Genomic DNA, 70328 nt, shown 5'->3' with positions numbered 1-70328 from the left:
TATGGACTGATCTATTATATCTTTTTTTTTTGGATAACCAACAAGCAGCTCCTGAATCTAAGAAGAACATATAGTCGGATGTGCTTCTTATATCATCAATTGATCCAGCCCAATCACTGTCGGAGTATCTAACAAGCTGAAAATCTTCAAACCTTTTGAACCACACACCAAATTCAGGGATGCCTTTAATGTATCTCACCACTCTTTTGGCTACCCTAAGGTGAATTTCACTTGGATTGCTCATAAACCTGGAGAGAAGACTGGTTGCATACATTAAATCAAGCTTGGTTGCTGTTAAGTATAGCAAACAACCAATCAAGCTTCGGTACAATCCTTCATCTATCCTCACAACCCCATCTTCTTTACTCAGCTTTTGATTTGCAACCAATGGAGTATCCACTGGTTTGCACTTGTCCATGCCAAACTTTTTCAAAACTTCATTAGCATATTTCCTTTGATTGACAAATATCCTACATGAAGCTTGATTGATTTCCATACCCAGAAAGTAGGGCATTTCCCCCAAGTCACTCATTTTGAATTCACTATGCATGACCTTTTTAAACTCATCCAATTGACTTGAGATGCTTCCAGTGATGAGTAGGTCATCTACATACAATGAGACAATGACCAATTCCCCTTCCAACTCTCTCACATATAAGGTGTGCTCATTGGGACTCCTCATATACCCCAAACTAATCAAATAGTCATTGATTCTGTTGTACCAAGCTCTAGGAGCCTGTTTTAGGTTGTATAATGCCTTCCTTAGGAGATAAACTTTGTTCTCCTAGCCCTCAAGTTGATACCCTTCCGGTTGCTCAATATAAATCTCTTCATTGAGCCAACCACTCAAGAATGCAAACTCGACATCCAACTGAAAAATTTTCTAGCCAAATTGAGCCGCCAAAGCAAGTAGCAATCTAATTGTGTTATGCCTAGCTACTGGTGCAAAGGTGTCCTGAAAATCAACTCCATACTGGTGAGCAAACCTTTTGACAACCAACCTAGTTTTATGCTTATGAACTAAATCATCCGAATTAAGCTTCTTCTTGAAAATCCACTTGACTTGGATTACTTTTTTGTTCTCTGGTCTGTAAATTATTGGATTGACGAAGATTGATGATGGGTGGGAAAATTGTTTTTCAAAATTTATAGGTGGGAAAAATTGGATGTGGAAAGTACTTTTGACAGTATTATCAAGCCAATAACACAATATTTTCATTAATAAAAAGAAATTGCTATCTAGTAGCAATAATTTATTTAATCTTTCTTGTGTAAGATTAATAAATCGTTAACAATAATAAAAGCATAGACAACTAAAATCTGTTGTTCCAAGGTTTAAATCACATTGAACGCGATGCGCTGCTTTTTGGTATTTTGCTACACAACTTTGCCAACAAGGTTCAAGGTCACATCCCTGCTCATATAACACAAGATTGCATATGTTGTCGATTTTGGCTTGTGATACTACGGACGCAACAGCAGCTGTAAAAAATCATTAAAAAAATAGTTGTTATAATAAGATTTTAGCAACTAAGAAAGAACATCAGTAATATACAATTATATCACGTCATCCGTATACTTGTCTAGTAATATAAACAATATAATATGTCAAATTTATGTAAGAATTTAACAGAAGAATTAAATATATTTACCGAAAAAGAAGAGAGCGAGCAGTAGGATGGCAGAAAATTGGATGGTCTTCATGTTTTTTCTTTGAGTTCAAGTGTGTTCTCTTGTTTAGAATACAAGTTTTCTTTTTGTATGGGTGGGCTAATCTGTAACCTACCAAAATATGTTTCCTTATTTATAATATGCAAATAAATCCCACCCGGTCTTATGGTAACAGAATTAATAAATAAGGAAACTTATATTTTCGTTTATTTATCATATAATCTTATTGATTTTCTTTCTGTATGGGTGGTATTTTTACAACCTATAATCATATATTTTCCCTTATTTATCATACAATCTATAAAATTGGCTTGATAATACTGTCAAAGGTACTTTCCACATCCACTTCTTCTTGATGCCCCTTGTAAGTAGGAAGAACAATGGGGCCACATTGGGCGAGACTGAGACTGCCTTGCAGTTGCGAAGCTTCATCATTTTCTTCTTCTTGTTCTTGGTCTTCCTATGCTTTTGTTGTTCGCGATTCGGCCAAGTGTGATTCGAAACAATTTTAGTATGTAAATTAACATCATTATATTGATAAATATTAAGATTTTTGAAATTGTTTTTGTTTTCTTTAACTGATTTTGTTAGGGTATTCAAAAGGTTATTACAGCTGTTTTGTCCACCCAAATTCAAAATATCATATTATCATACTAAATATTGTTTTTGTTTAATTGTTTAAATGGGCTGGTCTATAAATATTATATGCTTTTGTTACTTTATTTAAAATTCTTGGGCCTTTTTGAGGTTATGTTGTTACTTGGGTCGTGAGAAAGAAGAATGTAGCCCATTTTTATATTAGGGTGTTGGGTTTTGTTGTTGAGGTGGATTGGTTGTTATTATTGAGGTCCAGTTGGTTGGGTTTTATGGTGAGTTTAATTATGTTGATAGACTAATTGAATTGGCGAGCTTAATTCTTTAAGTGGGTCGGCCTATAAATAATGAGGTCTAATTACTTAGTTTGAATAAGTAGATTTATTAAAGAATTGGTGGGCTAGTTTATCAAGGAGTTTGAGTATTTTACTTTGGGCCTATTGGAATTGGGCTATAGATATGACCCATTCATGTGTTAGGGGTATTTAGTTATATAATTAAATTGATGAGCTTGATTTGCTTTGGTGATCTTAAGGCCCAAATTTCTTTGTTTTGGGTTAATAATTGATTGTAATTGGTAAAAGGATTTTCAAGGGCCAGATTGTCATTTCTGCAAGTATTGAAGCAACAGACGCTGATCCATTTATAGGTCCTAAAACACTTGTGAACTTGAGTGGAAATGGAATTGCAAGTCATAACACACTTGCAAATTTGGTTGAATAAAAAATAGCCAATCCAAGTTCTAAAACACTTGGTGCATGACATGTGGATCACAAGAATTGTAATTCAGCCCAAGCTCAAGGAAGGAAGCTAGCCCAAGTTGTCCAAGAAGGCAAGTCAGATTCGGCCCAAGCTCAAGGAGAGGAATTAGCCCAAACTATGCAAGGAAACAACTCAACCCATATGCATAAAGAAGACATTTCGACCCAAGCCCATTCAAGCACAAATTCTTCAAGTGAAGTCCAAGTCCAACAGAGAAAAGGCCCAAACATTCAAGAGGTCCAAAATAGCCTATTATCCAAGCCCAAAGAGCATTCCCATGGTATTTCTTTTTGGGGCCTCTTCAATGAATTCCAAGGCCCAAACTCATGCACTCTTATTAGTAGGATTTAATAAATATTGTCATGTTTAGTTAATTGTCCTAGGTGGCACATTTATTTTACTTAAGTAGTTAATTACCCTTGTAATGTTACTATAAAAGCAAACCCTCTCTCATTTTGTAAGGTTGAACAATGAAATAGTCTTGACAAGGGATTTGGTGGTGGTTCAACTTCAAGTTGGTAGAGAGATCCTTTATGCTTGAAGATTCTTTTTGTCTCTATCCGTTTTTTTATTCAAGTAAGTGCCTTTGTATCTCATCTTACCTTGGCCGAATTTCTAGTGGTAGTTAGTGTTGTTCAAATCTGGTTGTATGTGTTTTGTGTTGTGTTGTGTTTGCATGATTTTGGAGTTGAAATACCGTAGATAGTTGAAACGTGAATGAAGGTTGTGAAAAGTCTTGCTTTGGCCAATTCATGTATGTGATGTTGTGATGTTTTGTTGAGTTGTCATGGTGGTTTTGGATCAGGCGCTAGATAGGGGGCTAATCGTAAGGGTTTGGAAATACATGGGACTAACATAAGGATTTAAAAAGACATGAAGTTGATTGCAAAGATTTAAAAGTATAGAGGTTTCACTGCAAGAATTCAAAGGTTTAGGGGGTTGACTACAAGGATCTAAAACGTTTGGGACTAAACAAATGAGTGAAAATTTTAGGGGATAAAGATATATTACATGTTCGTACTTTGGAATGATACACTCGTTTTTACACGCTGGCTTTAGTAAGAACTATATAGCACTCATATTCGATCATTGCATGAAAGCATGTAATATCATTAAAGGTTAGGTTGGGAAATTTGGAGGTGTGGTTGCGTGCATTGAGATGGTTATCCTACCGAACGATTACAATATCCTACCAAGACAGGACAAACTCCTGATAAGCTCTAGGTGGGATTACACCAGGTGGGTATTGGCCGGTGTGGGACTTCTGACGCCCCAAGGGTAGACTGTGGGCAGGATTCTATTTGATACCATATCATGACACCTCAAGGGTAGACTATGGGTCGAGTATGGACATCCAGTGATGAGTATACCATCCCGCGGGTAGACTATGGGTGGTGTGGCATACCATAGCCTCATGTATGCATCGAGATGGCCCGTACTACCAAACGATATTGCCACATACCATCCTATCGAGATAGGATGAGCACTTGACAAGCTCTAAGCGAGATCACACCTCGAGGGTAGATTGTGGGCACGATTCTATTATTCTGATACCATATCATGACGCCCCAAGGGTAGACCGTGGGTTGAGTATGGTCATCTTGTGATGCTTTAGCCATCCCAATGATAGACTGTGGATAGCTCCACCCCGAGGGTAGACTGTAGGTGGCCTAGTTGGCTGTTTATATTAGGGATCGTGGGTACTAGTGTGATGGTGGTGGGTGGTTGTTGTATTAATCGAATGGATGGAAATTGTGGACGTCCAGCGCATATAAGCTGGGATGGAAAGCGTGGACATCTAGCGGGTATAGGCTATGATGGAAATTGTGGACATCCAATAGGTATAGGCTAGGATAGAAATTGTGGATATCCAAAGGGTATAGGCTGGGATGGAAATTGTGGACATCCAGCGAGTATAGGCTAGGATGGAAATTGTGGATATCTAGCAGGTATAGGCTGGGATGGAAATTGTGGACATCCAATGGGTATAGGCTAAGGTTGAAAATTGTGGTCGCCCGACAAGATAAGGATACTTGGGAGGGGGCGTGACAGATTGGTATAAAACAAAACCTCTAAACCCTAGATCACATTCACAAGACAAACTACCAAGAAAGCTAATTTAGAAACCAACGTTAACATATTAAATATAAAATGTCAATAAAAAACTCCATGTACACCAATATTTAGAGCTACCAACATAAAATCCACGTTTGTCAAAAACATAAATGGATACATAGCTTAGATAAAGAAATAGGAGAACTATATTTTTTCATTAAGATGGCCTTAAATTTTGTCACATAAAATCAATAAGTTATTTTCCCATATATTGAAAGAAGAAATTTTTGTCATTATTTGCATCTAATATCTGCCTTTGCATTATAAGATGTTGAAATAATCATGAGATGAACAAATAAATTCTCGTTAACATTATCTTCCTACATTTAAAGTGTCTAGAAGCACATCTCATGATTTGATCAAATAACATTGCCACCATAATAGATGTTACATTTCCTCTTGCAAAAGATTAAGTTTGAAGGTTGGTACTCTCAATGACAATTGAAAGTATCAGCTGAGATCTTGAACTTTCTTCATTCATCTGAATTCCAAATGCATGTCGTTGGTTAGATCCTTTTTCGAAAAAATGCTTTTTAATTGCCACCATACCCTAAACAAAACAAAATAAGGAATGAACTCCAACTCATGACAAGATCAAATAAATAAAGGCATAAAATTAATTTCCTATGAATCTTTCTTAATATCCAATTTTAAACGTTTTTGCGTTCCTTGGTAGTAAAAGGTCTACAAGGGTACCTTGATACAACTCCACCATATTTGCCTATAGCATTTCTTATCCACATCAAGTACTCAATTAAAATCATTCACCTTTAAGGAAAATGAAAATTTATTACTATCTCTCTTTAAGATGCTAACAGGTTCCGTGATAATTCGTGGAGTAATTCTAGGATTGATCTCAGATCCGTATATTGTAAATGTCTTTCTAGATCTAGTTTGGCGATAGACAAATATATAAACATTGTAGCCATCAACAGCAGATTGAACCAAGTACTGCATTATAAACATGCTAAAATATGAGTTGATTAAAACGTTACCACATGTAGATGCCATATAATAAGATATAAATTATCAAAAGTAAATCAAACTTGCCCGTATATCCTCAAAGACATCATCTTGGGTGGCATAACCATCAAAGACTCGATCATACATATGCTGCTTTGCCTTATCATCTTTCCATGGATGTTCTATTGTGGACTCATCTAGACTTGAAGGAACATTTCTTTCCTTTTCAACAACCTCTTTCTCATTTAGAGGTCTTAAACAACAGAAAACCGTTATGTTGCCTTTCATATCTGAAATGTAATTAAGTGTTAATAATGAGATGGTATTCAGGAATGAAGAATATGAAGTCTTCAAACATTAGTCCTTTACTATTCAAATAATGTATTAAATATTTAAGGCTAGTTTGGTTACTTGTTGCAAAATTACTTTTTGAATAACTGTTGTAAAATCAAATCCAGAAATAGAGGTAAGTTTTTCAAAATCCAAAAAGGTGCTGCAGCTCTTTTTTAAAGAAAGATTTTTCATGAACAAGAACAGTGAAAATGCACCTCATACTAGCACATTATTTTGTTATCTCCCAATCATATCATATCATGTTTCATAAGTGTGTTTTAATTACTTTTGATTGTCAAAAGGGTACGTTATTTATATATGAGACTGTAACTTAAACTTGCAATTTCAATAGGTAAATATATATATGCACGATATTCGCACAGTGTACACTCAAAATATTAAAATTTAGGAAAATAAAAACAATTTATATAACTCTTCATTACCTTAAACCATCAATGGACTTAGTTCTAAAGCTGAACCTAATTGAAATTCTTAAAATTCAACTCAAAAGAAAAAAAAAATATTAACACACATTAACAAATAAAAAAAAAAAAAAAAATATTAACACACATTAACAAAATAAATAATAAAAAAATGCGACAACTGAACAAATTTACCTCTTCTACTTCAATTCACCATAAAGTTCATTATAAAAACCAAAGAACTAAAACGTAACGCTTTGCATTACTTAAATTCAACATAAATTGCAATTATTAAAAATTTTACCCATAATGACGAAACTGTTCCCTAATGGAGATCTGGATGGAGTCTCGCTCATAGATAGAGTGAGAGGAAGAGTACAGGCACTAGCGCGCTACAGCTTTCGTAGTTGATCGGATCAGATAGCCCTTTGAGACGTCGAAGCTTTTAGCCCAGGTTAAACCCCTTAGTTCATAGTAAATGAAAGACGGAAATCCTTAGATTTTCTATGAATATTATCATTCAAGTGACTGAGGGCCAGCCGGTGAAGTCACAACTTATAAGACAAGATAAAAGATAACGGCAGTTTGGTAAGCCGAAGGTTGAGGAGAAGCGTACTGCTGACAAAACGGATGAAGGACATGATATTATGTTATTTTGATGTATATATATATATTTTCATTCTAATTAGAATCTAATTGCATCTAATTGTTGTTAATAGCCTTACTTAAAAATTTTAATCAGGTAAGACTGATTAATCCTATATTAATTTGAATTGTTGAAAATCAATCAATAAAACCATAAATTATACAAAAACAAATTAATTACTTAAATCGATATTTAAAATTGTTGTAAATTAAATTTACCAATTAATTATAAGAAGAAAGAGGAACTTTATGTGATATTCAAAGAATTCATACATTGTATTATAAAGATGTAGAGACACGATAAATTGTATCATATAACAAAACACAATTTACTAATTTACTAATGTAAAAGAAAAACACATTTGTCAAGGAATTACCACTTTAATAATTAATTGTTTCACATTATTAATTGATCAAATTCAAATGTGATTCTAATATTATAATTGTGGGAACATTGAGTGAAACCATACAAATGTGTAATAAATAATAATAGAGAAATTGTCTATATTAAATATAATAAGCTAAATATGTATATATAAATTACTTGATATATATGTAAATGTTAATATATATGTTATATTATTGATAGATAATAACATATTTTTTATTCAAATAACTTGTAAATGTTAATGAAATAAATACATAATATACATGTATTAAGTCATTTTATAATTTATTTAGAATTTATCTTAAATTCTATTTAATAATTTGATAGGAGATTTACAAAAAATTATATCTTAAATAGATATAATGTATCATTTATCAAATAGACATAATGTATCATTTGATAAGAGACATATTTTTTATAATATATTATTAGAATTGAGTTATTTGATAATTACTTAAAAAAAATTTGGATATAATTATTTTTTAAGTCTCTTATCATATAAAATCTATCGGATAATATCATATAAAGTCTCTTAACGTATGATATTATATAAAATTGTAAATTATATGATATTATCAAATAGACTTTATATGATATAACCATGTCTAATGATTATATAAATTATTATTGATAATTTCGAAAATCTCAAGTCTTTTTTAGGAAAATACTTGGTATTTTATTTTATTGTTGGTCCAAGTTTCAACATATAGCAATTACTATTTACAAATGGGCATAGCATGGTTAGGTTGAGCTTAGTTGCTTTATTGAAAAAATGCAGATCTAAATGTCGTAAACTTTTCTATCTAGAGTTTGAGAAAAAGGGTCCAACAGTTGACTAAGGCCCAGTTGAGAAACTATGAGACCCTGTTTCGATAGAAGTGGGCTTTCTAATAGGCCCAAGATTCAAGCATATATGGGCTTACGATGATGAGTTAGGGCTGGGTGGATTGGGCCCGAAATTCCCCATATCCCCGTGGATCGGGTTTGGGATTCCCCTAAATCCCTGTTTCAGGGATGGGCCGGATTCGAGGAATCTCCTTGGGACTCGGGGCAAGGCTGAAGACAAGGGTCCCCAGCCCCGACCCAACCCGGCATGTGCCCATCCCTAGTGCTTGTTGGCTCCAAGAAGGAAAGTTTGGACATAAAGTGGCACTCATCCATCTTATTTAGCTATAATACAGTGTTACATCAATACAGTTTACAAGTTTTACATAGCTGTTTCGATGCAACGATGTATATAAAACTCATTGTTGACTTTGATAATAATTTGCAAAAGAAATCGTAGATGAAAACTTAAAGGTTCTCCATGTCATTCACGTTAGCAAGTTGGCCAAGTGAAACAGATTGATAGCAATACATTACGTAAATTCAAAGCCAGAATTTGACTAGTCCTTTTTAAAATAATATTTTATTATCACATACTAATCACATTGAAATTAGGCTAATATGATGCGACAGATTCGAGTCTGTCAAATCATTTTAGTGACAGATTCAGCTAAACAATGGCCGCCCCACTTGAAATAGCGGTTGGTGCCAGGGTCCTCTTTGAGGAGCGTTTGGTTATATTTGTTATCATTTCACTCTTGACTACTCTTTTGTTTATTGGTAAAAACTGCAAGTCGGGTAGTTCATAGCTAGCTGTTTGATTAGACCCATCGAGATCATAAAATGTTTTGGTTACAAAGTGAAGTGAAAAGGACTCTCCAAATTGGAGCAGTTAATCTCAATCAAAAGTTATCAATCCCATTTGATAGTTTGTCTATTTTCTCTTTGCAAATTGCCATCATGCTACAATCGCACCTCCGTTTTCCTTCCTTTGCTTTTTACACAACAAGATATACAACTTCAAGTCGTAGGTAGTTATCAAGAACCCAACCATATGTACTTGCTGGATACAAAACCAGAATCTTCATATAAGATATTGTTCATATGCTATGTCTTTTCATCAGAATAGACTAGTTGCTTGCTTGCTAGCTAGCTGTATGTAATTCATATGCTATCTCCATTTCTCCTATTGTTCCTCAAAGTTTTTGGAGATCCCACGTTGAGTCTTATCCACCATACCCTCTAGACTGATATGAACTTGAAACTCAAAGTAATTGTTAATGTTGGATTTTGACACAAACTAATCACACGTGAGAAATGTTGAGCTGACTCAGAAGATACACATATATATAGGGGTATTGGGTTGAATAAGAGATGAAGAACAATGTTTAAAGTGGTTCGGATGCTTAAACAAGTGAATCCTACGTCCACTGATATTGTATTAATATACAAGATCAGGTCGCGTTCAGCGAGCTGATTTATAGTTTGGAGAATACACGAGAGAGAGAGAATGTATGCTATTTAAGAGAAAAAATTAGCTAATCCCACAAACAGGAGAGGAGCCCTCTATTTATAGTGGGATGAATTGAGATAATGATTACTGAATCTGTGAGTGGGTCAGATTGCCGTGCAAATCCTTCTTTATGTCCCGTTGCTCACCTGTTCGAGTGATTTCCTTGACTTGTGCAGGGATTGGACACGTGGAACGTTTTCAGCCTTTTGCCACTCTGGCACATACCCACTACACTGGCAGGAGCATGCCGCTCACGTCAGCATGCGACGTGGTTGCGTCTGAACGGCTGCAGAACCTACCTAAGCTCTGACGGCCCACGCTGACAAGACTTGGCATCAACCCTACTTTTTCAGGCATAACAGAAGTCCCCTAGTTTTTAAGGTTTGAGGATCGAACCTTGAGAACTACAAAATTATGCCTTGATTTGATGCGCGTCGAATGGACACCGATTGATCCGACCTGGTTGAAAAGAGGTTGTGAAAAACATTTCCATGAAGGCGACCTGAAATGATCTTCCTTAAGGTCCGCGACCTGTTCTATACCTTATTCAATGCCATAACGATGATTCTGGTCTTCGACCGAAGATCACGACCTGATTATACTTAGCGAATTTTTGTTGAAAGCAAAGTCATGTCGCTTCGCAACTGACATGCAACGAGGGCAAAGAGTCACGTCGCTTCGCGACTGACACGACGAAGAGTGTTTAATGCAGCGACCTCTTCAGATGTTATCTGTTGCACTTTTGCAACTGATGCATTAAATGAAACACATTTTGCTCTGATAGATGTGTCCTGTGCGCAATAAGTGCTAGCCATGCATATTAAATGGAGGCCATGCTGAAACGGCATTCCCTATCAGAGCATTAAATGCGGATGTGAGCGCATTTAATGTGGAGGAGGGAAACGAGCCGTCGCTTGAGTGTTTCAATGGAAAAGAACGACGATTTGGTTTCTAGAAGCGTGACGGTCACTCTTCTTCGCTGATTAGCGACACGTGGTCGCAATCAATGGTGAGAAGTGATTTCCACTCAAACGTCGTTTGACTTCAGGAAAACCAAACGCCACTTCCTTCACTATAAAACCCCAGGCTTACCTTAGGTAATTGCACAATATTCACTTCTTCAGAGAAAGCAAGAAACTTTCATGAGCCTTGGTTTTTCGTCTTTCAGACTGGTGCACGCTTGACACTCGGAGTAGGAGGATCAATCTTCATACTCAAGAGGTAAGGATGATTCTCCTATTACTTTCCTTTTTATGCTTTTTTGACGATAGCCATGCGGTAACGATGATCGTTTGCTGGTGGTTGGCTGGAGAATAAGCTTTCTCCTTGGGTTTGAGCCATTGGGGGTGGCTCCAGGATTCTTTTAGGGTTTTTCTAGGGTTTTAGAGAGGAAGTATTTATTTTTTCCTCCACATCATCATACGAAATAGTGTACGACGACTGAGTGATTCTTGCATGTCGTTTTTTTTCAAACCGTAGAAGAATGGACCCTTTAATGACCAGGATAGATGAGGGAAACCAACTCGCCGGTGCAAGATGCCCCAGCGGGTCCCTCTCAAGAGATTCTATCGACAATTACTACCGAGGAGATTCAGAAGGTGGTAGACCAATACGCTCTCAGCATAGAGGTCTTCCAGCATAGAACATACATAGCTTAGAATCTGCCAGAAGGAATGGTTGCGATCTCCGAGAATATCTTTAAGAGCGGGGGGTTGATCCATTTCCACCATTTCGTTAGGTCGGTCCTAGATCACTTCGGGATCACACCGCTACAGCTTATGTTGAATGCGTATATGATAGCCGTGGCTATGTATATCGCATGCGGCGAAAACTGTTTAGGCGAGCCAACAGCGCTAGAGCTCGGTTGCTCGTATATCCTGAAGAAAAGTAAGGACAAGGATTCTTTTAGCCTCTCGAAGCGACCTATAATCGAAACAGGAATACATAGTTACCCCAGCAATGTTGGGGCGTACGAGACAAAGTTTTTCTTCTTTCAATATGATGGCATTTGCCAATTTAAGGAGCCGAGTAGGTTCTCCTTTCTTTGAGTTTGTGAATTTCCTTTTAGTCTTCGCTAATGAGCTTTTTGTTTCTTCGCAATTAACAAGACGACCAGGTTATCGGCTCTCGAGGATCCTGATAGAATCACTGCTTTCAGATTTTTGCCCGAAGAGAGTCGTGACGCGAGACTGCTTATGACAACTGCGAACTTGCGAAAATACAGTTTCTTCAATCTCGAAGCGACCTTAAAGACCATACCGAGTAAGCACCATAACCTTAGCCTGTTTCTCTTTATCTTGTATGCAGCGAACTGTTTTGCTAACGATGTTTGCATGCAGCGACCATGCCTTCTAAAGTGCCCAGATCACTACGACCCAAGCAGTTCACCTTCCCCCGAGTAAGCATCGTCGGACTGGTTGGAGTGGCTCCCAACGGTCCCCTTGTTAGAGGGACACCGACGGGTGCTCAGGTCTAACCTGCAGGTGCTCCCCAGCCTTCGGCTATGCGCCCGAAGCGAAAGACTATGGCCCAAAAGTCCAAGAAGCGAAAGCAACTTTGGGCCGAAAAGTCAGAGTTTGAGCCGGAGGGCTTGGGCGTTCAGCCCAAGAGGTCGCAGCCTTACCAAGCGTTTTGCTCGGGAGGGCCTTCCCGGGGTGCAACCGGCATCTCCATTGCCCCAGAGGGTCCGTAGACGAGGCAAAAAGAGGTTGCAGGTCCTGGAATGAGGTCGGGTAAGGAATCGGAGGAGGGAACGCTACCTACATCGGGTATGGGCACACCCGTGCTGGACTCGATGGGGCAACTTCAGGATCATTTGCAATCGGTGGTTTTCACCTTACTGAAGTGCGGGCTCGAGGAGGCGTTCGAGCAGTTCGTGGCCTCCAATCCCATGGAATTGATGCCACATCCCTCAAACACCTAAGCCAAGTAAAACGAGCTACCTTCAGCGAGGACTTTACATTTGGTTTTTTCAGTAGAAAGGAAACTAACTCTTAACTCTCTTCGTTATGCAGGCCCTGCTCTCTATGCACTTGTCCATACAGAAGGTTTAGTTGGGGGCTGCTGAGGGGCTGGTCGAGATGAGAGAATAGAACACGCGGCTTAAACGAGACTTAGAAGCCGTTGAAGCAGAGAAAGACTTATCCACTGTTTAGGCGAACCAGTACCTGTCTGAAAGGAATGCTGCTCTTCACACGGTGGACTATCAGAAGGCCGAGCTAGAGAAGCTAGGAGAGAAAGTAAAACAGCTCCAAAGAAAAGTGGCCAGACTCATCAAGGAGGCTGGCGAGAAAGAAAAAGAGCTACAAACGAACTCTGAGCGGGCCTTGCGAGCAAAGCGAGAAAGGGCAGTGTTGTGGGAGACCATCGAAAAGCAGAGGTGGGCGCTTGAGGCTGAACTCCAATTTACCCAAGGCTGGGTCATTTCGCTGACTACGGAGATGCAGCAGCAAGAATTGGAGATTGAAAGGAGGGTTGCCGAGTGGACAATCCAGTCCATATACGCCCTCCGACCGAAGAACCCTAGGATGGACCTGACCGACCTCCCCGATGAGTACCAGGATGCCCTCAGCTCTATGGCGCGGGCCGAGGATGAGGAAGCGGTTCAGGGACTTGACTCGGGAGAGGAGCATTCGGAGTATATCTCAGAGGAGCCCGCACTCGGGCAAGTGATTGGCGACCAGCCTGAAGATATTGAGGTCACACCGTCGAGACTTGGGGATGAGGACCAGTGATTGTCTGCTCTTGTACCGCCTTCCCTATGCTTTCTTACATGTACTTTCATTTTATTAATGAAGACATCGCTTTTTTAATTTTTCGTGAGTACTTACAATTTTTCGTACCCCACAAACGTTACACATGAGGTCACATTTTAACTGTTTACAATAGTATTTATGCAGACAATAACTATGCGAACAGAACTATATACATATAGGAAAAGATATTACAAAGGAACTTTTATTTACAAGTCTTGAGAACAGTTAAGTCTTTACAAGAGAATTGAAAAAAAATGAGTTTGGAATTACTGATAATATGGGCGGAGATGTTCAGCATTCCAAGCTTGCGATACTTTGGAACTGTTCAGCCTTTTGAGGTGATAAGTCCCCGGTCTTATCACTTTGGCAATGCGGTACAGACCTTCCCAATTCGACCCTAATACTCCCATACTCGGCTCTCTTGTCCGAAGAAGGACTTCTTTCAGGACGAGGTCGCTGACCTGGAAGTCTCTTCTTCTAACCTTAGAGTCGAAGAACCTTTTCGCACGCTACTGATAGGCTGCTATTTTTAGCTGAGCCTTGCTGCGATGTTCTTCAACTAAAATCCAGACTTGCGCGAATGAGCGCTTCATTGTCTACTTCGTTGAACAGGTCTCTCCGAAGTGAACCAGTTTCTACCTCTACAGGGATCATTGCTTCGCAGCCATATGCTAACGAGAAGGGTGTTTCTGAGGTAAAGGCTCTCGGAGTTGTCCTGTATGCCCATAGGACTTCAGGGAGGTTGTCGGCCAAATTTCCCTTGGCTGCGCCAAGTTTGGCCTTCAGAGTGTGCTTGATGGTTTTGTTGACAGCTTCAACCTGACCATTTGCTTGCGGTCTTGCGATTGAGGTAAATTTCTTATGGATACCCAGCTCGTCGCAAAACTGCTTGAATTCCTCGTTATCGAACTGCTTCCTATTGTCGGAGATGAGGGTATGAGGAATCCCATAGCGGCACACAATGTTCTTGAAGATGAAATCCTTAAGCTTTTTGGTGGTGATCGCGGCCAATGGCTCTGCTTCAACCCACTTGGTGAAGTAGTCTACCGCGACCACCGCATACTTGACTCCCCCTTTACCAACTAGCATGGGTCCAATTAGATAGATTCCCCACATGGAGAATGGTCAGGGGCTAGACATGGTTATCAGCTGGTGGGAAACAGCTCGTGGTATGTTCGCGAACCGCTAACAAAGTTGTAAGTGTCTTCTTGGATCAATGGCCAGTAATACCCTTGACGAACAACTTTGTTGGTGAGGGATCGTGCGATCGTGTGATTACCACAGATCCCTTCATGAATCTCCCTCATGATATAGTCTGCTTCTTCATCGGTTACACATCGGAGAAGATGGGCGCTAAACCCTCGCTTGTATAGCTGATCTCCTATAAGTGTGTAACGAGCAGCTCTGGTTTGCAGGGTTCTTGCCTCGATCTTGTCATTGGGTAAGGTCTCATCTCGGAGATACTGAATGATATGGGTCATCCAAGAGACCGACTCGGTCACATTCACGGCCTGTTCGAGCGAGCTGATACTAGGGGCCTCTATGAACCGACTAGGAATACTTTCTGACGCGTTCGAGTCCAACAATGAGGCTATCATTGCCAAGGCATCTACGACAGAATTGTTGTCCCTAGAGATCTGCGTGATCGTGAAGTGCTTAAACGGCTCGAGTGCGGTCTTAGCTTTCTTCAAATAGCCGATCATGTTTTCTTCCTTGGCCTAATACTCCTCTAAAATCTGGTTGACAACCAGCATGTAGTCGCTGTGGATGCTGATCGTAGTTGATCACATTTCTCTTGCTAACCGCAATCCAGCGAGTAGAGCTTCATACTCGACCTCATTGTTGGTCGCTTTGAACCCGAAATGGAGAATGTCATGAATGCGAGTCCCTTCGGGACTTAGCAGGAGAAGGCCTGCCCCGACCCTTTTCTTGTTCGATGACCCATCGACATAGAGGCTCCAGGTCGATAGGTTCTGAATAGTTTCCTGGGTAACTTCGCTGGCTTGTTGCTCAGATTCCTTCATTGGATGATATGAGAATTATGAGATGAAATCAACAACAGCCTGCCCTTTAATGGTTGCTTTCGGTCTGTATTGCAGATCAAACTGGCTTAGTTTCATGACCCACTTGAGCAATTTACCCGATGCCTCTGGCTTCTGGAGAACTTGTTTGAGTGGGTAATTGGTCATTACATGGATTGTGTGGGCATGGAAGTAAGGTCGCAACTTTCTGGAGGCGATCAGTAGGGCATAAGCCAATCGCTCTATTTCTGGATATCGCATCTCGGCATCCAGTAGACGCTTGCTCGCATAGTATATTGGACATTGAACCCTGTTCTCTTCCCTAACTAAAGCTACACTGACCGCGTACTGAGAGATGGACAGATACATGAGGAGAATTTCTTGCGGGAGAGGTTTGGAAAGAAGAGGTAACTTTCTAAGGTGCTCTTTAATGCTTTGGAATGCCTGTTCGCACTCGGGAGTCCACTCAAACTTCTTATTGGCCCGGATTATATTGAAGAATGGCAAGCAGCGATCTATTGCCCTTGATATGAAGCGACTGAGTGCCGCTATTCGCCTATTGAGACTCTGAATCTGTTTTCTGTTGGTCGGGTTTTTCATGTTGAGGAGAGCTTGGATTTTCTCAGGGTTGATCTCTATTCTCCTCTGATTAACCATGTACCTTAGAAACTTTCCTGAGGATACTCCGAATGAGCATTTGAGAGGATTGAGCTTCATTATGTACTTCTGGAGGATGTCGAACATCTTAGCGAGATGTGCTATGTGATTTGAAGCGACATGCGATTTGACCAGCATGTCATCAACATAGACTTCCATCGACTTTCTGATCTTCTTGGAAAACATCTGGTTAACTAGTCGCTGGTAGGTAGCTCCGCATTTTTTAGGCCGAAGGGCATAACCCTATAGCAATACAGCCCCTGATCTGTAACAAAGGAGGTATGCTTTTCGTCCAACGCATACATCAAAATCTAATTGTATCATGAGTATGCGTTCATGAAACTCAACAGCTCGTGCCCGGATGTGGCATCAACGAGCTGTTCAATCCTTGGCAAAGGAAAACTATCTTTCGGATAGGCTTTGTTGAGGTCGGTGAAGTTAACGCATGTCCGCCATTTGCCGTTGGGCTTCTTTACCAAAACCAGGTTGGCAAACCAACTCGGGTAGAGTGCCTCCCGGATGGATCCATTTTGAAGGAGTTTATCTACCTCAATTTTCAAGGCAGCATATTGCTTCAAATCTATTGCTCTTCTCTTCTAGCAGATCGGCCTAGCTTCACTATCGATGTTCAGAGCATGACAAATGGTATTCGAACTGATCCTGACCATATTGGCATGTGTCCATGCGAATACATCGATGTTTTCTCTGAGGAAGCAGGTCAGGTCACTGGCGAGCTGGGGGTTAAGATTGCTTCCAATCCTCAACACTCGACTCGACTCGCTTTGGTCGACTGATACTTCGGACAGGTCCTCAACCGGCCCACTGGAAGGGCACTCCTAGATATGAGGATCTAAGTTATCCTCCGCTGGACCAGGCTGTAGTTCGATCCGGCTGATCGTCATTGTCTGCTCGGAGATGCCAGGTGGACTGCCTTTTCCCTTACACGCCATCTACACTGCCCTTACATAGCAGTCGTGAGATGCGCGTTGAGATCCGCTAACTTCCCCTATCCCCGTCGGAGTGGGGAATTTCATCTTTAGATGGTAGATCGAGGTGACTGTTTTGAAGTTTCTTAGTAGAGGTCGCCCTAGGATGCCATTGAAAGCGGACGGGCAGTCCACTACTAAAAACTCAGTGATTTTGGTCACCTCGTCAAAGTCACCCAATGTGACCGAGAGTGAGATCGTCCCCTTAGGGATCAGGTGATCCCCGGTGAAACCATACAGGGGGATGGAGGTAGGCTTTAGGTTGGCCTCATCCAGTTTCATTCTTTCGAAAGCCTGTTGGAACAGGATGTTCACAGCGTTGCCGTTATCCACTAACATTCTGTGGACGTCGCAACACCCTATCTAAGGCGTGATGACGAGAGCATCGTCATGAGGATGATGCAATCGGACTGCGTCTTTTTCAGAGAAGGTGATTTCCTCCTCCCTACGAACCTTTGACGATCGCGGCGTCGTGTTCATTACACGGATGGGGTCATGATGGGCTACACGAGCATACCTCTCTTGGGCACCTCGCGAATTCCCTCCGAGGTGTGGTCCTCCAAAGATTATCCCTATGTTGCAGATACCCTTGTCACCACGACGCTTCTTACCCGGTTCCTCCTAATTTTTCTCCCGCACGGGAGTAGAGTCATCAACATACTCTTTGAAGTGCCCCTGTTTAATGAGGTCTTCAATTGCTTGCTTAAGGGCCCAACACCCATCGGTGTGATGCCCATTATCCCGATGATAGCGATAGTACTTTTTTACCGTTTCTGGCTAAAAGGGGATTTTTCATGGGCTCAGGCTCCTCGAGCAGGCCGACCTCTTATGACTTATCAATAATAGCAGAGACTGATGCATTCAAGGGGGTGTACTGACTCTTTTCATGATCGCGACGAGGAACTGGGGCGTAAGATTTCTTGGGCTCATATCGTTGCTTCTTTCCTTTTCGCTGATCGTCATTAGCTCATCTGCGATCAACCCTCTTATTCTCCCCCCGACCAGACGCACTGCCCGAAGGACCGGGGTCGTGACGGTTGAGTGCAGCCACAAAGTTTTCAATACTAAGGTATTTTTCTGTAAGGCTGTAGAAGCGGGTGAGGGAAACATCGTCCTCAAATTGCAGCTCTTTCCACAGGTCCTTCTGTGGACGAGCTCCCGCGATGATGAGCGTTTGAACAGACTCTTCGGGAGTATGAGCTACCTTATGGAGCTCTCGATAGAACCTGTTAATATAAGATTGTAGGGGCTCGTCCCTCTCTTGCCTTATGTTGCTAAGATAGCTTAGAGGCATCGAGAACTTCCCGCTTGGAAGTGTCTCAGAAATGTCGAGCTCATCTGAGGTCACAAGCTGACTGATCTCGCTATAAGCAACCTGAACCATCGCTTGGCATGAGGAGTAAGAGTTATTTTCAAGCAACAACATTTTGCCAAGTCAGAGACTTGGTGGAGTTCCATCAGGTCGTTGAATTCGTATAGATGATCCTATGGATCAGAATTTCCATCGAATGCTTGTATATCGGGCATTCTGAATCTGGATGGGAGAGGGGCAGCTAACATAGCCAGAGAAAAGAGAGACGCCTCTACGACCTACCCTTGCTTATTTCGCTGAGCCTTTAATTGATCCAGGGCTTGCTGTAGTTCCTCAATCTGAGGCAGAGGAGCCATCTGGGGATCGCTTTTCGCAACGTGGGTTCGACCCTCCCAGTTGCGGTTGAGGAAAGACCGTAGGTCGGATTCCTCCTCGCCTTGGCTGGCAGTCCAGGACGATCTTGACACACGCTAGCTAGAGTCGTGTGATGGCATTGAATGGTCCGGAAAACCTTCCTGACTTCTGCGGTGGTGCAAACCGACCCGCGGATGGTGGAAACTTCCCGCGCGATGACTATCGAAGTCGTCATTCTGGCGATAATGGGAATCTCCCCGCCTTGCACTTTTGTGGGAGTGCTCGTGCGACGTGGTGCGGGACAACTAGGGCCGCGACATGTCACCGAGTCTTTGCACCTCGGGTATTCTACCTAGGGCATGGTCGGTGTTTGCTGGCCCCTCGGAGCCTCTAGGCCCACTGTTCGCCACTTGCTTTCCATTTCTTTGACGCTCTGCAATACGCGCGACATGGGCTATTGCCCTTTTCCGCGCTTTCATGCGACCTGCAGGCGTTTTTGGCGGTGGCATCGCCTTATTCGATTTGGGTGGCACGACCCAATCCAACCGGTCCAGCCTTTGGCTGACCGTTTGGAAAGTATTTTTGAACCTCTCCAGGTAGCTCATGACGGCTGGATCAAGCCGTGAGCTTGAAGGGATATCCCCCACGAGATTTTGCAGGACTGAGGGCACTTTGGGAAATGTGTCCTCTTGTACCTAGGGGATCTCTTCGTCACCATGATTGGTTTCGCTCAGATTCAAATCGGTGAGCCATTTGCTGTAGTGGGACCGATTAGTCAGAGATTCTCCTGATCAAGAATAAGTACAAATCAGGCCCTCCTTCTAGCGCCAAATTGTTGATGCTGGATTTTGACACCAACTAATCGCACGTGGGAAATATTGAGCTGACTCAGAAGACACACGTGTATATGGGGGTATTGGGTTGAATAAGAGATGAAGAACAATGTTTAAAGTGGTTCGGATGCTTAAACAAGCGAATCTTACGTCCACTGATATTGTATTAATATATAAGATCAGGTCGCGTTTAGCGAGCTGATTTATAGCTTGGAGAATACAAGTGAATACACGAGAGAGAGAGAGAATATATGCTATTTTAGAGAAAAATTAACTAATCCCACAAACGGGAGAGGAGCCCTCTATTTATAGTGGGATGAATTGAGGTAATGATTACTGAATTTGTGAGTGGGTCAGATTGTCGTGCAAATCCTTCTTTATGTCTCGTTGCTCACCTGTTCGAGTGATTTCCTTGACTTGTGCAGGGCTTGGACACGTGGAACGTTTCCAGCCTTTCGCCACTCTGGCACATACCCACTACACTGGCAGGAGCATGCTGCTCACGTCAGCATGTGATGTGGTTGCGTCTGAACGGCTGCAGAACCTACCTAAGCTCTGACCACTCATGCTGATAAGGTTTGGTGTCAGCCCTACTTTTTCAAGGATAACAGTAATGACTCTCAAATTGTTTTATCAGAAGCAATTGAAGGTGGTGTAGGTGGAGTCCGCATTAATTTTGAGAAGGGGAAAAAGTATGATAGAAGACGTGGACGAACAAGTTCCAATAACACAAATTCAGATGCATATCGAAGTTCAAAATAGACGCAAATGAATGCTGAGCAAACACTTAAAAAAAAATATAAATAATACTATAAAAACTGTTCCAGAAAATACTTCTGCCGATACTTGTGTTGTGTCATGTGCTTGTGTTGCCTTATTTCAAGCTTTGCCTCGTGCTCCTGCTTTCACTTTGTTTCATTCATTCGCATTTTTAATAAATCTCAATGCCCATTATTTTTTTATCCTTAATTTTGGGATATCATTTGTAGTTGTTTGTGCTAAAATTTCATTTCGGTTAGAAGATGAGGGCTTTGATCGTTTTATAGCATAAAGATACTTTCCACCACCTAGAAATGTCTTTCAAGATAAAATCATGCGGGTTTAAACGGACAATACCACTGAAAACTCATTCATTATCATGTGTCTGGATTCGAGAGTTAGAGACAGGATTCTAGGAACCCACCTACATACCATGTGTCCAATCTGATATACATCACAATAGCAAAGTAGAGAATCAATTAAATTAATTATTATTCAAATGTCTTATGATTACAAATGTATAATCGATCAGTCATCACCTACCCTAGTTCATGAACATGGCTTCAAATTGGTGCTTTTCTTGCTACCCATCTGCTATATATATTATATATATTATAATATATTATATAATATATATATATATTATATTATATATATAATATATATATATATTAATTTATTGATTTATTGATTGATTGATCCTGTATTATAATAATGAGAATTTGAGATTTGTCTCTCCTTTTGCCTCCATTTCCCTGCATGCATGCGTGCATGTATATGTCTCTTTTCTTTCTTCAAGTCGAACGTGTATACAGGAATAGTAACCCTAATATAGTTAATTATACATATATGCATATGATAATGTGTGAATTAATATAGACAAGGTTTTAAAACCCATCCAGGGGGTGGCCCATCGATGCCGAGAAATGGAAGAAAATTGCTAGACGATGAAACATCGCTCGCGGCAGGAGATGAAACGTCATAGCTCCAGAAAAGTCAGAAGGTGGTTTTCGACAGCAAGGGAAGATGGAAGTCGCCAGAAAATGGGAGGTCATCATCAATTTGCATTTGGCCGAGGGTGTGTTCGCTAGATTTGAAACTTCAGGGAGGATGCTATTAATCAGGTGTGTTTGCTAGATTTCAACTTAAACAGTTGAAGGGTAACCCAACCCGAGAAGGCCCCGGTCTCAGTCCAACGGGTTAAACCGGCCGGCCAATCTGGGTTTTAAAACCTGATATAGAGCTCTTGCCCTTGCAGGTTCTACAAGCTACTTAGATAAGGCACGTGAGTCGTGACCATTTCCAGCATCTTCCAATATATATTAGCTAAAAAGAAAGATAAAAATGTGGGCATTACTTGCCTTTTGACCACAAGCTAGTGATTGTAATCTATCATATCTTATATTAACCATATGTATTATACATCATTAATTATGCTTAACATTTGAAAAGAATATTACTATAAATCGATTAAATCTAATAAATGATGCATGGTCACTCCATCCTTGCAGGGCAGAGAACTCTCTCTTTCTCGGTTGTGCTAGCGGAGGCTTTGGGGAAGTCAGAATAGAGAGTACTCATTTTGGGGTGAGCTTACTATTTAGATACTTTTAACAGTTATCTACTTCGCACTTGGTTACCCAACGTTACTATAAGCACGATAATTGGTACACTAGAGATGTCTCCTTCTCGGTATTCTGTACTAGAAAAGGATCCTCCAATGCCTAATGCCTACAAAAATCAAACCCAATAATATATGAAGTATTAAAAGGGAGAACGACATTTTCCCACCCATGTTTGCGAAACGACACTTTCCCACCCTTTAAGTTTCAAAATGACACTTTCCCACCTTCGTTAGGTTTTGTTATGTTTTCCGTTAATATTTTACTGAAAAGACAAAAATACCCTTAAATTTTTGACTTTATAATTTTTTGTTTTTTAATTAGCCAAAAGTCAAAAAAGAAAAATAGTTAGCCTCACCTAAAAGGTTAAGTAATAATACATGAAATTGTTTAACGTTAAATGACTTTAATATTTTTTATTTATTTATAGTCATCTATATCTCATCACTATTATTCAATATCTACTAAATTTATAATGTTTTCATTTTAACCGATTAACATAGAAAATCAATTTTCTAATTAATTAAATAAAAGGACAACAATTTTTACACTTGAACTAATAATAATTGAGTAAAGACTTTGATTTAATAAATTTTAATTTATAATAAACTAATAAGAAGAACTATTTAAGAGTATTTTTGTCTTTTCAGTCAAATATTAAAGAAACTACTACAAAAACTTGACGAATGGTGAAAAAGTGTCATTTTGAAACTTGACGGTGTAAAAAGTATCGTTTCGTCAAACCTTGGGTGGGAAAAATTGTTCTCCCTAATTAAAACTTAAAATAAGATAAGAATTTTGAAAGAAAATATGATTGAAATTAGTTCGTAAATTTATGGTAGGTTAGTAAAGCAAATAGTGGATGTAATTGAGTTATGGGTAGTTGTACACGTGTTGAAAACCCAATTAGATTCATTTTTTATGATCAATTAGTTGTACCGAAAAACCTTATCATGTGCAAAGTGTATATATTCTTAATTCTGTGATCATAAAAAACAAACTGTATTGAAATGCTTTTTCGATCCAAAGAGGTAAAAGATTTAATTAATATGTAATATATTGTTCTTTCTAGAACTTAAATAAGATATGTTTAATAATGAACTTATCGTATTGGAGTACTGATGAAGTTGAATACATGAACTTGGTTGGATGATTGAAATGTATGCAAACACACAATCCCTTGTATAAAAAGGTGTTTGGGGCACAACATTCTACCATTATAATCATTCACTTAAATTTTGGGAGTTATAGAGATTCGAACATGAGACTATCATAATCACTTGTTTAAATCTTGAGAATTAAAGGGATTTGAGTCTGAAACTATGCATTTTAACCCCACATCCCAATATTCGTCTGACCACTAAGCTATCCAGGGTGGTGAGTTCTTTTTTTTTTTTTTTGTGACTAGTGGTTTCCGAACCAGCTTGCATGCACTTCAACTATTCTTTATGATCTTGAAGTTGATAGTCGGATAAATCTCCTCTAATGATCACCTATATAATAATTTGGTGAATCAACACAAGACTTGTGGTGAGTTCACTTTAATAGCGATTATTAGATTTAGAATTATAGGTTTAACCAAATCCATTGACAAATTGTCCTATTCTGGTCCAACCAAGCAGCTTAATACCCACGTCTCGAATCCTATCAAATAAAGCTTCTATACTTATTGTCATATTTTAGGATAATCAATATATTTGGATCTAGTTTCACTCCTATTTGCTTTTCAGCTTTATATATTATCCAACCAAAATGCACACGCTCATTAATCGAAAAAGAAAATTCTAACCTTATCACGGATTTATATAGACTTCGCGTAGATGCGAGAAGCATAATCAAATAAATTATGTATAGTATAATATGGAAAACTTGAAAAAGTTATAAACTACCATTAATGGTTAATTAAAACAAAAGGTAGGACCATGAAAGGGATCCAAAACACAATAGTGCTGTCAAAGAAGACTTGACTCTAAACAAGCAGATGGCAGAACAGAACCTTCTGGACACACAATCTAACAAAATATCTACCACTTACATTGAATCTCCACCGTCCTTCCAACCTTATCATCCTACATTTAACTCGTTACTCTTTCTAGTAATACTTTACTTGCTCTATTAAATACACCAACCTCAGGCTCCATATGTAAGTATGTAACTAATCTCCGTTTTATATCTTCTGGAGACTTCTTTGGTTTACCTTTTTTAACTTGGGAGAGAAACAGAGAGAAAGAAGTAAAGAAAAATTATTTCTTTTCTCTCTTTTCTCTCCAACACAACTTGACCATTTGGTGTTGAGTTTGATAAAGATGTAATCTTTGTAAGTCTATAAGGCGTTTTGTTGTAAGATCAGGTGGGTTTGGTTTGGTTTTGGATTTGTTTTGTGGGTTGTGTTTGGTTTGTAATTTGTCGACTTGAAAAGGAGAAAGTTTGAGTCTTGTTTGGTGTTGAAGAAAAATGGCCAATGGAGAAGAGAAAAGCAATGTTGTATGGAGTTTTGGGATTGAATAAAGAATGTACACCAACAGAGCTGAGGAATGCCTATAAGAAACTTGCACTGGTTAGAGTTAACATCTTTCTTCACCTGTCTCGTTTCGGTTTCTTTCACTTTTCAATCAAGTGGGTTTTCTTCAAATTCTAACAATTTTTAAAGATCATTCTTTGATCTGGTCTTGTTTTTGCATGGCCTTAAACAATGTAATGAACTCTTTCAAAGCCCAATTTTGCCATGTATTTGGTGATGATCAGCATGCTAAGTCTTGTTTTGATACTGGTTTGATCATATGGAAAAGCCCTTCTTATACACTTCTGTTCATTCTCCTTTTGATTTGGTCTTTGTGCATGACCTTTCCATATTATTTGATTGGGTCCTTTTGCTTCGAGCAAGTCCTATGGTTTCTGGGTTCTCTTCACCACCCTGGTGAAAGTGACAAAATTGAATTGGAAAGTACATCTTTTTCCCTGGAAATCAAATTTTCCCGGAAAGTTGTCTTGAACTTGTAGTGAAAGAAAATTTGTTTTTGTTTTTTTTTTTTTTTTGGGAAATAGAGATGGCATCCAGATCGTTGTTCAGCAACGGGAAATTCAAAGTTTTTGAGGAAGCCAAGGAGAAATTTCAGGCCATTCAACAAGCCTATTCTGGTAACTTTCCCATTCCATTTTTTGATACTGTTTTAGTATTTTGTGCAATTGCGTTATAAAAAAATGGACTATTTTAAAACTTTTGTTTAATAATGGATTATATAGATTCACGAGATGGTTTTTATGTACAGTTCTGTCTGACGCCAACAAGAGGTTTCTGTACGACGTAGGTGTCTATGACAGTGGATGATGATGATGATGAAAATGTATGTTACATCCATCCCATAAGGCCTTGGGGGTCTTTTTGTTAGAAATGAAAAGTATAGTGAACTTTTTGGGAATTTTGCATGCAGGGATGGGTGATTTCTTGAATGAAATGGCATGCATGATGAGCCAACAAAGACTAGTGTAAGTCTCTTATGCTTTCTTGTGAATAAAATTACAGGTTGGCATTGGAAATCCTGGAAGTAGATAGCTTTTTTTTTTTTTAGCTTTATTCATATTTTTTTTTACTTTAGTTGGTTGTATACAATCATGGTATAAGATTTCTTCTCTAATTTGATTGCAAATGTCCAACATTGGCTAATTTTTATTAGGCTCAAAGACTTTTTGCCTTTATGGAGACATGATACTCTGTGTGTGGACATCTACGAAATCAGTTTTTGATGGACCATTTTTTGTTTGGCCAATCACTTGTGAGGTTCTTTGTGTGGACACTGTAGAATTGCTGAATATCAAGTGTATCAAAGACTTTGTGGACCCCCAGAAAAGTTATTCTTTGGAAGCATTGAATAATTGATCTATGAATCAAATAAAATTTTTTGGTTATTGATATAATGTATAATTGCAGAAAATGGGAAGGAGAGTTTTGAGGAATTGCAGGATGTTGTTTGAAGAGATGTTTCAAGAGGACGTTGAGGCATTCGGTTCTAGCTGTCAGGATACTAGTTCATGTTCTACTTCTTCATCGTCATATGTGTCTTAAGTGATGGTTCGAGTACAAACAAGCGCAATTCATCTGAAATGACTTCTGGAAGACAAATGCAGAGGGTTCCTCTAGTTTCAATGCTCATTTTCAGAGTTTCTGTTTTGGGGTATGTTTCATCTATTGATGTTGTCGAGACATATTTCTTAACAGATTAAACTTTCGTATGACTCTGGATAGTTTAGTTCTTGGAAATCTATTCTTGTGAGCTTAAATTTTGAGTCACATGGTACAAAAAATGGCTTTCTGGAATACTATCTGATTATAAATTTCGCGAATTGTATTCAGTTGTAGATTGTCATTCCTCGGTGTCTTTTTATTGATACAATTTGAATGGTACGAAGACAGGTGGAACACAGCAAAATTTCATGAAGGGGAAGGGAGTAAGAGGAGGAATTCCAGGAGGAGCGGGCGGTACCAAAGACACAGCAAAAAACAAAAAATTTTCATCTGGCTATAATCTCTCCTACCATGATTATTCAAGTATTTCTGCTTTGATAGCACTAGTTGACATATCATCAATGATTGCTAATCCAACCCCAGCATTTAGGCCAAACTTACCATATTACTTAAACGCCGCGAGAGGCGAAGCCTGAAGTCCTCTGACCAATGCTGAATCCAGTTGGAGAAATCTTGAATCATGCGGGGAGATGCTGAACACCACCAGCAATGAAGCAAAAGCTATAACCAACTTAAGTTCTTACCTTTCTTCTCTTGCTTGAGGGTTTGTTAAATAGGAAACAGATGATTGAAAGAGCTATTAAACATTTAATACTAGTTTCCCTGATGCTACATTTTACATTTAATCTTTCCAACTTATCATACAGTGAGTTTTATATATTATGTGATACAAAATGGTCCCTTTTGATCCCACATTTTCTTTCGATCTTTTGTGGTTCTAATGAGGATAGTTTTTGAGAGATACCACACCAGAAAGGGCGTTTCATATTCATTCTTGTACTTACTGATAACCAAAGGGATATCGATGAAAGTTGATTGTGAATTTTCACTCCCAGTTACCTTTGGTTATATTGGACAGGGCTAGAAAGGGTGTTAGCTGCTATCATCTCGGATATTTAGATCAATAATTGACCCTATTCAGCATGTGCTATGGGCTTCAATTTCTGGTCAAATTTTTCCATCGATAAGCCATAGGTACCAACTTTGGGGACCAATGTGTACACTAGGTGAAATTGGACCAGCGCTAGAGATAATATTACCAAAACTGGCTCTAGAGAGGTCAATAGAGAAGCTGCAGAACCCTGGCTGTATTGGTTAGTGGGCAGCAAATGGGCTCTACACCACGTGGGCAAATGACCACAAATGGGGTCAGGCCATTGAAAAATCTGGGCACAGGACTCACCAAAAAGCCTCATTGTCTGCTTTTAGGCTTATGGTGAGAGGTAAACAACGAGTTAAAGCAGCCCCATCCATCCATTTTTGGTTTTAATGAGAAAGAATTAAAAATAAAAATAAAAAAATTAGTTTTGTGAAAGAAGTAGCTCCATCCCCATTGGCAATGCAAGTTGCCAAAACTTTTGAGTGTGTAGAAATGTGTCTTGGTGGCCTTTTTTTCCACATTTTCTCCCATCACTCATCAAATGTCCCACAAGTTGGACAACTTGTGTTGCTTCCTGCAGTAGAAGAGTATGAAGAAGAACGGTCTGCACCAACTTCTTTGGTTTTATTGCTTCTATTCTGGGTTCGTAACACGTCGGTTCAATATTCACGATTATTTCTTTATCTAATATCTAAAACTTCTATTTAAGAAAATAAAGTTACGTCTTTATCTATAGTTATAACATTTAGCCTACATTAAGCATTCAAACACTACTTCTTCGTACATAAACAATGAATTAAGAATTCATTAAAAGAAGAAAAAAGATAAGGGATTAATTATATAATAACCCACTTGGTTTAAGCTAATGATCAAATCTAGAAGTTCATGTACTTCAATTTGGTAGTCATGCATTCCAGCTTTGTTTCAAGTTTGCCAAAATAAACTATGCAATATACAATTATCCTTTGAGCTTATGGTAATTTATAAAGAATATGTGAGATATCTGGTATCAACATAAAGATCTTCATATACTAGTGTCTAAGAACATTTTTTTTATTTGATTTTCATCTTTAAGTATGATCAAATTGTATCATTTTACTTTTACTTTATTTTTATTTTATATTTTCTTTCCATTAAAATATAATGTTGGTTTGGGTAGAACCCCCCTCAAAAGCTAGCTAAGGAAAAGAGAGTTCAACCACATATATACTTATAACAACTCACCAACTTGGCGATGTGAACATATACACTTCTAACAGTTTATCAATCTTCGTTTGTTCACTTTCAGTTACTGTAGGCATCGTCCTTTATAAAATAATAGTTTGTACGTTATGTACGGACATAAAATCTGTCAAGTTTTTAAAAAAAAAAAAAAAAAAAATTGAATAACAAAACATTGCAACATGTCGGTATAATAACAAATGATGATACATTCGATATACGGATTTCGTACTGGATAAATTATCAGAAGAGGATTTAAAGTATTAAACTACTATAACATTTCGATTATTAAAACGACAAAAAATAATAATAATAATAATCTTGTTATCAAAAGTTTCAACCTTGCTACAAAGCATAGGACCCCATTCTTGAACCATGAGAATCGATGGAGATTTATAGAATTAGGGTTTAAAGTATTAGACCTAAGTCTTCTAATGTGTGTGTTGTGGGCAAGTTGAAGCAAAAAGTGAAGAAAGATGCAAGTTGATATTAAATTAAGCATTAAACATGTTTAATAAAAGTAACAAGTGCCATTTTAGAATAGAATAATTAAACATCAAAAGGGTTAATCATTTGTTACTCTTGGAAATCTCCATCCTAGATTTGATCTCCCACTGGGAAGGGATTGCAATTTCTTTAATAATCAAAACTAGATTAATTAATTATTTTTCCCAAAGTAGATGGTTTGAGTGTTGTGAAGTCCAATTTGTATGTCTATATCATAGAAGTCTTTAATCTTTTCTTAATTTAAAGCTTAAAACATTTTAAAAAGGCCTAATATATAGATAATTATTTGGGCTTTCCATGAGACCCCCTATGGACAATTGATAGTCTTTGGACTTTCTTATTCTGGCCATGCTACCTATTGAATGTAAAGCCCAAAAGATAACAGAGGCATATAAAGGTTTCTCGGACCCGACGGATATAGGCCTGAGTAGCAAAAAGGAACTCGATTTGTTATGTCTATTGTCTCATATCACTAATGAATAAGGCTGAAATCAGTTTTTAAGTCTTGGATTTCTATATCTAAGTAGACAGGTTGTGAGGTTAGGGATGTTCACATAGCTCAAAAGAAGCAAATCTGGGCAATCCTACCCCAAGCAAATAAATATCTATTTGATTAGACTATACCCAGATGGATTTGCACGGATAATTATCACTTGATTGACCGAACCCAAGATTAGACTTAGGCCCGTAAACCCAAGTTGGACTTGGATTGTTATACGATTCCTTGATTTGACCATACCAAAGACCCAAATGACAATGTCTATTTAATTGATACAATTAGAATTTTACATGAAGAATTTAAGCTTTTTGGTTAGTGATCTAGCGTATTTAAACACGAAAATAAAACATTATAGAGAATTAAGATATCAACTATATTTGGAGCAAAAACCTTCAAGTTTCCTAGAGCCGGAAATGAGCTTAAGCTCCTCAAAGAAGACACAACCCTATTGAACAATCTTTATACGATAAATATTTAGCTAGCATCAGTGTCAACACCTCAAGTGACTTCATATTATAGAACTTTGTGGCAAGATTTAGGTTGCTACTTTAAAGAAAGTCCAAGATCCATTTAGCTACCCCAATTACTCTCTCACTATGCCTTGATGTTAATCAATTTGACATATTCAAATGGTTCTATTTGTGCTTATTATTATTATTATTACATTCAATTTCAACTTTAAAGATGGGCCATTAATTCCCCGTTTCCATCAAGCACCTCTGAAATGTACAAGTATTCAAGGGAGAAAAAAGAAGACAAGAATGTTGATGAAATCAGGGCCAATCAATGATGACTTTTTCAAAGAAATGAGACACAAAGTAAACAAGAAATTAACCTAAGGAAAGAAATTGTGGGGAACAACTTGATGTAACTATAACAAATTTAATTTACATAATAATAATAATCAATTAATGTTTGCTTTCTCTATCATAGCTTTACCGAATAAACTAAATTATTTGAAGCAATTATATAGGTGCAAAGGCAAATATATAAGGCTATTGGCTTATGTGTGCTTCAAAGTCTAGGTGGAGAACAGCAAGAAAGCTCTCATGGGACCATTTAATGCTCAAATTAGGTGCAATTGTGTGTAATATAATACCCATTCCAATTTCCAAGAATCTAACCTTTTTTTTTTTTTTTTTTTGGATAAACCCGGTAATTGTCTCTCAAACGTCTCAAACACAACACTCTAAGTATAGCTAGCACCAATAATTAAAGGACGTTTTTCATCCGACCACAAGAGGAGATGTTAAGATAATCTAATGTTGTATATTTACATTTCAATAATATTACATTTACAAAGTAGATATTTCTATTATGAATACTAACTAATCAATGTAATTAGAATCATACATCAACTAAGTATAAGATTAGTTGGTAGTTTAGTAGTCATTAAATATCTTCCTTTTACTAGTCGATTTTTAGCTATCACTTGAGTTCATAAAAATTTGGTATTAAGTAGGCATCACATGGTGAGGGCGTCTTTATAGACATAACACCCTCTCTTTATAAGCCAGTTTTAAAAGCGAGTTATATCTGTATGGACAAGGTATCCTCCCCTTATAAACCAGTTATAAGTGCGAGTTCTACCTTGTGAAATGATTACTTAGTATATATAATATTACACAAAATCTTATACTAAGTCTTTATCAATTCATATAGAGAGGCTTTTTTACTATAGTCTTTTACAGAAGCGAAGCTAGAAATCTTAGTCTTTTACAAAGAAGGTATCATCATGTAGATATTAAATTTAGAAGTGTCTCAATTAGCCAAAAATACCGTTAGCCAATAGGGGGTCTTCTAGGGTCCCATTTGTATTAACTTGTGATAAGGAAACTATTACAAAATTTGTGGATATGTGAAGACCTTCAAGCTTGTGGCAAGATATATATGTGTGGTTCCCGTGACTCAACATAGTTGGTGAATGTCTAGCTCTAGCATAAGAGAAGGGGAGCAATAATTGATAAATCCTTTCAAGGGTACGGAAATCAGGGTCTATTGAATACCCTACAAGCTTAATAAATCAGGTAAGTCACAAATGTGGTAGGTGGTAAATTTGTGAAAATCGAACACAAAACCTCTAGATAATCCAACCAGATAACTAAAGTCTTGCCATCTGACCACAAGATCAGTGTTTAAGGGAGCAATAATTGATAAATCTTTCAAAGAGTAAGCTTATTTTAGTTGAAGATTATTCAACCTTTCAAAATAGATATTCAACTCAACATAAACAAATAATATTTGTCATATATCATATGATGTGTATGGATATGTTTTTATAATAAGCATTTTGTTTGTTTAGTAGAATTTTTATAACAAAAACCCAAGTGCTTCTTCTAAATACATCCCCCATCAAGATTCCTTCCAAAACACTTCAATAAAATTCTATTAGTCAAGTAAAACTTGTCATCAAAACAAATGAAGCAATCATTTTTATGATTCCATAACACACAACACTTTATAATTGGTCAATGTAAGCGTCGTCACTAAGATTAAATTAAGTTTTAAGAGTAACGGGTTAGTAGTGCACTATATACAAAGTGAAGAGTTTAATTGCTGGGTCTGAATTTCAATTGATCCGACTGTATATGTAACAACACGATGGTAATTATAAGATGACGAGATAAATATATTACTTTTTTATAATCAACATAATATCGACACAAAAGTAACCACATCATATTAAATAACATGATAAGTATGTTTACACACAATTTAGTATTTTATGCAAACTAAAGTTTAAGGTTTAGGGTTTAGAATTAGATTTTAAGAGTAAATAGTTAGTAGTACACTATATACAAAGTAAAGAGTTTAACTGATATGTCTGAATTTCAACTGATCCGTGTATATAACAACACAATAACAATTATAAGATGATGAAATAAATATATTACCTTTTTATAGTCGATGTAGTATCGACACAAAGGTAATCACATCATGTGAAATAAAAGGATATATAAATAAATATCTGGATATATAAATAAATATCTTATACCTAGTTTGTATCGGTGCTACTATATACCTTTTAATTAAGTGGAGAGGACATTGATAGGTGAAGTAATTGCATAAACTCTTAATCAGTTATAAGCTAATAAACACACAATCTGGTTGGTAATTGGTTTGAAATTAAATTGATGAAATCTTCTTGCAATGCAATTCATGATGGGTCCAACTCCGACATTATTATTATCAAAGTGTTGGTAGATCTAGAATTACTTCAATGTTGAATCTTATCTACCTGACGTGTAAAATTAGATAAAATTGATATGGGGTCCTTCTTGTCTGCCCACTTGACCAAGTCATTCTTATTTTTGATCCTATAATCTTGGGCTTCCTTCGCTTTAACCCTAGCTGGTGGCTCTTTTCTTTTGCTATTGACTTGGCTTGGCTTTAGGAGAGTGTACATGTTCATTTCTTGCTATGCAATTCTACTAGTGGGCATTTTCTAAACCTAAAATTATGCACTAATGGTAATCAATAGATAGAGATGAGCCCACAAGAGTCATCTAAAATTAGATTTATTGTTCAACTTTTCATCTCGTTAAGTTTCGTATGAGGGTAATCAATACATATAAGAAATATAATAAATGAAAAAAATTATACCACTTAAGTGTTTTATGTATCAGAAAGTGATGAAGATATATAATTACCTAATTATTTATCATATTATCCAATATATGTAATCTTAATCTTATTAAAGTTTAGTAACACGCTCATATCAAAAGATGCTTCATTATTCTTAATTTTTTTTTTTTTTTTTAATAACCAGGGGTTTAATCCCCGAGACTTATTGAACACTCTACAAACCTAACAGATCAAGTAAGTCACAAATGTGGTAAGTAGTCAATGTGGAGACTAGAACACAAGACTTCTAGGTAACTCACTCAGATAGCTAAGGTCTTGTCATCTGGCCACAAACCCAGTAGTTAAATAAAGGGAGAACGACACTTTCCCACCCAAGGTTTCACGAAACGACACTCTCCCACCCGCCAAGTTTCAAAACGACATTTTTCCACCCACTTTCTGTTAACCTTAACTGAAGAAGGACAAAACGGTAAATTTATAAAACAGTCATAGGGTAATGAAGTCATTTCACCTCGTATATGGATAACCTTATAGAAACCCTACCTTTCTTCCCCACCCCTTCATACCCCACTATCGTCTCCACGGTCCACCCCTATCCACTCCACCGCCCCAAAATTGCACCTGGTTGTCCTTAACTCCATGCGATTCGGTCATAATCGCATAAGACTAGGTGTGATTCCGACCGAATCGCATCTGGTCTCCACACCCCACTGTCGTTCTCCACCCCTCCCCATCCTTCTCCATCCCACTGCCCCAAAATTTCACCTAGTCGTCATCTTTTCCATGCGATTCAGATGGAATTGCATTTGACTAGGTATGATTCAGCCTAAATTACACTTGGCCGAGTGCGATTCTAGCCAAATAACATTCGGCCAAATCGATTTCGCCCTTATACCCAATGTTGTGTGTTGTTGAATAATGGTTTGTGTATTATTGATTGGTGTTTGGGTGGCCGAATTTAGGTTGTTTGATGATGTATTTTTTTTTCGAATTCGTGTTTGCTTGATGGTGCATTTCCAAAAAAAAAAAAAAAAAAGTGTTTGCTTGATGGTGGATTTTTGGCCGGATTTGTGTTACTTAGTGATGGATTTGGGTTGAGCATCCAAGGGTTATTTAGCCGGGTGCGATTCCGAATTGATTTCTCCCTTAAACCCAATGTTTATCTTTTGTGTGTTGTTGATTGGTGCTTGTGACCGAATTTAGGTTGTTTGGTGATGGATTTTTTGCCAGATTCGTGTTTGCTTGCATTTCAAAAAAAAAAAAAAAATAAAAAAAAAAAATAAAAAAAAAAATGTGTTTGCTTGATGGTGGATTTTTGGCCAGATTTGTATTTACTTAGTGATGGATTTGGGTTGAGCATCGATGGGTTATTTGGTGCCCTTGCCAGTGATTTGCAGCAGTAGCAGTTGACAGCATAGCACAGGTGCGATTCCGACCAACTATTTTTGCTCAGTTTTTTTATTTTTTTATTTCCAAACTATGGATTTGGATTTAGATTCAAATTATAAAGGGTGTTTTCATCTTTTCTATGATTATACCATGTTAGTTGACAAAGTTTACTAACGGATCTTAACAGTGGGTGGGAAAGTGTTGTTTTGAAACTTGAAAAGTGGGAAAGCGTTTCGCCAAACCTTGGGTTGGGAAAATGTCGTTCTCCCTTAAATAAATAATTAACCGCTTCCTTGTAGCTGGATGACAAGATTATCTTGAAATTTAAAGACAAGACCTCTGGATATAACACCTAAAGGACTTTTCATCCGGCCACAAGGAACAATGCAACATCCTTCCGATGAAATCATACCCATTAAAGATTAAAGGAGAAAAGCAATAAGATCAACCCAATATAATCTTAATTTATATCATCTAAATATATAGTTAGAACAAATTACTGAAATTAGAATGAAATTTTATCCATACATTTTCTTTTCTTTTTTCTAATTTGTTGTTCTAAAAAACTTCATCTACACATTAATTATAGTTAGTAAATAAAACGACCAAGCTCTCTTAAGTCATAATTAGAGTGATGAATTTGAAATCAATTCGATAAAAATAGACCAATTATATAAATATAATTAATTTATTTTGATGGCTCAAAATGAAGCCATATTAGCCGGAGCCATTGCAATGACTTTAGCCATTAATCTTCAGGTTTTCAACTCTCTTCTTCATCATCATCTCTCTCTGAAACCCGTCTATAAAATCCCTAAAACCACCATTGTTTTCTTACGAAAAACAATAAGAAAGTGAGCTCTCTCTTCACATCCCCACATATCTATCTTCTATCTACGTTTCGCTCCCTTCTCTCTAAGTAACAGTCGTTTTGGGTCCATCAACCAACCCCAAAAAAAAAACAAAAAAACAAAAAAACAAAAACAAAACCAAAACCTGCCCATCATCGGTTGTTACACAGAGAAGCTAAATAATAAGAACAATAATTTTGATACATAAATATTGAAATCATGGGGTTTCTTCATAAGCTCTGGGACGAAACGCTTGCCGGGCCTGCTCCGGAAACGGGGCTTGGCAAACTAAGGAAGTACGATTCATTTTCCGGGACAAGATCTCCACATTCACCGGCTGTTAATGGAGCCGATGATGTTGCGGTCACTAGGAGTATTACGATTCTTAGAAGTAACTCTAATTTTAGAAGCTTATCCTTGGATCCTGGTTCTGCTCCGGAGTCTCCTGCTGGGCCTGACACCCCCAGAACTCCCAAGACACGTGAGTTCATTTCTTCTTTCTCCATCAACATGTAAATATTTTTTGTTTGTTTGCCAAGAAACGTGAAGGAAAATGAAACTCCAAAGATCTCTGAATTTTTTCTCTTTCTTTTTCATTTGAATTCACGTGATTTGTTCCCACAAGATCTGGATTTGAGAGCCCCTTACGGGTATTTGTCCAGTATTTCCTCAGGCTTGTGAAGCAAGGAAATTAATGCAGGATAATCTTCTAATCTGAACCATGAAATTAATGTTATTTGTTATGCATGTGTGCAGCGGGAACACCGGGCGGGGATTTCAAGAAATTTACGAGAAGAAAACTATCAACAGTGGCATTAGAACGTGATGCTGATGAGCCTAGAAGTCCGACAGTTTACGATTGGTTACTTCTCGTTTATGTTTACTATTAATGAAAAACAAATTCGATCTATGAAAAACTATACAATATTTCATGTTCTAATGAGTACGATGTGTGTGTTACAGGATCGTGATAAGTGCTTTGGATCGTTGAGGAGAGTTAAAAATGGCGATTTTGCAAGAAAGAATCGGCAGCAACACACTTTTGTACATAGAGAACCGTACCTTTGTGGAAATTATATCTAATATATCTATATCTATATATAAATATTTAGCCTAAGCTATATGTTAGCAACTACATGAAGAAGATGGTTCAGGGCGAGAGGATCAGCCATGGCAGAACAAGCTAGCTGAACCAATCAATGATGCTTCTTGGAGTTTCAGAGAGAGGGAATTCAGAGATAACTTTGCTTCTTAATTGGGAGTTTAGAGTTTCTTTATTTATTTTTTATTTTTTGTCTTTTTTCTTTTGATGATGATGATGATGAAGATGAAGATGAAGACCCTTTTGTATATAATGTTGTTGGGTCTGGTCGTTCTGGTTTTTTTTGTACATATGGATTGTGTATCCTGAACCTTCTTTCAATGAAACTAGACTGAAGCTTCTTGCATCTGAAGAAATTTCCCAGTTCTTTGATTATTATTGTAATATTATTGAATTGAGTTGATTGAAATTATATTTCTAACAAATGGTACTCACTTATTAGCTTAAACTGGTATCTGAACGAAATGATTACTTACTAAACTATTACTTACTTTTTTCTTTTTTTGATAATCGAAGTATCCGGGTCAACTTGACGTACATCTCAACTAATCCTATTTTTTCTTTTTTGATAATCAGTTTATTAGCTTAAACATATTTTTGAACAACGTGATTATTTATTAGAATATTACTTACTTTTTTTCTTTTTTGGTATTCGGGGTATTTGGGTCAGCTCGTGTCTATCTCAACTAATCCTATTTTTTTCTTTTTTGGTAATTGAGGTATTACCTTAAATTCGTTTTTGAACAACGTGATTACTTATTAGACCATTACTTTCTTTCTTTTTTGGTAACGGGGATATCCATACCAGTTTACGTCTACCTCAACTAATCCTACTTTTTTCTTTTTTGGTAATTAGGGTATCCAGGCCAGCTTGTATACACATCAACTAATCCTCGGAGTCCATCGAACACCCTATAATCCCAATGGGTCAAGTATATGACAAATGTAGTAGGTGTCCACTTTGTGAGACTCAAACACAAGACCTCTGGGTCACCCAAAGTCGTGTCATCCAGCCACACCTAAGTGGTTATTACTTACTTTATTTGATAGCTTAAACTGATTTTTGAATAAAATGATTATTCAACATAATTTAGAGTTAAAATTCCCATTCGGATAACATATTAACATTTGAATTTTCCATTTCTTTTGTGTGGATTTGATTTGACCTTGTTAAAAGTTGTATTTATCTCACATTACCGATTTAGTAAAATGTTGTGGTTAGACTTCCTACTCTCTTGAGTTAGTTGAATAAGGATGAATAACCAAACTGTCAAATTCATTTTTTATTTAATTATATATTTTACTAAACTTAATAATTAATCATAATGTCAATCAAAATATTGTCACTCATCACTATCAACAGTCTTACGAGGACTAATAAATAACATAATAAAAACTTTGATAAAACTAAATCTGCCTAGTTTAATTCGGGAGTGTCAAATATATACCATATTAATTACCTTCCTGTCCTGTACAGTATAAACAAATTCAAAGATGAGCTCAATATTCAAGCAATTCTAGACTATTTCTATTTATTTATATTCCACCTAAAAAGAAATAAAAAAAGACTCTTATCACTAGATGGCCCAATCCAAGAGATCAACGTTTTCAATTGAATTCACAAGTTTTGGAAGTAGGCCCTTTGGCATTGGTCCCCTTGTCAATTCAACTACTTCCTTAACTCCCATTACATTTTTGTACTAGCATTACAACAAAAATCCATATTTTCTAGGGTTTAAAATCCTTAAAAAAAATCAAAATGCCCTCAAATGTATATATTACGGCAAATGGCTGTCGGAGTTCGTCGATGTATCTTTTGTAGATTTTCAATCAATAAGAACTAAAAAAAGAGTACCGACATGAAGAATTCAAGAGAATCGACCTTATAAATTCTTTAGTGATATTAAAGAGTGATGTTAAATATACAAAGTTAGGATCTGACTGATGTGGTTATCAATGTGTGAATACTATATTAATCGTAAGAAATATAGTATCACACCACAAAATCCTACATTTAATGTGATACTGAAATATCATCAGTCACATCATTTACGATCCCAACTTTATATACATAGTATTACTATATTAAAAAATAATCTCTTAACCAATTACTACAACCTAAAGGATCAATCACCAATATTCGATCCATCATAACATGAAACACATTTTCAAAGCATCATATATTAAACAAAAATAAAAAATGGAATAATTAATTAATTAACATAGATTTTGAAAACACATAGAAAGTAAGGCCATGGATTGACCTTATTCAAGAGCAAATCAATAATTTAAACAATTTGGGCACCAAAAATGTGGGTTTAATAGTGAATAAAGGTAAACCGATCAAGTAAAAAGATTGAAAAATTGTCTTCTGTGGTTAAAAGATATAGAAGCTTTAGATTTTGTAAGGCACTTGTGAGGTTCCCTAGATGATGAATAAGTACTTAATTTGCAAGCAACCTAGCCACAAGAGAAGCAGTTGCCAGAATCGATCACATGCAGATCCAGAAAATTAGGTTCGAATTGATTAGTAGCAAGAAAGCAAGCAATCTGCAGATAAGATCAGATCTCTTAAGTGACATAAGATTGCTTAAGCGATCGGCTGTTATCTGCAGTCTTGAACAGTAGATCGTTTAAGCGATCTAAAGTCACTGAAGTGATCTGATGTTCAGATCTGCTGATAACAGCCGATCACTTAGACGATTGGTTGTTCAAATCTGCAGATAACAACCGATCGCTTAAGCGATCTGCGCTTATCTGCAGATCTGAATATCAGATCACTTAAGCAACCTGAGATTGCTTAAACGATCCACTACTTAGATTAGATTTGAACACCAGATCGCTTAAGCGATCTGCTACTCAGATCAGATATGGTGAGAACCAGATCGCTTAAGCAACGTAAGGTCGCTTAAGCAATCTTTTCTTATATGCAGATCTGACTAATATATCGCTTAAGCGACCGAAGATCGCTTAAGCGATCTGATGGAGTTATTATGTTTCTCTTTTGTGGTGCATTAAATTGATTTTATGTCCCTGTATTTTCGGCTAAGTCATCAAGAAGAAGGATGAAATCGAGAGAGTTGCCAAGGCCAACTGTTGAAGAGTTGTTGTTTTCAATTTTTTATATTTTAAATTTAATTGTTACCTTGAATAAATCATCATTTATAACGTATCAAATCAAATTAATTATTTTTCATTTTCATCCATTTTACAAAGGATTTAAGTAAGTAAAATTTCGTATATTACCTTTGTACAGCATTGATTGCTGCCCAAAGAAGTAAGACAAGCAAAATAAATATTATCAACATAATTGTCGTATCAAGACAATCAATCAATCAATCAATCAGTTTACTGAATTAGTCACGAGTGTGGCACGTTAGTAGAAACATAATTCATTTCTCAATCAAACGTGCACAATATCAAAAGATCGGTGAGAAAAGAAGCAAAATGGCCTTCCTCGCTTAAGCGACTAAGGCCAAAAGTTAAGAATCGCTCAAGTGATCTTGATTTTGCCTTATACATGATCGCTTAAGCGATCCTAGATTGCTTAAGCGACCAAGGGCAAAAGAGAAGAATCGCTTAAGCGAGACTTTAAATCACTTAAGTGATCCTTCACTCGGGTGACTATATACAACCTTAGAAATGATCGCTTAAGCGATCATTAAGCGACCAAGGGTAAAAGATAAGCATCGCTTAATGATCTTGATCCTTGCTCGTATGTGATCACAAACGCGACTGAGGTTTAACATACTGGATCGTTTAAGAGAGAGAAAAGATCGCTTAAGCGATCCACTATAGTCGGATGACCTTTATTCTGCCTTTGATAAGATCGCGTAAGCGATTTATTATCGCTTAAGCGACCAAGGCTAAATAGACAGTATCGCTTAAGAAAAACAAGGTATTGTTAAGTGACCAAGGATAAAGAGGTAGGATCGCTTAAGCGAAACAATATAACGCTTAAACGATTAAGGGTAATTTACTTTGGTACTTTCAAAACATTAAAATTTGTATTATATAGAATCATTCTATACTTTAATATTTCTTTTTCATGTTTATGTCAAGACTTAAAAGAATTAATTTAATTAAAATATAATTTTGAAAAAAAATCGATGAAGTGATATAAATAATCAAATCAATTGACACAAGACAGATCATGGTCCACTGAACTAATAGTACAGTCAAAATTGAAGCTTATTTCAATCTAATCGTTCTCAAATACATCATCTATATTTATGAAATCAAGACATTGCTACTAACATGTCATGCTAGTGCGCTATTACATTCATCCATATATCATACGGTTGTAACATTAATATGTGTTGATGGAATTATGTTGCAAATAATCTTTCTTAATTGGCCTTAATAAGTGTTACTAATCGATGTTGCTTAACATTAACGTTAACAATCATGTGATGTTATGAACATCCGAAGTTCACATTAATGTCATTTACTATGGGGTTAAAAACCTACTCCAAAAAAAATAAAATAAAATAAAATAAAATTGCTTAAGAGATCATATCATTGCTTAAGCGATCAAGTGTTTATAAGCTTTCATCGCTTAAGCGATCTTGTGAAAGTCAATAAAAATAATCAGAATACACTGGATCGCTTAAGAGATTTCATTTCTCACTTAAGCGATCTTGTGCATTTAGACCTAATCGCTTAAGTGATCTAGTAAAGTCGCTTAAGCGATCACGCACAAGCAACAATCAAGACCACTTAAGCGATGCTTCACATTTACCCTTGGTCGCTTAAGCGATCATGTCCAAAGTCGCTTAAGCGATCATGTCCAAAGTTGAATCAGGATCACTTAAGCGATACTTGACTTTTACCCTCTGTTGCTTAAGCGATCATGTACAAGGCAGAATCAGGATCTGCCCAGATGCACGATCGCTTAAGCGATACTTCGCTTTTACACTTGGTTACTTAAGCGATCATGTCCATGACAGAAACAAGTTCTACCTAGATGCACAATCGCTTAAGCTATAAATGTATCGCTTAAGTAATTCCTTGCTTTTGCCCTTGGTCGCTTAAGCGATTTGGTATCACTTAAGCGATCATGTCCATGGCAAAATCAATATCTGCCTAGATGAACGATCGTTTAAGCGATTTATTGTCTTGCTTAAGCGATTACTCTCTTTCGCCCTTGGTCGCTTAAGTGATTTGGTATCACTGAAGCGATCATGTCCATGGTAGAATCAAGTTCTTCCCAGATGCACAATCGCTTAAGTGATTCCTCGCTTTTGCCTTTGGTCACTTAAGTGATTTAGTATCGTTAAGCAATCATGTCCATGGCAGAACCAAGTTTTGCCCAGATGCATGATCGCTTAAGCGATTAACGGATCGCTTAAGCGATTCTTTGCTTTTGCACTTGGTCGCTTAAGTGATCATGTCCATGGCAAAATCAAGATCTGCCTAGATGAACAATTGCTTAAGCGATTTATTGTCTTGCTTAAGCGATTTCTCTCTTTTACCCTCGGTCGCTTAAGCAATTTCGGTATCGCTTAAGCAATCAAGTCTGAGGCAGGATCAAGATCTACACAGATGCACGATCGCTTAAGCGATCTATTGTCTCGCTTAAATGATTCTTTACTTTTATCTTTGGTCGCTTAAGTGATCATGTGTAAGGCAAAATAAAGATCTACCCAGATGCATGATCGCTTAAGCAATTTATTATCTTGCTTAAGTGATCCTGTATGGAAAACCTTTTGTTGCTTAAGCGATAATTTAGTCACTTTTGGATCGTTTAAGTGATCATGGGCAATACATATTTTTTGCAACTTTTCTCCTGAATTTTGACAAACTAAAATCACCAACAAACATTAATTCCATATTTTCTCCTGAATTTGACAACTAATTGCATCAACACATCAATTCTATGTAACAAGAATACTAAATAAACCCAAACTCAAAAGAAGGAAAGAAATACTCAATTGCTTTTGTACAAATGTGAAATGTATCAATTACATTAAATTACAATATTATAGGCTTCGTTTAGTTGCATTTTGGGAATACTACTTTTAGTATTCCCAAAAAAGTTAAACAGTAAAATACCCAAAAACTCACAATATTATTCAACATTCTCAAGCAATGGTCTTGCAACTGCCTTCAGATGCGGGATCCTTTCTAGGTCCCGCATTAGTTGTTCTATCCCTTCATCTGCTGCATCAAACGATGAAACATACTCTTCTCCCCTAGTGGGGATGAGGAAAGGACGGACGACTCCCTACAAGAAGAAAAAAAATTAATCAAACTTAAGCCACATTTAAAAGCAACTGCATATTCAAAAGATTAATCATTTAATCTTACCCGAGCCGCTTGAATTTCTATGTCTATTTTGTCATAATCCCAATGAGTACACTTCTTGATGTGCCACTATAATATCCTAGGAAATTGCAGTCGCTCATCGGAAGTCCTCATCCTCCCCCCCGCCTTAGCCAAGATAGGGACGACCTTATACATCTAAGCCTACATTGTAAAAAAACAATCCATATCATAATTAAAACACATACAATACAAAAAAATATAACAAAAAGCTATTAATATTTACCTGCATGGCCCAAGGGAAGCCAAATAAATTGTACATGCTTGGTCTATTCTTCTCAACAGATTGGCGATGCTTTAACGCCATGTCTTTTCCTTGCAGGGAGTCCATGGTTAGTTGAAATGATACTTGTCCCTATGGATAAGCATTAAAGAAGTCCATGTTGCTTGCAAACTTCACCCAATCCACATTAACGGCTTTTGTTAAGTCTGAAGCCATTATGATCGAATGAATGAACCATACTAGGCACATCTTGAACATACGCCTTCCCCCCCAAAACCTTTTTAGCCAAGTTATCGGCTGCCCTACTCTTTTTTATTCTCTCTTGCTCTTCTGCATTTGGAAATGCCCTGCATCTTAAGCCTGTCACCAGGGCATATTCTATCATCCCAAATCGCAATGGCTTCCCATCCACTACGGACCACATTTCATTTTTTTTTTTTTTGGCTTTTTACTAAATGCAGCAACATATAATGCACTCCCTGCCCCCAGAAAGCCGTTTTCCAATTTTCTCCGATGTTCATAAAATAACTGAAGAAACTCTCTTTAAACAGTATTGCTATGTCATAGCCTCATGAGTGCCAATGCTTTTTTTTTTTCCTTTTTTGTTTGTTTCCTTTTTCTTTTTTTCCCCTTTTTTTTTTTTTCTCATCAAATGTGCTGCATCAAATAAAAACAACATGATAGTATACAATGCTCATGGAAACATAAGCAAAATAAAGGAAAAACTCACCGAGTCGTCAAGCCACCTGCCCATCGTCAACATCTTTTCAAACCACTCCCGAGGATAATCCCTGAATCTTGCACTTCACATGGGCATCACTTCCAAATTCATTGTAATAGGCATAGAAGAGTTTTTTCTTCCTCCTTTATTTGCTATACAAATCGACCTTTAACTCCTTCATTTTCGCTTGCCCACTTCCTCCCCCTTCCTCCATTGCACATCCCCACTTCCTTACGTCCCGCCTCACCCTTCTCCATTATCACTTCCCTATTTCCTCAACCTCTTTAACCTCCTCCATTTTTGCTTCTCCACTTTCGTGGACGTCCTAAATTTTTTTCTTCATTTCTCTTCCTTTCCATATATTCTACGTGTAAGGAGATTGACAAACTTAATCTTTCGGCGCTCTCTTTTCAGCTTAGGTGCACTTCAACGCTTTCAATACTCACCAACTTCTTTCTACCCTACCAACGTTCTCTCGCCACTTATCAGCTTTCTCCTCCACCGTTTCATCTGTTCTTCCATCTTATCAAACCTACTCATAAACGGTTGTGTAAAACTCTCAACAGAACTGTTTATGAGATCACAAACCTCATCTCCCGACCCGATGCCTTAGCAAAGCGGTATTGTTGTACCAGTTTCCAATTGGTAGAGGCGTTGAAACCACTTATCCTCCGTCTCCCTCCTCCTCCTCCTTTATCATCCTCGACATCAACCACATCTCAAAAAAAAAAAAAAAAAAAAAAAAAAAAAAAAAAAAAAAGGGAAAAGAAAAAAGAATCGCTTAAGAGATCATATCATTGCTTAACGATCAAATGTTTATAAGCTTTCATCGCTTAAGCGATTAACGTTATCGCTTAAGCGATCTTGTGAAAGTCAATAAAAATAATCAGAATACACTGGATCGCTTAAGAGATTTCATTTCTCGCTTAAGCGATCTTGTATATTTAGACTTAATTGCTTAAGTGATCCAATAAAGTCGCTTAAGCGATCACGCACAAGCAATAATCAAGACCACTTAAGCGATGCCATGTCCAAGGTTGAATTAGGATCACTTAAGCGATACTTGACTTTTACCCTCTATTGCTTAAGCGATCATGTACAAGACAGAATCAGGATCTGCCCAGATGCACGATCGCTTAAGCTATAAATGTATCGCTTAAGCAATTCCTCGCTTTTGCCCTTGGTCGCTTAAGCGATTTGGTATCACTTAAGCGATCATGTCCATGGCAGAATCAACATCTGCCTAGATGAATGATCGTTTAGGCGATTTATGGTCTTGCTTAAGCGATTACTCTCTTTCGTCCTTGGTTGCTTAAGCGATTTGGTATCACTGAAGCGATCATGTCCATGGTAGAACCAAGTTCTTTCCAGATGCACAATCGCTTAAGCGATTCCTCGCTTTTGCCTTTGGTCACTTAAGCGATTAACGGATCACTTAAGCGATTCTTCGCTTTTGCACTTGGTCGCTTAAGTGATCATGTCCATGGCAAAATCAAGATTTGCCCAGATGAACAATCGCTTAAGCGATTTATTGTCTTACTTAAGCGATTTCTCTCTTTTACCCTCAGTCGCTTAAGCAATTTCGGTATCGCTTAAGCAATCAAGTCTGAGGCAGGATCAAGATCTGCCCAGATGCACGATCGCTTAAGCGATCTATTGTCTCGCTTAAGCGATCTATTGTCTCGCTTAAGCGATTCTTTACTTTTACCCTTGGTTGCTTAAGCGATCATGTGTAAGGCAAAATAAAGATCTACCCAGATGCACGATCGCTTAAGCAATTTATTGTCTTGCTTAAGTGATCCTGTATGGAAAACCTTTTGTTGCTTAAGCGATAATTTAGTCACTTTTGGATCGCTTAAGTGATCATGGGCAATACATATTTTTTGCAACTTTTCTCCTGCATTTTGACAAACTAAAATCACCAACAAATATTAATTTCATATTTTCTCCTGAATTTGACAACTAATTGCATCAACACATCAATTCTATGTAACAAGAATACTAAATAAACTCAAACTCAAAAAAGGGAAAGAAATACTCAATTGCTTTTGTACAAATGTGAAATGTATCAATTACATTAAATTACAATATTATATACAACAAATGAATGTCCTATATACACCTAAAACAAAAGCAAGGTCGCCAGCCTCCATCCCCCCTCTTCATCATTCTCTTCAGCCATTTCCCTATCCTCCAAAATTATCTAGCACACCTTCAGCATCAGTAGCAGCAGCAATAACCTCTTCGTCTTCTTTTATAGCACCCCTTCCAACTTTATCCACCCTTGGCCTTGGCCACGAAACATACATAACACCATAACCCAAGTATCAACAGCCTCACACCTAACAACAACAACTGATCCAATTATAGACAATCCACTTATTCAAGACAACCCAATAAGACAGTATCACATAAACTACAAAATTCTAAGTCCAACTTCCATACCTTTTGATGACAGCATCAACAATGACTTTGATTGTGTTTTGGTCAGTCAAAACGGATCCATATATCCAACGAAGCACTCAACAGCCCAGCAATCCTGACAGTTGCTCATTGTTTCATCATTCAACTCGTCCATCAGGGTGTTGGTCATGTCGAACTCAATAAATTTTAATACATATGCCCCGCAATCAACACTACAATAGGTGGAAGACATTAGCATTAGAATCAGCTTATAGAACAATTGTATTATGTAAGTTTTATACAAAATTTACCTTGACTCATTTGTCGGGACGGGATGGCGCTTGAGTGGCCACTTTCCTGTCAGTACTTCATCACTGAAGTGCTGAAACATCCTGCTGTCATGCAATAGCTATGGGAACAATACACACAGTGGCTCTAACTCCGTCTCCAACTGCCTCTTTCAACAAATACTTGGGTTATAGTCAAGGATCTGCAGCAAGCTCTCCTCTAAAAGAGCGAAGACAGTTATCTAGTGCATATCCTTGATGTTCATGATGTAGTATACTCTTTTAACCTTTGCCCAACTGTGGCCATGTTTGGGCATTTCCCCCCGTACATACTGCATCATCTTGTCATCAAATTGAAAATCATTAAGGACACCGTCAAAGTCATCTATGGCTAATCTTTTTCGCTTGCCTCCTCTTGCTACACCTTTGCCAATGGCCTATTTCATTAAAGTGTCATATGTCGTTAGTAGCGTTTGACCAAAGGCCACATCGATGATGGCACAATCGAGATACAATATATCATCATTATTGCTCTGTCATAGCCTCATGAGTGCCAATGCCTCATCAATGTGCTGCATCAAATAAAAACAACATGATAAGTATACAATGCCTCATGGAAAACATAAGCAAAAATAAAGGAAAATAACTCACCGAGTCGTCAAGCCACCTGCCCATCGTCAACATCTTTTCAAACCACTCCCGAGGATAATCCCTGATCTTGCACTTCACATGGGCATCACTTCCAAATTCATTGTAATAGGCATAGAAGAGTTTTTTCTTTTCCTCCTCTATTGGCCTATACAAATCGACCTTTAACTCCTTCATTTTCGCTTGCCCACTTCCTCCCCCTTCCTCCATTTGCACATCCCCACTTCCTTCACGTCCCGCCTCACCCTTCTCCATTATCACTTCCCTATTTCCTTTACCAACCTCTTTAACCTCCTCCATTTTTGCTTCTCCACTTTCGTGGACTTCCTAAATTTTTTTCTTCATTTTCCTCTTCCTTCCATATATTACTACAGTGTAAGGAGATTTGACAAACTTAATCTTTCGGCTCTCTCTTTTCAGCTTAGGTTGCACTTCAACCGCTTTCAATACTCCACCAACTTCCTTTTCTACCCTACCAACTTTCTCTGCCACCTTATCAGCTTTCTCCTCCACCCGTTTCATCTGTTCTTCCATCTTATCAAACCTCTCATAAACGGTTGTTGTAAAACTCTCAAACAGACTGTTTATGAGATCAACAACCTCATTCTCCCGACCCCGATGCCTTAGCAAAGCGGTACTTGTTGTACCAGTTTGCCAATTGGGTAGAGGCGTCTGAACCACTTTATCCTCCTCTCCCTCCTCCCTCCTCCTTTATCATCCTCGACATCAACAACATTCTCAAGCAATGGTCTTGCAACTGCCCTCACATGCGTGATCCCTTCTAGGTGCCGCATTAGCTGTTATATCCCTTCATCTGCTGCATCGAACGATGTAACATACCCTTCTCCCTTAGTAAGGATGAGGAAGGGACAGACGACTCCCTACAAGAAGAAAAAAATCAATCAAATTTAAGCCACATTTAAAAGCAACTGCATATTCAAAAGATTAATCCTTTAATCTTACTCGAGCCGCTTGAATTTCTATGTCCATTTTGTCATAATCCCAATGGATACACTTCTCGATGTGCCACTACAACATCCTAGGAAATTGCGGTTGCTCATCGGAAGTCTTCATCCTCCCACCCCCCCCCCCCCCCCCCCCCGGCGGCTTAGCCAAGACAGGGATCCTTATACATCCAAGCCTACATTGTAAAAAACAATCCATATCATAATTAAAACACATATAATACAAAAAAATATAACAAAAGCTATTAGTATTACCTGTATGGCCCATGGGAAGCCAAATAATTGTACATGCTCGTCTATTCTTCTCAACAGATTGGCGATGCTTTAACGCCATGTTCTTTTCCTTGCAGGGAGTCAATGGTTAGCTGAAATGATACTTGTCCCAATGGATTATCCATTAAGAAGTTCATGTTGCTTGCAACTTCACCCATCCATATTAACGGCTTTTGTTAAGTCTGAAGCCATTAGGATCGAATGAATGAACCATACAGGCACATCTTGAACATATGCTTCCTTCCAACCCGCGCCCACCCCCCCCCCCCCCCCCCCCCCCCCCCCCCCCCCCCCCCCGCCCGCCCCAAAACCTTTTTAGCTAAGTTATCGGCTGCCTTACTCTTTTTTATTCTCTCTTGCTCTTCTGCATTTGGATATGCCCTGCATCTTAAGCCTGTCACCAGGGCATATTCCATCATCCCAAATCACAATGGTTTCCTATCCACTACGAACCACATTTCATTTTTTTTTTTTTTGGCTTTTTATTGAATGCTGCAACATATAATGCACTCCCTGCCCCCAGAAAGCCTTTTTTCCAATTTTCTCCGATGTTCACAAAATAACTGAAGAAACTCTCTTTAAATCGATCCATACCCTTCTTTCGTTCCTTTAAAATCTCCATTATTCTCGTAAAAACTTGTCAACTCGACCTAACTGTCAACCTTACAAGGAAGTACGGTACCTTATCGCTTACAATCTCCAACCCATAGTCTTTGTAATTTACGCTTCGTAAAATTTGCACAAACTATATAAACTAAATATCAACAAAAAAAAAAAAAAACGAGACCAAAACAACCAATAGGCTGACAATTTGGGGGATATAGCCTTCGAGGACATCGGGGAGTGGGTGTTTTTGGCCTCGACAGGACCAGGGAAGCCAATGCAAGCCCTACAGAGCCTACTGTGGCAGGTTCGCACACAATTGTGCGTGGCTAGCCCTGCAATATGCAGGGTAGCCCTTTAACCCCCCCCCCCCCCCCCCCCCCCCCCCCCCCCCCCCCCCCCCCCCCCCCCCCCCCCCCCCCCCCCCCCCCCCCCAATTCTACCACTTCCTGCCATCCTCAGCCCTCCAACCTCCCACAAACAACCTCCCTACGACCTCCCTTGCCTTCTCTCATTCTCTAGAACCCAAACAAAGGCACTCCCCCTATGCCCGCCAGCTGCTCGACAAAACATCACAACTATCATAACAATAAAACCAACTACATATCCCCCAAATTCACACTAATCAATCAAATTTCTCACCAAATTCAAAACAAAAAGTAAAAAAATATACCTTTTCTTCACTGCTGTCCACCTCCTCACTTGAATTCTCGTCGACGTCCTCCTCTTCGGAACCATTTCCCAATTCTTCTCTCTGCTCTTTTGCCACCATTGTCTCCTCTGCCTCTGGACCATCTTGACTCATTGGATGATCCACCAGAGCGTCTTCTTTGACAACCTTTGAATTGCTGGCGCCGTCAGAGTCTAGGATTCGAAGTGGGGTTAGGTTTTCCTCCTCTTTATGAATATCAGCCATGGTTTTGTGTAAGGAAGCTTTAGGATCAAATATTTGTCAGAATTAGGGCACTGTTGTCGCCAAAAATCGCAGAGAAACGAAATGTGTTCGTTAGTCTTTTTTGGGTATATGGCTCGATTAAGTGATTTTGAAGGGTGGGGGCTTGTTTTCAAATTTCAAAATTTAAACAAACGTTAATTATATTTTACCCACATGTGTTTAAATCTTATCAGTTTAACCCGTTTTACATGTTTAATGAATCCTGAGGGCATCTCCAACCCATGCTATTTTGGATTGAAAAACACCAAAATAGCGTGAAACTACTGCTCCAATGCAACGCCATTTGCTGCACCAATTTGATGCGGCTGAACAGTGCCACGCCAAATTTGGTGCAACACTGTTCATCCACACCAAATTGGCGTGGTACTGTTCATACGTATTTTTTTTTTTAATTTGTATTTAAGTTAATTTGATTATTATTCATATTAATATTTATAATAATAAATTCATAATAATGATATAATTCAAAAAAAGATGACAAATTAAAAACAAAACTTTATTCAATGCAAATATTAAACTACAATAACTCAAACTAAAAATTAAAACTAATTTAAAAACACTAAAATTAAAAGAAAATACAACATAAACTAAAATAACAATTTAGTATTCCGGTAGATTAGTTTCAAAATATTGGAAAGAACTAGAGTTATTTTGAGGTCCTTTACCTTGTTGTTGAGCTCTTTTTTGCATAATTCTTGATTGCTCATTTTGAAAAAACTCACGTAGGTTTGGATCGGTTATGGAATTCAAATCCTTGAATAAAATTTTGTTATCTTCTCGATATTCTACCAAAGCCAATTTTTTCATTTGGATTTCATAATTTTGTGCCCTAGCTGAGTTGTCCCGATTGAAAATAGCAGCAAGCTGTCGATTTTCTTCTTGAATAGTTTCAAAACTGTTTAAAACTTATTTATCATTTTTCCTTTTAAATTTTGCTTTCTTCAACTCAATGGGTCGTTGAGCTGAACTACCCCCAATATTTTCTTTATTTATGTTTAGAGAATTTGACGACATGTCACAAGGCACCGATGAGGGAGACTTTGAAGTGGGAGTCTCTGATTCTTGTGATACAAACCTACCGGTTTGCCTTTGAAATACTTCTGCGACGATAACATTATTTGTAAATTTTCAATATCCTTAAGTATAGGCCACACATGATCAAATCTGAAACCTTTCTTGTAACTTTTATCTTGTGCTAGTAACATTTTGGCTTGAATCATCTACAAAACAATATACATATAACGTTAAAATCAATTAGATAAAAAAAATTAATTAAATGTAACAAATACTCACAATATCTTGCTCAGAAGCACCACTTGGATTCATATTTTCAATTTGACGTACGCATCCCCTCAATTTGCCAATAGTAGGAGTGAGCACAGGTAGCGGGTAGAACCGAAACCTACCCGGAACCGGCACTGTGCGAGTAGGTTTTGGTTCTATTTTATTGGAACCGACACTGGGCGATTCCGGTTCTTATGTGCGGAGGAATCGGAATCGGAATCGGAACCGGAACCAGAACCTGAAAAAAGAACCTAAAACGGGTACCTGATTTGGAACCTCTAGCGGGTACCCGATTTGGAACCTGTTTTGGAACCTGGGCTCCAATGAAATATTTGTGAATAATGGGGGGTTTCATTGTTTTACATGTAAAAAATTTAAGATAGAAAAAGTTAAAATTTTAGAATAATCTAATTAAATAAATATAAAATGATACTTATTACATATAAACTACACCATATTAAAAACTTTAATATATTAATATTAAAGTTTGATTAATTAAGTGTATAATTTGAATTAGGATCCAATTAAAAGTGTTTTAATGTTACTAAAAGAATCATTTTTGAATAAAATAGTATATTTGATTGAATAATAATATATTTAGTTATTTACTTCAATTATCAAGTTCTAAGTATATCTATAGTNTTATTATTTAATAAAAATATCATTCCCAATATTTAATTAATATATACAAAAATAATGAGTGAAATAAATTAATTGTTGATTTTTACCATAAAAGAAAAAGAAAGAGAATATTCGAAAGAATATTTTAAAGAATATTCTAATCAGTGAAATAAATTAATTGTTGATTATTACCATAAAAGAAAGAGAAAGAGAATATTCTAAAGAATATTTTAAAGAATATTCTAAGGAGTGAAATAAATTAATTGTTGATTATTACCATAAAAGAAAGAGAAAGAGAATATTCTAAAGAATATTTTAAAGAATATTCTAAGGAATATTATTTTTGGTGTAATCTTTGATGCAGTAGGTTGGAGATATAATAGTATTTTACAGCAAAAATCACACCAATTTGGTTTGAAACTTGCACCAATTTGGTGCAATGGGTTGAAGATGATCTAAGTGTGCCTCTTTTCCAAATAAAAATTAAAAAAAATTCAAAAACAATTTCAAGATATTTTTTTAAATGTAAAATTGGGAGGTCTGGCCATTTAAATAATGATAAAATCCCTACACCTCCATCATCCAAAATTCCACCGCTACAGCGACAATACGAAGAAATGACATTTCTTTTGGCCATCTCTGCCACCTCCACTACCGACACAGCTTCCCGCTGCTGTCATCTCCTCCCATCAAGTGTACTGTTTTGGCGCCTCCGCGCTCTAAATGCGGGAGGCGGGAACTCCAAAGAATGGATTGACTCAGGCGGGTCTGCTCCAGTGTCGTCGGCCTGTTGCCTGCCGCCGGGCAGGTTGGTGGTAGGGGTTGTGATAAGCCACAACTCTCTAAAGCTTGAATGGACAATACATCTTTTTGAATAATCCCCAAATCTCAAAAGCTTGAATGGACAATACATCTTTTTGAATAATCCATAAATTTAAAATGTTTGAATGCACAATATATCTTTTTGAATAAGTCACAAATCTCAAAAGCTTGAATGGACAATACATCTTTTTGAAATAAGCCACAAATCTCAAAAGTTTGAATTGATAATACATCTTTTTGAATAGTCCAGAAATCTCAAAAACTTGAATGGACAATACATCTTTTTGAAATAAGCCACAAATCTCAAAAGTTTGAATTGACAATACATCTTTTTGAAATGAGCCACAAATTTCTAAAGCTTGAATGCACGATACATCTTTTTGAATGATCCACAAATGTCAAAAGCTTGAATGGACAGTACATCTTTTTGAAATAAGCCACAGATCTCAAAAGCTTGAATGGACAATACATCTTTTTGAATTATTATTTTTTATCTAGAATAGTATTTTCTTCAACTAAAAAATGTCATACCAAATCAACTTCCAAATCATTCAACTAATATATCATTAAATAAATGCTTAATTTTATCAANGCTTCTAAATAATAATCGTATATATTATATGAGAATTATTGGATTTATTAATGTGGATTTAGAAAGTGTCACAACATTTTGAGCATTTTTAAGTCTGACCATTTTGGTTCACTATGATCTAGCCATGGGCCTAATGTATGTTTCGTTATAACTCTTTATAATCGAAACTCCCACTGATTATGGTAGACGTCTAGCAATGTTCCATAACCCTAAACCACAATGAAGTGTAAACCACAATGAAGTGTAAACTCCAATGAACCATTTCTGATCGTACGTATTGCGTAGTAAAATCCCTCCGTCATCTAATCCCAATTAAGAATGGTTCATGGTATGTCAAAACCCTTAACTTAATCTTTACTCGAATTGTCAATCGATACAAAGGAACTCGTCAACATGAAGCTACCTTTCATCTGACATTTATTATACTCTGGCTAGAGATTTCCCTTTTCCATTGTTTATTGACATTTGTTTGGAACTCGAGATTGGACTATTTTGAGTTAACGGATCCCATCTTGACCATCACTTGTCCTCGTACATGAATAACATATGAACAAACTGGCTTATTAAACAAGACATGACTAGCTCGTGCTTATACTCCATATGAACCATATGCATCCTATGTTGAATTCAACCGTGATGTCTCAGGTCTAAGGATCAGTGGTACACTAGCACTATCCTACGATGCATCATTGACCATGTCCATGTGATTCATCGTAATCTGTCATTTTTGATAAATAGTTCACCAACCATTTATGCATGCTAGTGTCTTAGGGACATACCTCATATAATCACCCACACTGATACCATCACATGATATTCAATGGAGACATTCAGCATGCCTATTATGCAATGTTATTGCCCAATTAACATTACTTGCGTAGGGAATTCTTCGATGATCTGATCTTCTCATTGGATGATCCACCAGAGCGTCTTCTTCGACAACCATTGAATTGATGGCGCTGCCGGAGTCTAGGATTCGGAGTGGGGTTAGGTTTTCCTCTTCTTTATGGATATTAGCCATGGTTTTGTGTAAGGAAGCTTTAGGATTGAATATTTGTTAGAATTACGGCACAGTTGTCACCAAAAATCATAAAGAAACGAAATGTGTTTGTTAGTCTTTTTTTGGGTATATGGCTTGATTAAGCGATTTTCAAGGGTGGGGGCTCGTTTTCAAATTTCAAAATTAAAAAAAATGTTTATTATATTTTAACCACATGTGTTTAAATCTTATAAGTTTAACCCGTTATAAGTGAGCCAGTAGCACCGACTATCAATGCGCCCCCTAATAGTGGACCACCTATGTCTACCCAAAATGCTTCTGCTTTGGATGAGGCTGCAATCAACAGGATGATTCAAGCAGCCATTATTGAGGCCTTTAGGAGGGTTATCTCGGAGAGTATAAGTAACTTAGTGAACACAAATCCCTCAGCTCCAATAGTTCAGCAAGGATTTCAAAAGAAGGGTGGCAAGAATAAGAGGACTCCATAGCAATAACAGAGAAGGAATAATCTTCCCCATTGTCAAAAATATGGGAGCCAGCATGAAGGGAATTGTCTATTAGGGACCAAAGTGTGTTTCAAATATAAACAACCGGGACACATGGCAAAGGACTATAAAGTTACTCAGGCTATTTCCCTTCAAACTGTTGGAGGTTTGGCTGCCAGAGTTTACTCAGTGGCTCAGAAAGAAGCCGAAGCCAATCCATTTGTAGTTACTGGTTAGTTACAATTCCACTCTACCTCTTTATATGTACTGATTGATTCTGGGGCTACCCATTCTTTTATCTCATATGGTATTAGAAAAAGATTAGGTTTAGAGCNGTACGCATCTCCTCACTTTGCCAATAGCTCTAAAGATCAGATGCATTCGACAATGTAAAGATCTTTTGTTTTGAACATAAGTAAGAAAAACGGGTTTGAAACTATTGTAGTAAAGCTCAACTAAAGACCAGAATTGATCACTAGATTGGTTTATACCTAAAATCAGGTTTTGAGAAACATCAAGATAAATATGACATTGATGCATGTCCTCTTCAGTTGTGTACGAAGAACTTCATTGTGTAGTCATTTTGTAACACATATGAAGAAGAAATATGATTTTTTTTTCTAAGAGGAAATCGAAGAGATGTGATGAGAACTAATGTGTCGTATGCTCTTTTATAACATATGGTTGAATTGAAATCTTGAATGGATAACACATCTTTTTGAGCTTGAATGAACAATACATCTTTTGAAATAAGCTACAAATCTATTAAGCTTGAATGGACAATACATCTTTTTGAATAATCCACAAATCTCAAAAGCTTGAATGGACAATACATCTTTTTGAATAATCCACAAATCTCGAAAGCTTGAATGGACGATATATCTTTCTGAATAAGCCACAAATCTCAAAAGTTTGAATGGACAATACATCTTTTTGAAATAAGCCACAAATCTCAAAAGTTTGAATGGACAATACATCTTTTTGAAATAAGCCACAAATCTAAAAAGCTTGAATTGACAATACATCTTTTTACGTTATTCAATGCAAATATTAACTACAATACTCAAATAAAAATTAACACTAATTTAAAAACACTAAAATTAAAAGAAATACAACATAAACTAAAATAACTAAAGTATTCCGATAGATTGTTCGAATCCTGTAAGATCATCAATATGTAAAGAATAGAGTTATTTTGAGGTCCTTGACCTTGTTGTTGAGCTTTTTTGCATAATTCTTGATTGCTCATTTTGAAAAAACTCACGTAGCTTGGATCGGTTATGGATTTCAAATCCTTGAATAAAATTTTGTATCTTCTCGTATTCTACAAGCCAATTTTTTCATTTGGATTTCATATTTTGTGCCCTAGCTGAGTTCCCCGATTGAAAATATAGCTGCAATTTTCTCTTGAATAGTTTCAAAACTGTTTAAAACTTCTTTATCATTTTTCCTTTTAATTTTTGCTTTCTTCACCCCTGGGTCTTGAGCTGAACTACCCCAATATTTTCATCATTTATGTTTAGAGAATTTACGACATGTCACAAGCACCGATGGGGGACTTTGAAGTGGGAGCCTCTGATTCTTGTGATTGGACTTATGAACTCAATTTAAATACTCTTTTTTAATCTCTCTAGGTGACACTCAGTAGGGTCAGCAACCAAATATTTCCAAGCAACAAGTAAGTTTTCAGATTTGCTTTCCATATATAAGAATGGGCATCTCCTGATTATTTCTTTTGATTTGTTTTTTTTAAGCTTCACTTACGAACTCAATTTAAATACTCTTTTTTAATCTCTGTAGGTGACACGCCACAAGATAGGCAACAATAAAAGTTTCCTGCAGCAAGTGAATCAAGTAATTTACAGTAGTGGTTTTCCATGTATGTGAAGGGGCATCTCCTAATTATTTCCTTTGTTTTTTTTCTCCTGTCTCTCTAGATGGATCGTCTACAGGAATTAGGCAGCATCTATGACTCTCTGACCGTGCAGTGCCAAAAAATTTACATATTATGAACTAAAGGAGGCTGCAAATAATTTCTCCAAAAACAAAGTACTTGGTAAGGATGCTTTTGGCATTGTCTATAAAGGAGTCCTTCGAGATGGGAACTTATTGCTATAAAAAAGCAAAGAGCTGAATGGAGACTGGAGGAGCAAGAATTACGGAAAGAGATAGAGATCATTAGTTGTATCCACCACGAATATCTTGTACATCTTGTCGGATAGTGCATTCGGGAGACTAAGAGAATACCTGTGTATGAGTTCGTTTCAAACAAAATCCTGCACTTCCATTTACATAGTATGTCCTTCTGTGATTGGATGTCACTTATGGTTAAAAATTAAAATTAGAGAAATTGGTGATTAATATTTCTGAATTCATTCGCTTCTGAATAATAATCATATATATTATATGTGAATTACTGGATTTATTAATGTGGATTTAGAAAGTGTCACAACATTTTGTGCATTTTAAGTGTGACCATTTTGGTTCACTGTGATCTAGCCATGGGCCTAATATATGTTTCATTATAACTTTTTATAATCGAAACTCCATTGATTATGGTAGACGCGTAGCAATATTCCATAACCCCTAAACCATAATGAAGTGTAAACTCCAATGAACCATTTCTAATCGTATGTATCGTGTAGTAAAATCCCTCCATCATCTAATCCCAATTAAGAATGGTTCATGGTATGTCAAAACGCTTAACTTAATCTTTAATCGAATTGTCAATCGATACAATGGAACTCGTCAACATGAAACTACTTTTCATCTGACATTCATTAAACTCTGGCTAGAGATTTCCCTTTTCCAATGTTTATTGACATTCGTCTGGGAACTCGAGATTGGACTATTTTCAGTTAACGGATCCCTTCTTGACCATCACTTATCCTCGCACATGAATAACATATGAACAAATTGGCTTATTAAACAAGACGTGACTAGTCTCGTGCTTATACTCCATATGAACCATATGCATCCTATGTTTAATTCAACCTTGATGTCTCAGGTCTAAGGATCAGTGGTACACTAGCACGATCCTACTATGCATCATTGACCACGTCCATGTGATTCATTGTAATCTGTCATTTTCGATAAATAGTTCACTAACAATGTATCCATGCTAATGTCTTAGTGACACACCTCTTATAATCACTCACACTAATACCATCACATGATATTCAATGGAGACATTTAGCATGCCTACTACGTAATGTTATTGCCCAATTAACATTACTTGCGTAGGGAATTCTTCGATGATCTGATCTTCTCATTGGATGCTCCACCAGAGCGTCTTCTTCAACAACCTTTGAATTGCTGGCACCGCCAGAGTTAGGATTCGGAGTGGGGTTAGGTTTTCCTCTTCTTTATGAATATCAGCCATGGTTTTGTGTAAGGAAGATTTAGGATCGAATATTTGTTGGAATTAGGGCACTGTCGTTGCCAAAAATCACAGAGAAACGAAATGTGTTTGTCTGTCTTTTTTTGGTATATGGCTCGATTAAGCGATTTTGAAGGGTGGGGGCTCGTTTTGAAATTTCAAAATTTAAATAAGCGTTAATTATATTTTACCCACATGTGTTTAGATCTTATAAGATTAACCCGTTTTACATGTTTAATGAATCCTAAGGGCATCTGCAACCCAAAAACACCAAAATAGCGGAAACTGCTACTCCAATGCTGTGCCATTTGCTGCACCAATTTGGTGCAGTTGCACAGCGCCACGCCAAATTTGGTGCAGCACTGTTCATCCACACCAAATTGGTGTGATACTATTCATACATATTTTTTTTTTTTTTGTTATTTATATTTAAGTTAATTTGATTATTATTCATATTAATATTTATAATAATAAATTCATAACAATGATATAATTCAAAAAATGATGATTCACTCATTATTTTTGTATATATAATAAATTGGGAATGATATTTTTATTAAATATCTTAGAATATTCTCTTTCCTCTTTTTTTATGGTAATAATCAACAATAATTTATTCACTCATAGAATATCTCTTTTTTTCTTTTTATGTGATAATTTCTTTTGGTAATAATCAACAATAATTTATTTCGCTCATTATTTTTGATATTTTAATTAAATATTGGATATATTTTTATTAAATAATAATTACTTTGAAATATATAATTTAATAAAATTAAGCATTTATTTAATCATATATTAGTTGAATGATTTGGAAGTTGATTTGGTATGAGCTTTTATAGTTAAGAAAATACTATTCTAGATAAAAAATAATAATTCAAAAAGATGTATTGTCCATTCAAGCTTTTGAGATCTGTGGCTTATTTCAAAAGATGTATGTCCATTAAGCTTTTGAGATTTGTGGATTATTTAAAAAGAGTATCGTGCATTAAGTTTTTGAGATTTGTGGCTTATTTCAAAAAGATGTATTGTCAATTCAAACTTTGAGATTTTGGCTATTCAAAAGAGTGTATTGTCCATTCAAGTTTTTGAGATTTGTGGCTTATTCAAAAAGAATATTTGTATTCAAGCTTTTTAGATTTGTGATTATTCAAAAAATGTATTGTCATTCAAGCTTTAGAGATTTGCGGTTATCACAACCCCTACCACCGATGCTTGCGGAGGCAACTGTGGACGATACTGGAGCAGACCCGCCTGAGTCGATCGTTCTTTGGAGTTCCCACCGCGCATTTAATGCGGAGGCCGAAACAGTACACTTGATGGAGGAGATGGGGCAGTAGGAAGTGTGCGGTAGTGGAGGTGGCGGATGGGCGAAAGAAATCATGTGAAATTCTTTTAAATTATGAACAGAGTTAGTCATTTCTTCGTATTGTCCTGACGTGGAATTTGGATGATGGAGGTGTGGGATTAATCGTTATTTAAATGGCCGACCTCCCAATTTACATTTATAAAATATCCTGAAATTATTTTGAATTTTTTTTTTTTTATTTAGAAAAGAGGCACACTTAGATCATCTTCACCCATGCACCAAATTGGTGTAAGTTCACACAATTGGTTGGATTTTGTGTAAAACACTATTGTATGGTAATAATCAACATTAATTTATTTCCATCATTAGAATATCTTAAAAATATTTTTCGAATATTCTCTTTCTTTTTCTTTTATGGTAATAATCAATAATTTATTTCACATATTTTTGTATTATTAATTAAATTTGGAATGATATTTTATTAAAATATCTTTAGAATATTCTTTCTCTTTTTTTTTTTTTATGTATAATCTTTTATGGTAATAATCAACAATAATTATTTCACTCATTAGATATTCTATAAAATATTCTTAAATATCTCTTTCCTTTCTTTTATGGTAATAACAACAATTAATTTATCTCATCATTATTTTTGTATATATTAATTAAATATTGGGATTGATATTTTATTAAATAATACTTACTTTGAAAATTATACTAATTTAATAAAATTAGAATTATAATCAAATATTGTTGAATGATTTGGTAGTTGATTGGTAGAGCTTATAGTTGAAGAAAATAATATTCTAGATAAAATATAATTCAAAAATATGTATTGTCCATTCAAGCTTTTGAGATTTGTGAGTATTCAAAAGAGTATTGTCCATTCAAGCTTTTGAATTTGTGGCTTATTTCAAAAAAATGTATGTCAATTCAACTTTTTAGATTTGTGGCTTATTTCAAAAAGTGTATTGTCCATAGAATTGTGGGCTATTCAAAAAGATGTATTGTCCTTCAAGCTTTTGAGATTTGTGATTATTCAAAAAGATGTATGTTATTCAAGCTTTTGAGATTTGTGGCTTATTCAAAAAGATGTATTGTCCATTCAAGCTTTTAGATTTGTAGCTTATTTTAAAAGATGTATTGTTCATTCAAGCTCAAAAAGATGTGTTGTCCATTCAAGCTTTCAATTAACCTTATGTTATAAAAGAGATACAACACATAGTTTTCATCACATCTCTTCTATTTCCTCTTAGAAAAAAAATCATATATCTTCTCATTTTGTGTACAAATGACTACACAAGAAGTTCTTCAGCACAATGAAGAAGACATGCATCTATGTCATATTTATTTGATGTTTCTCAAAACCCGATTTTAGGTATAAACCAATCTAGTGATCAATTTGGTCTCGAGTTGAGCTTGACAAAAGTTCCAAACCGTGTTTCTTACTCAGGTTCAAAACAAAAGATCTTTACATTGTTGAAATGCATCTGATCTTTAGAGCTTTGGCAAAGTGAGGGGATGCGTACATCAAATTGAAAAAACGAATCCAAGTGGTGCTTCTAGCAAGATATTGTGAGTATTTGTTACATTTAATTAATTTTTTTAACTAATTGATTTTAACGTTATATGTACATTGTTTTGTAGTGATCAAGCCAAAATGTTACTAGCACAGATAAAAGTTACAAGAAAGGTTAGATTTGATCATGTGTGGCCTATACTTAAGGATTTGAAAAATTTACAGATAATGTTAACGCGACAAGTATTTCAAGGCAAACGGTAGGTTTGTATCACAAGAATCAGAGACTCCCACTTAAAGTCTCCCCAATCGTGCTTGTGACATGTCGTCAAATTCTCTAAACATAAATGATGAAAATTGGGGTAGTAGCTAACGACCCATTGGGGTGAAGAAAGCAAAATTTAAAAGGAAAAATGATAAAGAAGTTTTAAACAGTTTTGAAACTATTCAGAGAAAATTGACAGCTCACTGCTATTTTCAATCAGGGCAACTCAGCTAGGGCACAAAATTATGAAATCCAAATGAAAAAATTGGCTTTGGCAAATATCGAGAAGATAACAAATTTTATTCAAGGATTTGAAATCCATAACCGATCCAAGCCTACGTGAGTTTTTTCAAAATGAGCAATCAAAATATGCAAAAAAGAGCTCAAACAAGGTCAAGGACCTCAAAATAACTCTAATTCTTCCATATTTTGATGGTCTTACAGGATCGGAACTAATCTACCGGAAAACTTAGTTATTTTAGTTTATGTTGTATTTTCTTAATTTTAGTGTTTTTAAATTAGTGTTAATTTTATTTGAGTTATGTAGTTTAATTTGCATTGAATAAAGTTTGTTTTTAATTTTTCATCATTTTTGAATATTAATTATTATGATTATATTAAAATATTAATATGATAATAATCGTGGACACTAGCACGATCCTACAGATGAATCATTGCCATCGTCATGTGATTTATCGTAAGATGTCATTTTCGATATTAAATAGCTCACAACCATTTATCCATGCGAATGTCTTCGGACAATCTTGAAGTAACACACACTAAGACAAACATGATGTCAATTGGACTCAAACATGCCACTATGCAGTGTTATTGCCCAATTAACATGCCTATGTAGGAATTCTGCGATGATCTGAGCTTTTCATTGGGTGATCCACCAGAGCGTCTTCTCGACAAGTTTGAATTGCGGGTGCCTTCGGAGTCTAGATTCGGCAGCTGGGGTTAGGTGTTCCTATTCTTCATGAATATAGCCATGGTTTTGTGGTAAGGAAGCTTTAGGGATTGAATATTTATCGGGAATTAGGGCACTTGTCTTTGTCAATAAATAGCAGGAGAAACGAAATATGTCGTCAGTCTTTTTGTGGGTAGATGGCTCGATGAGCAAAATTTGAAGGGGGGGGATCGTTTTCAAATTTCCAATGAAACAAATGTTAATTATATTGTACTCACAAGTGTTTAAATGTATAAGTGTAAAGCCATTTTACAGGTTTATGACTCCTAAGGGGCATCTCCAACCCACGTATTTTGGTGTGGAAAACACCCAAAAAAGCGTGAACACTCCTGCTCCAATGCAGTGCCATTTGCTGCTACCATTTGGATGAATTAATTAATATTATGAATGATATTTTTATTAAATAATAATTAAGGTTATGGTAATATCAACAATTAATATTTCACTATATTTTGTTATATTAATTAATATTGGGAATGATTTTATTTAATATTCTTTAGAATATTCCTTTCTCTTTCTTTTATGGTAATAATCAACAATTAATTTATTTCACTCAGTAGAATATTCTCTTTCTTTTCTTTTATGTGTATTTTTAGGTAATAATCAACAATTCATTTATTTCGCTCATTATTTGTATATTTTAATTAAATATTGGGAATTTATTTTTATTAAAAATAAATACTTTAAAATTATACTAATTAATAAATTAAGCATTTATTAATCATATATTAGTTAATGATTTGAAGTTGATTTGGTATGAGCTTTTAAGTTGAAGAAAATACTATTCTAGATAAAAAAAATAAAATTCAAAGATGTATTGTCATTCAAGCTTTTGAGATCTGTGGCTTATTTCAAAAAGATGTATTGTCCATTCAAGCTTTTGAGATTTGTGGATTATTTAAAAAATTATCATGCATTCAAGTTTTGAGATTTGTGGCTATTTCAAAAGATGTATTGTAATTCAAACTTTGAGATTTGTGGCTTATTTCAAGATTGATTGTCATTCAAGCTTTTGAGATTTGTGGCTTATCAAAAAGATTATTGTCCATTTCAAGCTTTTTAGATTTGTGGATTATTAAAAAAATGTATGTCATATCAAGCTTTAGAGATTTGCGGCTTATCACAAACCTACCACCGACTTGCCCCGGGGCAGGCAACTGGCCGACGTACTGGAGCAGACCCGCTCTGAGTCGATCGTTCTTTGGGTTCCCACGCCGCATTTAGATCGCGGAGGCGCGAAACAGTACACTTGATGGGAGGAGATGGTGGTAGAGGAAGCTGTGCGGTAGTGGAGGTGGCGGAGATGGCCGAAAGAAATCATGTGTAATTCTTTTTAATTATGAAACACGAGGTTAGTCATTTCTTCGTTATCCTGTACGGTGGAATTTTGGATGATGGAGGTGTGGGATTAATCGTTATTTAGGCAGGGGTGTCCAATGCTTTAAGCATGTAAAAACTTGTTATAAGCTCTAAAATTAGATGACCTGTTTGTTTATATTTTTTGAAGCTTATAAGTTGAGCTTATAAGCTAAAAACAAACTAAGTTGGGGGGGAGGTTACTTCCTTCCTTTTTTAGCTTATAAGCACTTGGCTTAAAGCTTAGTGTGACCAAGTATATTACCAACATGATCCTTGTTTAATTTTAAAAATTCCATTAGATGTCGTGTTTAAGAGTACTTTTAGTCATTTATAATAAAATTGTATATAAGCCAACATTTTACCAAACACGTCAATACTTACAGTCATTAAAGTACTTTAACCAAATACGTAATTACTAAAATTTCAATGCGATATAAGTTACTTTTAGCTTATAAGTAATTTTGCTTATAAGCTAATTTTCATAAGCTCAGACAAACACCCCCTTAAATGGCAGACCTCCCAATTTTACATTTATAAAAATATCCTGAAATTATTTTTGAATTTTTTTTTTTATTTAGAAAAGAGGCACACTTAGATCATCTTCAACCCATTGCACCAAATTGGTGTGATTTTGCTTTGTAAACACTATTGATGGTAATAATCAACATTTAATTTATTCACTATAGAATATTCTTTAAAATATTTTTCGAATATTCTCTTTCTTTTTCTTATGGTAATAATCAACAATTAATTTATTCAATCATTATTTTGTATATATTAATTAAATATTGGGAATGATATTTTATTAAATATTTTTAGAATATTCTCTTTCTCTTTTTTTTTTGTTATTTCTTTTATGGTAAAATCAACAATTAATTTATTCATCATTAGAATATTTATAAAATATTTCTTGAATATCTTTCCTTTTTTATGGTAAAAATAACAATTAATATCTCACTCATTATTTTTGTATAATTAATTAAATATTGGGATTGATATTTTTATAATAATACTTACTTTGAAAATTATACTAATTTAATAAAATTAAGCATTTATTAATCAAATTAGTTGTTAATGATTTGGTATGAGCTTTATAGTTGAAGAAAATACATTCTAGATAAAAAATAATAATTCAAAAAATATGTATTGTCCATTCAAGCTTTTGAGATTGTTGATTATTCAAAGATGTATTTCCATTCAAGCTTTTGAGATTGTGGCTTATTTCAAAAAGTATTGTCATTCAAACTTTTTAGATTTGTGGCATTTCAAAAGATGTATTGTCCATTCAAGCTTTTGAGATTTGTGGCTATTCAAAAAAGTATTGTCCTTCAAGCTTTGAGATTTGTGGATTATTCAAAAAGATGTATTGTCCATTCAAGCTTTTGAGATTTGTGGCTTATTCAAAAAGATGTATTGTCCATTCAGCTTTTTAGATTTGTAGCTTATTTTAAAGATGTTGTCATTCAAGCTCAAAAAGATTGTGTCCATTCAAGCTTTCAATTCAACCTTATGTTATAAAAGAGCATACAACACATTAGTTTTCATCACATCTCTCTATCTCCTCTAGAAAAAAAAACATAATCTTCTTCATTTGTGTTACAAAATGACTACACAACGAAGTTCTTCGTACACAAATGAAGAATACATGCATCTATGTCATATTATCTTGATGTTTCTCACAAACCCGATTTTAGGTATAAACCAATCTAGTGATCAATTGTGGTCTCAGTTGAGCTTGACTACAATAGTTCCAACCCGTGTTTCTTACTCAGGTTCAAAACAAAAGATCTTACATTGTTGAATGCATCGATCTTTAGAGCTTGGCAAAGTGAGGGGAGGTACATCAAATTGAAAAAACGAATCAAAGTGGTGCTTCTGAGCAAGTATGTGAGTATTGTTACATTTAATTAATTTCTTTAACTAATGATTTTAACGTTATAGTACATTGTTGTAGATGATTCAAGCCAAAATTACTAGCACAAGATAAAAGTTACAAGAAAGGTGTTCGATTGATCATGTGTGGGCCTATACTTAAGGATATGAAAAATTCAGATAAAGTTAAGCGTAGAAGTATTTCAAAGGCAAACCGGTGTTTGTATCACAAGAATCAGAGACTCCCTTGAAAGTCTCCCAATCGTGCCTTGTGACATGTCGTCAAATTCTCTAACAATAAATGATGAAAATATGGGTGGTAGTTCAGCTCAACGACCCATTGGGTGAAGAAAGCAAAATTTAAAGGAAAAATGATAAAGAAGTTTTAACAGTTTTGAAACTATCAAAAAGAAAATTGACAGCCACTCTATTTTCAATCAGGGCAACTCAGCTAGGGCACAAAATTATGAAATCCAAATGAAAAAAATGGCTTTGGCAGAATATCGAGAAAATAACAAATTTTTATTCAAGGATTTGAAATCATAACGATCCAAGCCTACGTGAGGTTTTTCAAAATAGCATAAGAATTATGCAAAAAGAGCTCAACAACAAGGTCCAAGGACTCCAAAATAACTCTATTCTTTCCAATTATTTGATGACTTAGGATTTTTTTTTGTTTGAAATAATCTACCGCAACACTTTAGTTATTTAGTTTATGTTGTATTTTCACATAACGGAAAACAAACTATTGGAATATTGTAATACTTTGTCTTGGAGAATTTAATTGTAGCCTCCGTTAGTTCATAATATGTAAATATTTGCACTGCATGCTCAGAGGGCACGTGGTGCATTGGCCCTAATTCCTGTAGAGGATCTATCTAGAGAGATAGGAGTTAAAAACAACAAGAAATGATCAGGGAGAGCCCGTTCACATCTATGGGAAACAACTATTGTTAATTACTGATGCACTGATGAGTTAAACTGGATGTTGCCTATCTGTTACGTGTCACCAATAGAAATTTAAAAAAGAGTATTCAATATTGAGTTTGTAAACTGAAGCTGAAAAAAAGAAATCAAAAGAAATAATCAGGAGATGCCCATTCATATATATGGGCAAGAAAACTTGAACACTGCTGTTCCTTGGAAAGATTTGGTATGTCGACCCTGATGCGTTTAACATAGAGAGATTAAAAAGCGTATTAAATGAGGTCATAAGTCCAATTTCTTAAGCTCACAAGTTCAGTCTAGGATTAAACATTCAAATGTGTTTATGTAAAATTGTTACAAAAGAGCATAAGAACTATGCAAAAAGAGACTCCAACACAAGGTCATCGGACCTCAAAAATAACTCTAGTTCTTTCACAATATGTTTGATGATCTTAAGGATTGGAAAACTAATGCTACCGGAATACTTTAGTTTATTTAGTTTATGTTGTATTTGCATTTAAATGTTTAGTGTTTATAAATGTAGTGTTAATTTTTCATTTGAGTGATTGTTTAGTTTAATCTTGCATTGAATACAGTTTGTTTAATTTTTCATATTCTTTTGAAATTATATAGATATGAATTTATGTTACTAAAGTATTAATATGAATAATAATCAAATATAATTGAAATACAAATAACCAAAAAAAAAACAAAAAAAAAATGGTATGAACAAGCTACACCCAAGGTTGGTAGAGCATGAACAGTTTGCGCACCAAATTTGCTGGCTGCCGTTCACGCACCACCACATATCGGATAAAATGGCCGGCATTGGAGCAGAGTTTCACTTGCTAGTTTGGTGTTTCAACAAAATGAGTGGGTGGTGGACGTGCCCTTAGATTCTATGTAAACACTGTAAAACGTGGTATATAAACTTATAACATTAACACACAGGTACATATAAGTTAACCGTGTTTATAAATTTTGCTTGTTGAAGAAAGGACCCCACCCTTCAAAATCGTTAATCAGCCATATACCCAAAAAAGACTTGGGCGAAAAATTCGTTCTCTGCGATTTTTGGCGAAGACAATGACCTAATTATGACATTTTTTCCTTACCTTAGTATTCAAAGCACAAAGACACTCCTACTTAGCTCCAAAGGTTCATCCTTTCTACCTTATACATATAACCACTTATGAATTTCTCTTTTAATTAAAAGATCAGAACAACTAGAATTTTGAAACTCAAATTAAACCCTGAAATTGAAGTTCTTTAAGTGTGGATGGTGATCTCCTTTGAAAATCAACTTGAAATCCTACGAAAATTTGAGAATAAAAATACTTGGATTAGTGGCTTTTATGGATACGTAAATCATATGGATTTGTATAAAAAGACCATTATACCCTTGGTTACCGTTTATACCGTTTAACCATATCAATCAACTTTATGACCATTCTACCCTCATTTCTCTTCAATGACATCAACCCTTACACTTTATAATGGTCACATCTCAAAATACATGTAAATTTTCCATTTTACCCTCCCATTCAGAAAAAAAGAAAATTACTTGAAAAGGTAAATTTCATACCTCAGGGCATCAGAATGATAACGCGGGGTTTACAGTTAAACAACATACCCATGACAACATCTTGAGTGGCTAGCACATCTTGTCGTGTCGGAGCAAACAACATACCCATGACACAACCCATCCTGGCCCTCCTTATCCCATGGAATCCAGGCGCTCCCGTTAGACTTAGGTGACCAAGACGTGCCACGTGAAAATCCGTAAAACTTGCAAAACCTGTTTTTACAATACACGTTCTATAAAACCATTCTCTTATTTTCATCATGAAATGTTTGTATGTGTGTATATATATATATATATATTCCTCAGAATATTCTCTTTCTCTTTCTTTTATGGTAATAATCAGAAATTAATTTATTTCGCTTATTATTTTTGTATATATTAATTAAATATTAGGAATGATATTTTTATTAAATAATAATTACTTTTATGATAATAATCAAAAATTAATTTATTCACTCATTATTTTTGTATATATTAATTAAATACTGGGAATTATATTTTTATTAAATATTCTTTAAAATATTCTCTTTCTCTTTCTTTTATGGTAATTGATGTGTGTTTCCTATAACATGCAATATATAGCAAGTATACTAATCGCACAAGTAATACAATGATGAGTAGAGTATCATTCCGACGAGGATTGTTAGCTAAGCACTAGGTTTCCTAACGTTATCAAGTTGGAGCAAGCGATTAGTTTTGGATTGATGGCAGCTATTTCTAATTAGAACTTAACAATAAAATTTAACTAAAATTAATCTATGAATGCTAAATGAAGACACGGATAAAAATCAATTCAAGTAAAACGGGTAGGGTTTTGACTTCATTTGGACTTTATGGGTTGAACCTATAATTATACTAAATTCATATTCATACGCAATGGTTGTAAATTGAACTCACTAAGGTGTTAAACATACCCTCTCGGGCTATATTTTCCTATTCTTCCTTGTTAACCTTCCGCACCCAACAATTTGAAGGTTAACGATTCTGAACTCATTAAGCAAGAGAATCCTACACTGATTTCATTGATTCTTGCATCTATCTCTAGCATCCAATACTACAATGGTGATTACCCAAGTCCTACGCATCTCCAAAGCTTGATGGACAGTACAATCTTTTTGAAATAAGCCACATATCCCAAAAGCTTGATGGATAAACTCTTTTTGATTATTATTTTTTAATCTAGAATAGTATTTCTTCACTATAAAAGCTCATACCAAATCAACTTCCAATCATTCACTAATATATATTAATAATGCTTAATTTTATTAAATTAGTAATATTTCAAAGTAATTATTATTTATAAAAATATAATTCCCATATTTAATTATATTACAAAAAATTAGTGAAATAAATGATTTTGATTATTACCATAAAAGTATTACATTATTTAATAAAATATCATTCCTAATATTTATAAATGTATCAAATAATAAGTGAATAAATTAATTGTTGATTTTTTCCTAAAAGAAATTATTACACATAAAAGAAGAGAAAGAGAATATTCTAAGGAATATATGTAGGAGGGCGAGGAGAATGTCAATGAGTAAGGGTATGGCTACATGCGTTCACGAAGGTTATAGAGGGGCAGGAGAATGTCAATGAAGAGGCACTAGTGCCACTAGCATCGGCTATCAGTGCGCCCCTATAGGGGCCCACCTAGTTCTACCCAAAATGCTTCTGTTTTGGATGAGGCTGCAATCAACAAGATGATTTACGGCAGCCATTACTAAGGCTTTTAGGAGAGGATTAAAGGGAAAGGACAGAGGAGTCTGCGCCGCCTCTCCCAGCAGGCCAATAAAGGCCCAAAAAGAACCAAAGCAAGGTCCAAAGTTTGGACCCAAGAATAAGAGCTAAAAAAGCCAGCGGAAGGCAAAAGGCCAATGCAAGGGAAAATGTTCCACTATGGAGAAGTGGACATTGGAAGAAGAACTGTCCTCAATACTGAACAGTCGAGGAAGGCAAAAGAAAACAGTACGAAGCAATGTCTTATGATTGAATATGAATAAGTGTAATTCAATAGTCATTCCTATCCCGAGAGTATAAGTAACCAAGTGAATTAACACTTATACTCCCGTGAAGGAATGACTATCTGAATTAACACTTAATTCAATTCAATCTAAAATATGGTTA

At 36.3% G+C, this 70328-nt stretch overlaps 2 protein-coding genes and 2 pseudogenes across 2 annotated transcripts in view; 2 read left to right on the top strand and 2 right to left on the bottom strand.

Moving 5' to 3' along the window:
- LOC116138799 (uncharacterized mitochondrial protein AtMg00810-like) overlaps positions 1-682 on the bottom strand; it is a 795-nt gene extending 113 nt beyond the window's left edge. Inside the window, exon 1 of the mRNA XM_031424468.1 lies at positions 1-682. This exon is cut by the window's left edge and continues 113 nt beyond it. Within this exon, the coding sequence (XP_031280328.1) occupies positions 1-682 (682 nt within the window).
- Positions 683-5422: 4740 nt separating this feature from the next.
- Positions 5423-6393, bottom strand: LOC116138798 (annotated as a pseudogene).
- Positions 6394-24984: 18591 nt separating this feature from the next.
- LOC116138797 lies at positions 24985-27189 on the top strand (annotated as a pseudogene).
- An 8516-nt stretch (positions 27190-35705) lies between these two features.
- On the top strand, positions 35706-36737 carry LOC116138901 (dormancy-associated protein homolog 4-like). The gene is made up of 3 exons (XM_031424575.1): positions 35706-36186; positions 36462-36567; positions 36669-36737. Exons 1-3 carry the CDS (start codon positions 35925-35927, stop codon positions 36694-36696), a joined length of 396 nt encoding a protein of 131 aa, XP_031280435.1. The 5' UTR covers positions 35706-35924; the 3' UTR covers positions 36697-36737.
- The last annotated feature ends 33591 nt before the right edge of the window (positions 36738-70328 follow it).

Source organism: Pistacia vera, unplaced genomic scaffold (genome assembly GCF_008641045.1).
Source record: "Pistacia vera cultivar Batoury unplaced genomic scaffold, PisVer_v2 Contig344, whole genome shotgun sequence".
Taxonomy (NCBI): domain Eukaryota; kingdom Viridiplantae; phylum Streptophyta; class Magnoliopsida; order Sapindales; family Anacardiaceae; genus Pistacia; species Pistacia vera.
This window is presented reverse-complemented; position numbering and strand designations above follow the sequence as displayed.

Coding starts and splice junctions, on each gene's coding strand:
- LOC116138901 (XM_031424575.1), top strand. CDS start 35,925: ATGGGGTTTCTTCATAAGCTCTGGGACGAAACGCTTGCCGGGCCTGCT. Junction 36,187..36,461: donor CCCCAGAACTCCCAAGACAC/GTGAGTTCATTT, acceptor GCATGTGTGCAG/CGGGAACACCGGGCGGGGAT. Junction 36,568..36,668: donor AGTCCGACAGTTTACGATTG/GTTACTTCTCGT, acceptor TGTGTGTTACAG/GATCGTGATAAGTGCTTTGG.